The sequence below is a fragment of the Nicotiana tabacum genome, chromosome 20 (genome assembly GCF_000715075.1).
Source record: "Nicotiana tabacum cultivar K326 chromosome 20, ASM71507v2, whole genome shotgun sequence".
In the NCBI taxonomy this organism is placed as follows: domain Eukaryota; kingdom Viridiplantae; phylum Streptophyta; class Magnoliopsida; order Solanales; family Solanaceae; genus Nicotiana; species Nicotiana tabacum.
In genome coordinates, this window is record NC_134099.1 from 166,276,471 (window position 1) to 166,348,559 (window position 72,089).

General features: G+C 37.2%; 3 protein-coding genes and 1 long non-coding RNA gene across 5 annotated transcripts in view; all 4 read left to right on the top strand.

The window, feature by feature from the left end:
• The first annotated feature begins 23,859 nt into the window (after positions 1-23,859).
• LOC107798766 (uncharacterized) lies at positions 23,860-27,756 on the top strand. The gene is made up of 2 exons (XM_016621799.2): positions 23,860-24,859; positions 26,577-27,756. The coding sequence occupies exons 1-2, from the start codon at positions 23,891-23,893 to the stop codon at positions 27,582-27,584; spliced, it is 1,977 nt and encodes a 658-aa protein (XP_016477285.2). The 5' UTR covers positions 23,860-23,890; the 3' UTR covers positions 27,585-27,756.
• A 3,585-nt stretch (positions 27,757-31,341) lies between these two features.
• On the top strand, positions 31,342-32,700 carry LOC107798767 (uncharacterized). Its single transcript, XR_001650988.2, has 2 exons — positions 31,342-31,559; positions 31,791-32,700. It is a non-coding gene; the product is annotated as an uncharacterized LOC107798767 (long non-coding RNA).
• Positions 32,701-37,935: 5,235 nt separating this feature from the next.
• Positions 37,936-39,211, top strand: LOC107798768 (uncharacterized). Its single transcript, XM_016621801.2, has one exon. The coding sequence runs from the start codon at positions 37,964-37,966 to the stop codon at positions 39,077-39,079; it is 1,116 nt and encodes a 371-aa protein (XP_016477287.1). The 5' UTR covers positions 37,936-37,963; the 3' UTR covers positions 39,080-39,211.
• Positions 39,212-68,442: 29,231 nt separating this feature from the next.
• The window catches only part of LOC107818673 (uncharacterized), a 5,659-nt gene continuing 2,012 nt past the window's right edge, over positions 68,443-72,089 (top strand). For both annotated transcript variants that reach the window (XM_016644710.2, XM_016644711.2), the window contains exons 1-9: positions 68,443-69,213; positions 69,790-69,992; positions 70,080-70,277; positions 70,357-70,428; positions 70,610-70,705; positions 70,779-70,858; positions 71,003-71,078; positions 71,422-71,632; positions 71,736-71,932. In XM_016644710.2, coding sequence (XP_016500196.1) covers positions 68,694-69,213; positions 69,790-69,992; positions 70,080-70,277; positions 70,357-70,428; positions 70,610-70,705; positions 70,779-70,858; positions 71,003-71,078; positions 71,422-71,632; positions 71,736-71,932 — 1,653 coding nt within the window. In that variant the 5' untranslated portion in view covers positions 68,443-68,693. The remainder of the gene's footprint in view (positions 69,214-69,789; positions 69,993-70,079; positions 70,278-70,356; positions 70,429-70,609; positions 70,706-70,778; positions 70,859-71,002; positions 71,079-71,421; positions 71,633-71,735; positions 71,933-72,089) is intronic.

Consider the following 72,089-nt stretch of genomic DNA (forward strand, 5'->3'; position numbering starts at 1 on the left):
AATAAACACAAATCCTTATAGGACACACTCACTTGGTTTCCCAACCCTTGCATATTTCTCAATGATTGCTCCAGACTCTGTACCTTCCTAAACATCTCTTCTTGCTCTGCGTTCTTGGGTGGTTTGTCAGTTTCAACATGAGGCTCAAATTGGGGAGTATAAGAGTAAGGATCTGGTACTTTAAAGGTGGGCTCCGGTGTATAGTAGTGGGCATCTATAGCGGGGAATGCAGGCTCACTAGAGGATCGGTAGAGGGTATCTTATGGAGGGGGTACAAAAATAGGAGCAGATGTCGGAGCAGGGTACGAGGTTGTTTTGGCTGGCGGAGCATGAACAGTTTGGGTTGAAGTGCCGGGGTAGTTGTGGTAAGGGGTAAAGCCAAGTGCATGTTGTGGGGAAAGATCAATAGTATTGGGCATCTGGGATTGAGAGAGTGGTGGAATGGAAGCAGCGTTTTCTGTGTAGTTAGTAGGGAACAAGGGTGGAGGGTTTCCCTTGATCCAGGCTTGATACATTTCTGCCATCTGATGCTTCAACCTCCGAACCTCCTCTTGCAATTCTGATTCTGACTCAACAATCTCCCTTGGTGGGTCTATAATTCCAGTGTCTGTTTCCTTGCTAGCCATGACTGTTTGACGCTTTGATCGGGTGTTGTATGGATGACTTGTCAGGATGCCAACAAACTAACCACCTTCCTGAAACAATAAGAGATAACAGAGGACAACAACACAAAACCACCATGTTAACGTTAGAGCATTTATCAAATAATAATATCACATTACGTGCAATGCTCCTAGCAACGATTAACGGTTCTAAAATGGCTTTGATGGTCGCGGGGTCATATGGCATCATCCTAACTTGCTCATTTCAATCCTTTCTTCTCTTTCTTTTCCCAAACCTCTTATCACTCTTTTCTTTTTCTTTCTCCTTTTATTTTGAACCAAAAATGATTTGATCGAACCCGATGTAGGTTGCCTACGTATCATGTCCCTTATGAATCAGACCAAGTGCAGTTCTGGAAAAGTGATGGAAAATAAACTAAAAACAAAATCTTTTTGGGATTTTTCATTTAAAAACATTTTGATATTAAAATACAATAAGAAGTGCGATAATGAAAGACCTGACAGAGTCAACTACACTACGACAGACTTTGACACTACCTAAAGGACTCAGTACTTCTAGATAAGACACGAAAGTAAAAGACAACATAAGACGATCTCAAAACACCTAAATAGAATGAATCCTCAAGTTGTTCTTGAAAGCGACGGTCCTAGCTGGGATGATCCTGGGTTGTCCGTCATGCTCAAACTCTGTAACATGCCTCGTAAAGAAACACCGATACTGGGAATAAAGGCCCTGGCGTGTGCCCCCGCATCCTGAAGGCCGACCCTAAACAAATACTGGCCATGCTGCTCCACGTTTGATTCCAATCCCGCTAACTGAGACTTTATCAACTCAAGCTTATGTCAGGGATCTTGGTCCGATGTCTCCTCAACATCATCTGTCTGAATTGTCCAACCCCTAAGTTGTGCTGGCAATGGGGTGCTAACCCCTGGCAAAATGGACTCTAACCAAATCAAGTACTCCTGAGTACACTCGGGCCTGCCAACATCCTCTACTAACGTATTTTTCTTCATCCTCTTTGCATTGTTCCAGTATTGCACATACTTGATTTCATCAGCCGCCTTTTTGCTAAAATTTATGATGTGCCTCCGAAGATTCAAAGTTGGAGGCTCCTCTTGTCTTCTGCCCAATTGCCGCATTACTCTAACGGGAGTATATGGTCTGACACACTTAAGTCCTATCAGCATCAGGAAAGGCTGCATGAGGCACCCTACCAAGATATCATCCAAAGGTAGCCAAAGGTAAGCCCACAAAACATTCCCATTTGTCCTCAAACCAAGGAACTCAATCGAAGCCGTGACGCCTACTGGGTACGTAAACTTAGGAGATTTCATCCTACGTTCGATGCATACCACCCTATCCCTCAGGGCACGGTCGATGGGACAAAGTAAGGAAGCGGTGTGCAAATGCTCCATCATCCATAGCTGTAGCAAAAGGTTACTTCCCTCAAAATATCTGACACCTCCCCTAACCTCACTCAGGGCTCGGTATAACTCTGCTAAGATCATCGGCACAATAGTAACGGTTTTGCATTGCTTCTCATGAAATAGTGCCATTACCACTGACTGCAGACGGGTGCTAATGTGCCTCTCATCTAATGGAAAAACCAATAATCCCAACAAAGCAAGGCTGAAAGCTTTGAGGCGACGTCTTTGCCACTTTGCCTTGGTTGTGCAGAACTCATCCCAAAAGACGTCAAAACTATCCTGTGGTCCAAATCTAGCAAACAAATAATCCAAGGATATCTAGGACTGCTCGAGACACTTTAAATGCTTGTTATCTTTCAGGCCCAGGTCGCTGGGGAATCTTGTCCTAGAGTGATCTCGGGGAAGTATAATGTCTTTGCCTATATAGCTTAAACGAGTGAGACCAGACATTTCCGCCAAGGTAAGAGTCATCTCATACTCTCCAAATCTGAAAATCAAATTTTGCGGATCCCAATAAGTCAACATCGCCTCCACTAAGTCTGGGCGGTGTGTGATATCAAGAAGGGAAGTTAGGGTGCCCAATTTCTGCATTAACTCATGCTGCTCTAACGATGAAAACATTTTCCACCACTTGATCAACTTCCTAGGAATCTTTACTACCATCAACACTTTGGATCGAATCAGCGGGTCCATACCTGAATGAAGCAAACATGGTTAGAGACTCGGGACACTACGTGACCCCACCACATTTCCTAATGGACAAATGCAGGACACAACTTGGCTATATTTGCAAAAGGCCTAAGTGGCTGAAAGTGGCTATTAGCGCAAACTTGACAAAGTTGACCTCTAATGCATGAGAAATACTCCATCTAAAGCTTACATGACTCTAATATCCCGACAATCATGGTCTTAAAAATTACTTTGCGGAAATGGGCCCTTTTTTTGCAAAAATGGCCGATGTGGCCAAATGTGGCTAGGGACGCAAACACGACATGGATGGACCTTAAAGTGATATGATACCGAGTTATAAACTCAAGATCCTAAGACAAGAGTAATTGAGCCACTCTTGCAAAAATAACCCTATTTTGCAAGAATGACTGATGTGGCCAAAAGTGGCTAGACATGCAAATTTGACAAGAATGAACCTTAGAATTAAGAGGACACTTTATTGTAGATTCAAGATCCTAAGACAAGAGATGGCAAATTACTTTGAGAAAACACTTCTATTTTTGCAAAAACGGCTAATGTGGCCAAATATGGCTATACATGCAAGATTTGGTTGCGACCCCGGAAGCCAATAACCTAGGACCTACTAGGAAGACCGGACCCTATGTGGATTGCCTACGTATCCCATCCCAGAAGACGAGAATCAGGTTCGCGTAGTTCGGGAAGATTAAACATGGGATGAAGCCTTTCAAAAAAAAATGCAACTAATTTGGAAAAACCATATTTTTTGTCTTTTTGAGAAATGATGGAAAATGTAAACTCTTTTTAGGTTTTCTTTTTTATTTTTATTTTTGGAAAATGATGAAAAATGTAAAATCTTTTGGATTTTTTTTTTTTTGAATTTTTGGAAAACTATGGAAAAGAATGTGAGTGGGCCCTACTTTCTTCATTTTCACCCTTCTTTCCCAAGCATCGGTCCGCCAAATGACCCTTTTACCCTCACAGATGCAATTAGCACATAGGATGATTAAATGTCATTTTGGGTCATGGGCCCATTTTGACAAAATTTGGACAGGCTTCCTACAAAGGGACACGGTACCTGGGACCGAGCCCTACTAGGTCTAAATGACATGATGCAAATAAAAATGACCTAAAGGATGACCTAAGTTTGGGGTTCACTAACAAGGCAATTCGAGGGAGCGTATGGTCGATGGTGGCTGCTCAAGCTTTCCACCCACTCCATACGTCCGACGCCCCCCCTAAAATAAGGGTGACTCAACGAAGAGTTCGTGTACGCGATGCGTACTCCGAGATTTGTTGCAGAAAGAATTGACCGGGTAATGCATATGATGACAGTTATAAAGCAGTAAACACATAAAACAAAAACTGTAAACACATAAACAACTAGCAAATAACAAAATATAAAAACATAATAAAAATTAAGTAAAGCTAATGAAAAAACATAAAAACCTCAACTAAATATTTTAAAAGCCAACAAAATCAAGTACTAGCTCGAACCCGCAAGTCCCCAGCAGAGTCGCCAGAGATGTCACACCCCTTTTTTAAACAAACTCCACTAAACCCTCTTAAATTCATAAAAAAAGATTTAGTAAAGCTTGAAAAGGTTTTTCAATTTTGAAAGTGACAAAAATTTGTGTTCGAAAGGAAATATCTCAGAGTCGCCACCTGACATTAATTTCGGTGTGTCAGGCCACCGTTTTTTTAAAAATAATTTTTCCTTTAAAACACTTTAGGTTCCAAAACTAAATCTGCACCAGAGATTTGGGTAAGGGAGTTCATTTGACTCGGGGAGAAGGTGTTAGGCATTCCCTGAATCCCGTAACTATCACGGTTGCGTACTCGATCAAGTTGGCTTTTAAAATATTCAGATTGAGCTAAAACAAACACAGAAAAGAAAAACAAATACACAAGAGGCTCGAGGCCTTTCCCACCTAATAAAAGAAAGATAAAAACAAAAGTGAAATACAAATAAAAGTACTACGAGTTCGCTTTCGGTCTCCAGTTACAGAATACTACGGGTCATTCCCCGAAATAAAATATGTACAAATCCTTCGGGGCATCCCCCGGATAAATTTAACTAAGGGAATGACCTCTCACCTTGAAACCAACACAAATCCTAAAGCTTGCCTACCCAAATGATGACGACCTAACATGCTCCTAGCGGGCAATATAATAAAAGCAAAACAAATAAAACTAAAATATATAAAGTTAAGTTCATGTTCATTCCCTTTTTAACTTTTCGTTTTTATTAGGCTAGCCCGACACCTAAAGCATGGAGATAAATCAATCGTTAATGGGCTTCGATCTTCCCATACTCCCACAGCCCAACAATCATCCAAACAATTTCATATCCAACAACCAATCAGTGAAATAACAAATAACATCCAATGCTCATGGAGAGGAAAAATACAGTAAAGAAAGTGAATTGAAGCATGACAAGAACAGCCATGTCCACCTCACCATCCCTTTGGAGACCAAATAATTGCATACTTCCCTTTCTTCACAAACAATTACCTGTTACCAATAAAATCACATAAGCACATGTTTACCCATTTAATTACTATTCTAATTCCCACTGTAAACTCAAAAATGCATTCGACACCGGAAAACAACGCCCTTTTTCATTGCATAAGAAAACAATCATACAGTAAATTTCGAATGGTATTGAAATTTACGGAACAACCAAAAATCTGAAAAACCCTAGCTCTTTTTGTCAAGAAATTCTCCCCAAATTTTTTTTTCTCTTTTGTCCGAAAAACATCAAATATATATCCCTCTCAAATCTTCTTCTCCTCTTCTCTAAAAAATCTCGTGTGGGGACCTCAACAAAATTCGAAAATCCCATTTTTAACAAAAATCAGAAAATGGAAGTCTTGGATAAAAATTTAATCCAATGGCTCCCATTTTTCAATATTTATTTCAAGGACTCGAATTTTTTGTTTAAACAAAAGAAATAGAAGACGAAATCCGCGTGAATCGGATTGAAATGATGAGATTTGGTACGATTTGAGTGACGTGGAAGAAGGAGATGAGAGGAGGGGGGACCATGGGACTAGGACGAGTGAACTCGCCGGGTTTGGACGAGTTCCGGTGAGTTTGAGAGTGGTGAGGGATGCGGCAGAGGCTTAGAGATGGGGGCGCCGGTTTGATTAGAGGTGTTTAGGTTTAGGGTTGGGTAAAATTAGGTTTTTATATCAAGGCGGGGATAAATCTTAGCCATGGGATTAAAAGGGATGGAGGGCTAGGATTTAGAGGGGAGTGGGGAGGGTTTGGACGGGCATTTCGCGGGTCGGGTAGACTGGGCAAAGGAGGAGATTGGGTTGCACAGATTTGGGCCTTGTCTTGGCCGAATTTGGGCCAAAATTTGGGACTTTTAACCCCCTTTTTAAGTCCATAAACAAATAAAGCTTTGAACCTTTCTTTTAAATAAAATTAATTCTGATTAATATATCATTCTATGGACTATATATATTTTATATATCGATGTTATGTAACAACAAAGGTAAAAATCATAGTAAAACAAAATATATTGCTATAAAAATATTAATTACCTTAACCAAATAGAAATAAGGTAAAACATGAAACTATATATATATATATATTATTTTTTGTATTTTTCAAGAATTATACTAAAAATAAAAATATAAAGACCATGACAAACTTTAAGACTGTGCGAGTCAAAAATTACATGTCCACAACAAGTGCCCAAGAACGAATACAAAGTATTCTCAGTGTCTAAACAAGAATACAAGAAGCTATTTTGGCAAACAATAACTACTACAAGAAACCATTTGTTCTAGAATATAACTCAAGAGAATGTGTCAACTGTTCCAAAAGATAACTACTACAAGGCACCCACAGTGTCTAAACCAGAATACAAGGTGCCATCTTTGCCAAAGAATGACTACTACAAGAAACCATATGCTCCAGAATATAACTACAAGAATGTGCCATCTCTTCCAAAAGATAACTACTACAAGGTACCTTCAGTGCCTAAACAGGAATACAAGGTGTCATCTGTACCAAAGAATGACTACTACAAGAAGGTGCCATCTCTTCCAAAAGATAACTACTACAAAGTACCTTCAGTGCCTAAACAGGAATACAAGGCGCCATCTTTGCCAAAGAACGACTACTACAAGAAACCATCAGTTCCAAAAGATAACTATTACAAGGCACCCTCAACGCCTAAACAGGAATACAAGGTGCCATCTGTACCCGGGAATGAATACTACAAAAAGCCATCAGTGCCAAAGAATAACTACATGGTGCCATCTGTTCCAAAGGATAACTACTATAAGGTACCCTCAGTGCCTACATCAGAATACCAGTACCTGTTACACTCTACAGTATTACGTCGATGTTATGCTCCGCAATATTATGTTACGATGATGTTACACCCTATAATATTGTCCGTTCAATTTGTTGTAAGATATTTGACATCAGTTCAAGGACAAGATTATTTGGAGATTATAAGTATTATCCTATTTCAAACAAGTGATAAGTAAATTCGTGAAGGTGAAAGGTTAAGCAAATCGAAGAAAGTGAGTTTCGTCAAAGTTTGTCGATTTGGGATAAAATACGGTCTGAGCTGCAATATCCCGTATTTATAGACTAATGTCATACAATGTACCACATGACCATGATATCAAGATGTATAAGTGTGTTAAAAGTGAGTAGTATTTTTAGTAAATTGAGATAATTCTTAATTATGCTAATATTTGATTAAGTGTGGATTTTTGGAGGAAGATTAGCAATTAATTAAGGTTTTTGGTGGATAAGATTAAGGGAGAACATCATCTCAAATGTGGAAGCCCCTAAAATCTTATAATGTGACTCTTACAATACATAAGATAGGTGTCACAATTGAAGGATGAGGTGGCTTGGTCATATAAAGCGTAAAAGATCTCTCAAAGTAGCAAATGAGATACTTATGCAAAAGCTACAAGAAATGTTCCCTTTCAGCAAAATTCATATAGAGTTATAATAATTAATAGTATAGCAACTCATTCAAAATGTTAGCAATGTGAATTTTGCTACAAAAATCATACAAGACTATGTAATGTTATGACAACGGAATTTTGCGATTCTAAGGGAGTACGGTGCAATCTTTCTCAAAGAATATCATATGGATTTTCCCTTACTTTGATCCGCCATTACATGTTTTATTGCAATCAACGTGTGTTGGAGAGATTTTCAAGAGAATCGGTTCAGGTATGTTAAGGCTATCTCTTCTTTCCTTTTGGCATGATCTGTACGACACGAACTAAATGAGCAAATGCACAACTTCCATAAATGACTCTATTCATAGAAGTATTAGAGGTGCCTATGTTCTTGAATTCCCATGTGTCTTATTATTACATCTTATGTTCATGGGTCTCAGAAAAATATGTACGTTGAAAAAGTTTACTTTATGATATTAATCAAAGGCGTAATGGTCTTATGACACTCCGAATGATTTTATTGACGTACTTCTCATGCATTGCATTCATTTACATTGACATATATATATATATATATATATATATATATATATATATATATATATATATATATATATATATATATATATATATATATATATATATATATATATATATATATATATATATATATATATATATATATATATATATATATATATATATATATATATATGTGTCACAATTGAAGGATGAGGTGGCTTGGTAATATAAAGTATAAAAGATCTCTCAAAGTAGCAAAAATTGAGATGTTTATGCAAAAGCGTACAAGAAATGTTCCCTTTCAGCAAAATTCATATAGAGTTATACTAATTAATAGTATAGCAACTCATTTAAAATGTTTGCAATGTGAATTTTGCTACAAAAATCATATAACTATGTAATACTATGGCAACGGAATTTTGCGATTCTAAGGGAGTACGGTGCAATCTTTCTCAAAGAATATCATATGGATTTTCCCTTACTTCGATCCGCTGTTACATGTTTTATCGCAATCAACGTGTGTTGGAGAGATTGTCAAGAGAATCGGTTCAGGTATGTTAAGGCTATCTCTTCTTTCCTTTTGGCATGATCTATACAACACAAACGAAATGAGCAAATGCACAACTTCCATAAATGACTCTATTTATAGAAGTATTAGAGGTGCCTATGTTCTTGAATTCCCATGTATCTTATTATTACATCTTCTGTTCATGGGTCTCAGAAAAATACATAAGTTGAAAAAGTTTACTTCATGATATTAATCAAAGGCATAATGGTCTTATGACACTTCGAAGGATTTTATTGACGTACTTCTCATGCATTGCATTCATTTACATTGACCTATGACCAGGCAACATTATATACGCATATATATATATATATGGAATATAGAAAAAGGTTACGGCATTATATACTCACCACCACCTGATCAGCTGGCATACGTTGATGATGTTGCCCACAATGGCTGAAATGATATGATGGGATGCCCTAAGAAGCTTGATGATGTTATGAACACATGTACCTATGCACGACATGACATTTATATGCATATGCATGGCATTATACATATTAATGATTCTCAGAGTTATTCAGACTTACATGTCGAGTCCTTTACTCTATGTTCTCTCATGTCTATTATGTACTGATTTTCATTCCTTACATACTCGATACATTATTTGTACTGACATCCCTTTTGCCTGGGGATGCTACTTTTCATGCCCGAAGGTTTCGATAGACAGGTCGAGAGTCCTCCAAGTATGCTTCAGCTCAGCGGAAGATGTTGGTGCGCTCCATTTGCTCCGGAGTTGCTTCTTTGGTCAGTATGATTTAGACACATATTGTTTGGTGTGGCGGGGCCTTGTCCCGACCTTTATGTTAAGTATGTACTCTTAGAGGCTTTAGACAAATGTCATGTATACGAATGCTTGTATGACTTGCCGGCCTATGTTTTGAGTTTACAAATGATCATGTTGGCCTTATAGGCCTATATCTCACATGTATAAGTTTTTATATTAGGTTGGTTCATCCTATATTGAGTATTCCCCTATGGTTATTCTGGTTAGCCTATGACGGCCCGTTTGGCCCACTTGCCAAGGAAAGTACAATAAAAAAGATATGTTATGTTGGTACTTGGTTAAGTAAGGTACCGAGTGCTCGTTGAGGCCCATAGGTTTGGATCGTGACAGTACCAAAGAATGACTACTACAAAAAGTCATCAGTTCCAAAAAATTACTACTATAAAAAGCCATCAGTTCCAAAACTTGACTATTACAAAATATCCTTAATGCCTTAACAAGAATACAAAGTGACATCTTTACTAAAGAGTGATTACTACAAGAAACCTTCAACTTCTCCTCCACCGCCATACTACTATAATTCGCCCTCTCCTCCTTCACCATTATCACCACCACCTCCTTACTCTTATCAATCCCTTCTCCATCACCACCTCCTCCATATTATTAAATTCCCATCTTTCATGTTCAACATGTATCGAGAAGGTCATTTCCAACACAACATAATCTTAAGGGTGTTGAGTTGAAGGCATGATATCAAACTTTTTAATTTAAATTTGTTGTTTCTTTCTTTTCCTTATTCGATTGGCAATTGTTTTGTCCTTTAAATTGTATTTTGAATGTTTCCATAGAATTGTTTCAGTTGAATACAAGTTCAATTTAATGATCTAGTTATGTATTTTCACTTATTCTTCCAACAATCCCCAATTTCTTCACGTAAATTTATTGATCAAGTTCGGTAGAATATAGTCAATTCTCACTTTATTCGCCCCGAAATAATATTTCATTAAGTTATAAGAATGAAATAATATTTCATAAGTTATAAGAATGAAATAGTATTTCAGTTTTCCTCAAAATATTACTCTTTCCACTACAATTAGGGCCAACGTCGGTAGAAAAGCTTTGTCGAATTGCAAAAATTTTAATTAAAAAGAATGAATTGAATTTTTTTGATACTCAATAACCACTTAATATTTGAAATACTCGATTAATAGAATATACTTTAATTGCTTCCGGGTTTTGGATTTTGGATTTTGGATTTTTTTTTCAATTGGGTCGGGTATCCATTAGATTGGGAAAACAATTCGTTAAAATGTCGGTTGTGTTGATGTGAGAATTTAAATAAGCAACAATTATTTTAGTGCACCAGAAGGCAGGGACGGATTTATGTGGAGGGGGTGAGGTACATGCATCGATGTTTCCCTCCCTAGGCTATGTATAAAGTATTAATTTTTTTAATTATATGGGTAAATATATTTGTGGTCACTTATACTCAAGTGATTGGTTGGTGCATTGGTGACAAAGTGTCCGTGTTGTCTCTTTTTCGTCCCCAAGGTCAGGAGTTTGATCCCCATATAATTCTTTTTGATTAATTCCTTTTATAATCAATTAATAAATAAATAAATTTCCAATTCCCCATGACCTTTTCAATTAACAACACACACATTTTTTAACGTCTTTTTTATTTTTCTTCTCTTAATCATTCTTTTGAATACAAAAACTTTGAATTCCTAAAAATAAAGTACTCATGACTCGTCTCTCTCAGCTCTGAGGCTCTCAGTGGATTCAAAGCAGCAAAACTCCCACTCAATATTAAGCTCCGTTTTTAAAAACTTTTTTGAATGATTGTTTAGTTTGCTATATAGAGCGTGAGATATTTAAAATTGTAAGCAATGATTCTATTATTGACCGTTTTCAAAGTATAAAAACTCGTCGAGTACAATTTGAAAGTGAATGATATTTTTAGCGGATATACTATCAAGATAGTTTGCTCGTCAACTTGCTATCACCAAAATATTTTATACAGTTGAACCAAACATCTATCTTATAGATAATAGTATACCCAACGTATTAAAATCCTGGATACGCCTCTGCCAGAAGGGTTGGGTTTCCGAACATTGTGATTAGTTTTTTGGTTGGGTTTCCGAACATTGTGATTAGTTTTTTCGTTTCTATAGTCAGAGTTTTGTGATTTTTACGTGAAACAAAGTCGTGTGACTTTAATGGGAAAAATTTAATGTGATATTTTATGAAATCTAACTTCATCTGTTCCCTTTTACTAGTTCAGCATACTAAAAAGACCACCTCAGTTAATTAAGTCTAGAAAGTTCTAACGTTATATGCTTTTCTATCAAGCATGCAACTCTATCTTTCATGGCTTTCCAAATATAAGTGTAAGACATTAGAATTAGAATATCAGTGGACTAACACTTTGCATGCATTGATTAACCATACAGAAAATAGTGGGATAGTGATTGATAGGTCTGTACGCGGTCAAAATCAATGAGCCCAATTTCGAAGTCTTAGATTAGGCTATGAGTTCGAGTTCGGACGAATCGAAGTAGAGGTTGGACCCGGCTGAAAGACACACACCTCGAGGAAGCTAATCGAAGGCTTGGCACGACCTGCATCGAGGGCAGTATATTCTCGAGGGCAATCAAGAAAGAGCGGGAATTTCTCAAGGATACGTGGATAAGGGCATAAATTAAAGGATAAGATTTGTACGAAATGGTATAGGTCCGTACTAGGTTTTTATACACATGTACCAATAGAATTCTTTACCTCAATTACGAATGTACTATATTGGGGTTTTCTCCTCCTATATAAAGGGGACCGCAATCATTTATCATCACACATGATTCACAGCAATAGAATTTTCTACTCTGTTTTTCTTGTTTAACGTGCTCAACAAGTGTTCTTCAGCTTTATTTCTTTTACTTTATTATTCATACTTCATTGTTCTTAGCTGACCTCGAGGCCCTCAAGAAAGTCGAGCTCGAGATCCTCATTGTTCTTGCAACACTGGTTTGGTTCATCAATTCTTCTTATTTAAACTTAATATTACTTGTATATCCACTAGTATTAGAAAAAGTCACATATCTTTAAAACCACAAATTTCATTTAATTGTTACTTGCATTTTTCGAGGTAAACAGTTTGGCGCCATTGTGAGGCTAAAAGTAATAGTGATTGTTTTAGTGCTAGTTTTCTGATAACACACGTTATTCTTTACACTTGCTCTTGTCAAAGATTCTTTGATTTCAAGCTTAATCATGTCTAGCACACAGAATGCACCTATTCACGAGGCCGAAGGTCTTAGAGAAAACAACGGTATAGGTGTCGGTTACCACCCATAAACCCTGAGGGAGTGCCAAATGTGGAGCTGGTTGATATCAGTTCGCACAATGCTCTAAACACGAACGCATGCACAGACCCCGCAAGGAACGCACATAGGGAAGCCCGAGCAGGAGGCCAGGAAACACGAGGAATGGAAGAAGGAGGAATCAGCCTCCAAGTGATATTCGAGATGCTGCAGGCTCAGCAAGTCACCATCGCTCAGCTTCAGAGTCAGAACATAACTCCTAACACCGCCGAACCAGTAAACGCCAGGCACGAGCCAGCGCTAGAAAGGACCAACAAAAGCAGCTCGGGGGATGACCCCACAATCATGAAAATGCTCGAGGAACTGACTAAAAGAATCGAGTCAGGAGAAAAGAAGATAGAAGCCAATGATAAAAAGGTGGAAACTTATAACTCCCGGGTAGACCAAATACCGGGAGCACCTCCAGTTTTGAAAGGTCTAGATGCCAAGAAATTCATACAAAAAACCTTTCCCCCCAAGTGCGGCTCTGATGCCCACTCCCAAGAAATTTCGCACGCCTGATATACCAAAATACAACTTTACAACTGACCCTAACGAACATATTACTTCATACATTTGTGGAATCAAAGGAAATGACTTGAATGACGATGAAATAGAGTCAGTATTATTGAGAAGGTTTGGGAAAACACTATCAAAAGGAGCTATGATATGGTATCACAACTTAGCTCCTAACTCAATATATTCATTTGCTATGTTGGCGGATGCCTTCGTGAAAGCACATGTCTGGGCAATAAAGGTGGCCACAAGGAAATCGGACGTCTTCAAAATAAAATAAAGGGATGACGAGATGCTAAGGGTGTTTGTGTCCCGGTTTCAGATGGAAACAATGAAATTACTATCGGTCTCCGATGACTAGGCAGTTTAGGCCTTTATGCAAGGTTTAAACGAAAAAAACTCGATTGCATCTCGACAGCTTAAGCAGAATTTGATTGAATATCCCGCTATGACATGGTCAGATGTGCACAATCATTATCAATCAAAAATTAGGGTCAAGGACGACCAGTTGGGAGCCCCCTCAAGCTCAGTTCATCCTAACAGATTTGTAGCCAAGCCCCCGAGGGACTCAGACCAGGGATCAAGATTCAACAAGGAAAGATATCAATTGTATGTCGAAGATAGAAGGAACATTTCAAGGCGTAATACACCTTGGAATGATCGAAGAGTAGATCGAGGAAAAAATGCCCGAGGACTCATGAACAAAATCGGGTTCGACAAGCACTCGGGACTGATGGAGGCAACCAAATTATCAGAATACAACTTCAGTGTCGATGCCTCGGGTATCGTCTCAGCCATTGGAAAAGTTAAAGATACTAGATAGCCCAAGCCCATACAGACCGACCCTTTCAGAGGAATCCCAACTTAATATGTAAGTATCATGGTACTCACGGGCATAGGACCGAGGATTACAGGCAGCTTAATTAGGGATGAGGTAGTCTGGTTGTTCAACGAAGGGCATCTTCGTAAATTTTTCAGTGATCGGGCTAAGAACCATTTCCGAGAAAGAGATGGAAACAGAAAGAATGAACTTGAAGAACCTCAACAAGTCATTTACATGATCATCGGTGGAGTCGACGTCCCACAGGGACCCATATTCAAACGTACCAAAGTATCCATCAAGATAGAGAAACGAACTCGGAGCTTTGTGCCCGAGGACGCCCTATCGTTCTGTGACGAGGAAGTAGAGGATGTATCCCAGCCTTACAACGATGCCCCGGTAATCTCTATCCTTTTAAATAAAGTTCAGATTAAATGTGTTTTAGTGGATCCAGGTAGCTCTGCAAACATAATCAAATCAAGGGTCGTGAAACAACTCATCCTGCAAAATCAGATTGTACCTGCATCCCGAGTGCTGAATTGTTTCAACATGGCAAGTGAAACAACAAAGGGAGAAATTATTTTGCTAGTAAACGTGGTCGGGACCATACAAAACACCAGGTTCCATGTCATCAAAGGCGACATAAGGTATAACGCACTCCTCAGAAGGCCATGGATAGACAACATGAGGGCAGTGTCATCGACCCTCCATCAGATGATGAAGTTCCCGATAAAGGAAGGAGTGAAAATAGTCTACGGGGAACAGCATGCTGCAAAAGAGATGTTTGCAATCGAGGAAGTGGTGCCGATGCCGGAACCCTTGAACTCGGAGAAGTCAAGCTTCAAAGATAAAATAGATGGCTAATTAGCAATCACATCTCCATGTCTACACGGAAGCATGATAAACAGGTAACCGAAATTGAAGAAGGAAACTCCTTAGCTCCTCGAACCTCCGTTGTCCCCGAGAAGCCCGATGCTACCAAGTCAACCGCTCAAAAGAAAGGTACACCTGGGAACGAGATTAACCCCCGAACTCATGAAAAAACTCTTTTAGTTTATTATTGATGATATAGATTGCATTGCTTGTCCATGTTCAGATATGACAAGGATCCAACCTTAAATCACCACACATAGACTGAGCAACAGTCCCAGGTTCAAACCAGTAAAACAAAAATGGAGGCCCCCAGTTTGAAAAACTTCGTATCAACACCCAGTCAACAGGATGTACGAAGAACAGACAGGTAAAGTAACGAAAGACTATATTGGTGATATGACTAGTTAGGTCCATGTGCACAGAGGACCATTTTAATTCATTTGCAAGAAACAGTCAACGTTTCAGGGCAATGCGGCATGGAGCTCAACCTAGAGAAACATGTCTTCGAAGTTGGCATGATTGAATTTCTCGGCCTCATGGTGTTAAATCGAGGCATTAAGAATCATCCCCGACTAGGTCAAGGCTCTCGAAGATACCATGATCTTACAAGCTTGGCACGATAGGAGCTTTAAAAGGCTTGCGATCTCGAAAACACGCCCTCTTACATGAAGGCCGTAGGCTTTAAAGCATGCATTGCACTCTTTTTTTCTTGGCTCGGATTTTTTCCAAATGGGTTTTACCGGCAAGATTTTTGACGAGGCAACACCTATATGCTACCTAAGAATCATTCAACAAAGTATTCAAGGCTTCTTTTCGATCAACCTCTAATACTGGGAGCCATCACCCTCGGAGGTTATATCCTCAAAGAAAGCAATTCATGCCAAGGAGTGCCTCGATAGGGAATGTTGTAATGGGCCAAATGGTGAAAAGAATTGTGTCCATATAGAATAGTCGAGCCCCTAACGGCAAAACATGTACGCATTTATCAATTATTTGAAGAAGCATTTTTTATATCAAAATACTTTGTACCTCAAAGAAGTCCACTATTTTTACATTTAAGGCTGAAGGGACAAAACCCCGAATGCATCTGAACACTCGGGGACTATTATCGACTGTCAACACTTATAAGACCTCAAAGAGGCACATTCGATCTCACAAGACCTCAAAGAGTCACATTCAAGCTCATAAGACCTTAAAGAAGCATCCCCTCGATATTAAGGCCAAGGCCATCACACTCGGGGACTAAAGGCTACGGCCATATAAAAGACTACGGTCGTAAGAAAAGGCTATGGCCAAAATAATATGGCTCGTAGATATCCAACTTCCGCTATAAATTAAAGGCCTTCAACTATTAAAAAACAGGTTAAATCAGGCTACCCTCGGCAAAAGCAGAATATGAAGGGCTTCGATAAATTTATCCCCCGAAAAACCTAAGGGCTCCGATAAATTAACCCTCGGATGATCCAAAGGCTTCAATAACACTGGCCTTCGAAAAAACCTTTAGAGGTATTCGGTCATGCTTACGCAAACAAAAAGACTAATAAGGTACCGATACGTTGAGCCTTCGAAAAACCTAGCGGGTACAAAAACACATGCTAAGGCATAACTAAAATTTCACTAAGTCTTTTAGCCGAAATGAGGGAAAAATTACATATCCATTTTAGAGGTCGAAACGGCTCAATATAAAGAGACTAAGGGCTAGCTTAAAAGGGCCTAGGGGCCGATATATAAGAGCCTAAGGGCCAACCTCAAAAGAGCCTAAGGGCCAATATGTAAGAGCCAAAGGACAAACTTCGAAAGTCTTAAGAGCCAAAAACTTATAGTTCGAGACTCCGCTCTCACTTCGATCCGAACTCAAGGTTCACAATATCCCGAGTTTACATCGGTTCGATTTAAACTTAGCTCAACAATTATTATATCTATCGATAATCATCTAAAGGTTTGGTAACACCCCCGAACCCTAAATGAATCCTCAGAATCATTCAAACGAAATCTTCCATGAATAAAGACAATGTTCAATCCAGCACAAACCAAAGGCAAGATAAAAATTCCCCTCGTATTTCCAAAAGGTGATTATAATAAATATTTACACAAGGAAGGCTTACAAGGAAACAAAATAAAGTGACCTAAAACAACTTCGGGGTCACATCCTTAGCAGCTGCATCTCCAGGAGTCGCATCTTCAAGAGTCGCATCTTCAAGATCCTCACCCTCGAGGACTTCATCCCCATCTCTTTCACTCTCAGAGACACCGGCTGAATCATCTTCATCGGAAAGTAGAACAACAGCCTCTTCTTCCAAAATCTTCTCTACTTCAATATTGGCCGAAAGGTCGAAGCCGCAAGCATGTATCTCCTCGAGGGTCATCCTCCAGGATTGTCGCCTAGCATGTTCAAGGGCACTTGATAACTTAACCTCCACCATATAAGATATCTCCCTTGCTCTGGCACTAGCTGCTTCGACATCGGCTCGATACGAAGCCATAATTGCAGCAACATCAGATTTAGTCTTGGCCAGCTCAGCAGCAGATTTGGCTTTAAGCTCCTCGATCTCGAGGCCCCGATCTTGGCTATCCTCCTTCACACCTTGAAGTTGGTGTTCGAGCGAAGCTAACTGCTCTCTTAGAGTTTCCTTCTCAGAGGCGAGATTGTGCATACCTTGCCTCAACCCTAGGGTCTCGTTTTCTTTCATCTTAAGCTCCTTCCGAAGCTTCGCCTTCAAGTCGGCCTTTTGCTGAAACTGTGAAATTAAAAATGTTAGTCGCTAAAACAAACAGGTACGTAAAAGACCTTTGAGATTTATGTTACCTTCTCCACATACTCAGCTTGACCTTGGCATGCCTGCGTCAACTCAACTCGAAGATCGTGGATCTTTATCTCTTTCTTAGCATAAAGGGCTTTGACGACGTCCCTCTCCTCCAAAGTCTTCTTTAGCTCAGCCTCGCATCGAGCAAGATCAGCTTGGGACTTGGAAAATGCCCTCTTATGGATCACCACATCCTTCACGAAAAAAGAGGGAAGATGGGTTTAGAATAGCTAAAACAAAGGCGCAGGCATAAAAAACAGAAAACTTACTTGTTTGAAGAGATTACAAGCCTCATCAAAAATAAAAGAGGCATCGGGATCAGGACCATCGTCTAGCCCTGCGAGACATTCTCAAAATATATCATTCCCTTCGTGGCTTGCATCCACTTCAGAAGACCTTATATTGTGGGCATCTCAAATTTGTCCCTCGGAGAACTCGGGACCAGGAGGTGAATCATCCGCATTGATCATACCAAGTGATCAACTCGGTGCATTTTCTCTTACCTAAAGAGGCTCGGGGTCGGGTCGTTCGGCCTCACCCTCCAAATGATCTCCTAGGCGAGGAGCTTTATTTTTGGATGATGGTTCGGGGACTTTATTTGAACTCCCCTTGGAAATTTCTTCGGCTCTGGATTGAGCCACATCAACTGCCACCGGCTCGATAGGAGTTAGAGCATCGACATTTTTTCTTTTTTCACGGGTTACCAGCATGCAGTCATCTTCTTCTTCTTCCTCTTGCTCCCGAAGACATTGGGCCATTTCTGGAGATAAGGACGTTGTATCGGCCTTAGGCCTTCGAGCCACGCTTTTCTTTGGCTTCAGGGGATTTTCAAATGACTCTCTTCTTCTTTTTCTTTCTTTAGATTGCTTCGGAACCTCCACTTCATCAGTCGGGGCCAGCCGCAACTCAACGGCGTCTCCAAGACCTGCATGAAATCGAGGTCAGTTTTCCGTAGCAGAAGCACAAAAATACAAAAAAGCAAGCTCACCATGGTTTTTGGCCTCCCATCGACCTTTGGCCAGATCTCGCCAGCAACACTCTAAGTAAGAGGAGGCATAGGCCAGCTTTCGAACCCAGCCCTCGAGGTCCGGGACCCCACCAGGAAACCAAGCAGTAGTTGTACCATCGTAAAGGGGTTAGACTGATGAAAAATATAAAGACAGGGAAAAGAAAAGTATAAACCTACTGCGTACTCACATTTCATATTCCACTCCTCGGGGAATGGCATCCAATCGGCAGGAATCATATCGAAGGTCCTGACTCGGACAAACCAGCTCATCCACCCACAGTCTTTGTCCTCATCGATACTAGCAAATAGAGATTTTAGGGATCGGCGTTGAAATTTTATCAAACCCCCACGATAAAGCCAGGGACTGTACAGTCTAATCAGATGATCGAGGGTAAAGGACATCCCCTCGATTTGGCTTGAAAAGAACCTAATCAAGTAAACAATTTGCTATAATGAGGGGTAGATCTGGCCAAGCATCACTCGGTATTATTGACAAAAGTCAAGAATAACTGGATCTATAGGACCTTGAGCCAGAATTGCAGGGCCCAACGTAAATGGGTAGGTGTATACACTTAGGTACCTCGCTTTATACGTGGTGATGTCTTCCTTGGAGGAAGGAATCACAATTTCTTTATTGTCCCATTTACAATGTTCCTTTACTTGCTTGAGCTCAGCCTTGATCACCAAACAAACATATCGAGACACGGGCTCGCATCGGTCTGGTGTCGAAACAGGCTTCTCAATTTTAAAATTGGATGTTATTTCACATGGCGAGGGAATACATTCCTCGATATGAGGGGGCACAACTAGTTTACCTTGACCGATCGAGAACATGATGAAGCGTTTTCCTTTTGGGAAACCAGTTTGGAGGTTTTATCCATCGTAATACTGAAGATCCAAGAAAGTGAAGAGTGTTGATAGTGAAGAGAAGGGAGAGATCAAGGAGATTGAAAAAAGGATAATGAGAGTTTGAAAACAATATGGGAATAAAGTTTGTAAGGTTGTGGAATCTGTTTATTTATAAAGGTCACTTAAGCGTACTGAGGAATCCAAAAGGCCGACCGTCAACCGCCTCCAATTAATGACTTTGAGAATCGCACAAAGAGAAACTTTTCAGTCGCTTCAACCGTTGGCATTGCGATATTTGCGTCAGGACCAAGGCATCAAGGATTAATTCGTCAAATATCATAAGGGCGGCCCGAGTTCGAGAAAATTCTCACTCGGGGACTATCTGTGAAGCCTTAGGGATAACTTTATTTTGAGTTCGACAACTACTCACTCGACTACTAAGCCCAAGGGCTGCCTGAGTTTGAGAAAATTCTCACTTGAGGACTATTTATGAAGCCTAAGGGCTAACTTTATTCGAGTTCGAGCAAGTACTCGCTTGATTACTAAGCCCAAGGGCTGCCCGAGTTCGAGAAAATTCTCACTCGGGGACTATCTATGAAGCCTAAGGCTAACCTTATTTCAAGTTCCAGCAAGTACTCACTAGATTACTATGCCCAAGGGCTGCCCGAGTTCGAGAAAATTCCCACTCGGGGACTATCTATAAAGTCTAAAGGCTAACTTTATTTTTGAGTTCGAGCAAGTACTCACTCAACTACTAAGCCCAAGGGCTACCCGAGTTCGAGAAAATTCTCACTCGGGGACCGCATACGAAGCCTAAAGAGCTAATTTTATTTCAAATTCGAGACATTGCTCTCACTCAACTCGGACTCATGAGTCCCGGTATCCTGAACTTGCATCAAATCAATTTAAGCTTAGCTCAAGGATTAACAAAGAACCTTAAGAGGTATTATATTGGTCGATTTAAAACCTCAGGCTTTATTACGTTCCGGGTCCAGTATTTGTACTAATCGTTAGAGTTATACACTCGGATTTTTCACAAACGAAAGCAGAATGGAATTCAACATGAATCGAAGATGAAATAGAGAAATTCTTTATACTAACAAAAGATATTTACAAAGCCCATAAGGGGCCCTTACACAGAAATAAAGAAGCAAAAACAAAAAGGCAAGAATCAAATCTACTTTTGAGGGCATATCCTCAAGGGTGACATCTTCTAGAACCTCCTTATCTGGGACTCCATCTCGATCTTTAGAGAAAATTGTGGCCTGGTAAAAAACTTGGCGAGTATAGGTCTTATCAGCACAACTATTTGAAGCCACTTCTTGAGACGTTGTACCGGTGTGGGATGCAAAAGTTAGTAGATGATAGTGCCACCTCATTCCATGGAAAGCAAAAGGAATGAAGTGTCACACCAGGTTGAAGTTAAGAGAGATGAGCAGCAGTTTAAAGTTCGCATATCTTCTGATATGGGAAGAATTCGGTGCCCTTCTCTCGTTGTTTCGAGCCAACAACGACAACAACTCAGTATAATCCCACTTAGTGGGGTAAAGCTATGGAAAGGGGAGTCATGGCATAACTGGTAAAGTTGTTGCCATGTGACCTTGTGGTCACAGGTTTGAACCATAAAAATAGGTGATTAGAGGAGGATATAGAGAAGGGAAAAGGCTAAAAGTTGATGAAGAAGGAATGAGTGTAATTTTTGTTCAGCCAATTAACCCCTTATTTATAGAAACCCGACGACGGAACCAGCGGCAAATTCAATGCTTTTGGGGAAATGGACTGGCGGTACATTCAATGCTTTTGGGGAAATGGACCGACAGGACGTTTCGATCACTTCAAACGCCTACATTACGAGCATGACGTCATCGCGAGAGGCTCGAGAAAATCGAGGTTCAAATTGTTTCGTATCATTTTGATTCTAAGGAATGCAGGGACTAATCTGTATACGGTCAAAATCAGGGAGCTCCATTTCGAAGTCTTGGATTGGGCTATGAGTTCGAGTTCGGGCGACTCGAAGTAGAGGTCGGACCCGGCTGAAAGACACACACCTCGAGGAAGAAGATTGAAGGCTTGGCACGACCTACATCGAGGGTAGTATATTCTCGAGAGCAATCAAGAAAGAGCGGGAATTTCTCAAGGACATGTGGATCAGGGCATAAATTAAAGGATAAGATTTGTACGAAATGGTACAGGTCCATACTAGGTTACGTTGCTATACACATGTACCAATAGAATTCTTTACCTCAATAATGTATTATGTTGGGATTTTCTCCTCCTATATAAAGGGAACCACAATCATTTATCATCACAAATTATTCACTACATTAGAATATTCTACTTTGCTTTTCTTGTTTAACGTGCTCAACAAGTGTTCTTCAGCTTTATTGCTTTTACTTTATTATTCATACTTCATTGTTCTTAGCTGACCTAGTGACCCCCAAGAAAGTCGAGCTCGAGGTCCTCATTGTTCTTGCAACACTGGTTTGGTTCATCAATTCTTCTTATTTAAACTTAATATTTCTTGTATATCCACTAGTATTAGAATAAGTCACATATCTTTAAAACCTTAAATTACATTTAATTGTTACCCCCATTTTTCGAGGTAAACAAGGTTCCAATTTTTCTTGTTAATTTGTATCAAAGCCGAATTAAACCCAGAATGATTCACTATAATTTATTTATTTTTAGTTTAACTATTAGATATCCGTTGTATTTGCCCGGCTAATCTAGATTCGTACTGTATAGAAATTAGAATCTACAAAAGGAGAAAACATTTCTATCAGGAACTCTCCACTACTAAAGTATGAAGGGATATCATATTCATTCCACCACATCTTTTGGTAGTGTATCATATATTCTTATTTCTTCGCGATGAAAATCATGGCATGCATGACGTGAATTATCAGACGTTGTTAGGTTATCTGCAACATCAAGGACTTATATGATGGACCCAACCTCCCAACTTTGATGCGTACATGAATAATGGAAGATGTCGGTCCAGGATTAAATTTAATGGGTTCAATTATTTAAAAAATTCATATTAAACTCATTGTACTATTAAATTATAGGTTCAAATTTAATACTTGTTGAAATTTTAGTAAGTTTTTACATATAAATTCATATTCAATGTCGGAAGTTATGGGTTCAATCGAAAGGCTACATCCGCCCCCGATAATGGACATTTGTTAGGCCGATATATACATATTGGATATGCATTTGTGTTACTTTCTAGTATAGATCGAAAAGAGCAGTCCGACGTACAAAGTATTTTATATTTAAGCTCAGAAATATAGAAAAAAAAAAAACAGTTTCTCTATTTTCCTTTACTGCCACTAGTTTAGAAATGTATGTAGACATGGAAACATTGTCTTGAGAGTCAATAAATTTTAGATCTTTACTAGATACGCTCTACCCAGAAGGCATTGAGGGGGAATTCGATCCCAGGCCATCCGTATGCACCCTCCAAACTAACTGAGCAACTCCGAATGTGTGTTACATACATATATATATATATATATATATATATATATATATATATATATATATATATGTTACTAACTTTTAGTGTAATAAATTTTGAAGAATCCACATAAAATATTCACGTCAGAATGAGCCCGAGTAAGTTAATAGTGTTAAGTTGCTTTTTGAAACACTTTTTTATTATCCAATTTGTTAAAAGAATTAAACAATCATTTGAAAAATTGTAACTAAAATGTAATAAAGAATTGTTATTCCAGTTTTATAGCTTTTCTGAGCTTTTATAAACTTTTCAATTTAATAAAAGTGCTAAGAAGGCATAAGCCGTAAGATATTAAAAAGGCTTAATTAAAATGAAGTGAAATGTATAATCTCAGAAAATATAGAAAAACAAATCAGTTTCTCTATTTTCCTTTATTGTCACTAGTTTAGAAATGTATGTAGACATGCAAACATTTTTTTGAAAGTCAATAAATTCTGGATCTTATTTTTTAAATATAAGTGAGTCAAGCAAAGTTGTGATTTATTCATGGCTCTCCATTATCTCAAGAACTTAGTGGAACAACATTAACTAAAACATCAAGTCACTTTCTTAGTTTAGGCTATATAAACTCCTAGTCACACCATTCTCAAATACACAAAAAACAAAAACAACAATCCAAATAGCCTTAGAACCCAAATCTTTTCAATGGAGAGCCAAATGAAGAAGCAATGGCATCAATTTGTTTGTGCTTTAGCATTTTTCTTGATTGCATCTTGCACAATGGCATATACAACTGATACTTATAAATCACCAGTTCCAACATATAATAAAGTACCAAGCCCAGCACCAGTTTCAAAAGACAATTACGAAATGCCACAAGTGTCCAAGAACGATTACAAGGTACCCTCAGTGCCTAAACAGGAATACAAGGCACCATCTTTGTCGAAGGATAACTACTACGCGAAGCCATCAGTTCCAAAAGATAACTACAAGAAGGTGTCATATGTTCCAAAAGATAACTTTTACAAGGCACCCACAGTGCCTAAGCCAGAATATAAGGTGTCATCTTTGCCAAAGAATGACTACTTCACGAAACCATATGTTCCAGAATATAACTACAAGAAGGTGTCATCTGTTCCAAAAGATATTTACTACAAGGCACCCACAGTGTCAAAGCCGGAATACAAGGCACCATCTTTGCCAAAGAATGACTACTACAAGAAACCGTCAGTTCCAAAAGATAACTATTACAAGGCACCCTCAACACCTAAACAGGAATACAAAGTGCCATCTGTACCAAAGAATGATTACTACAATAAGCCATCAGTTCCAAAGAATAACTACAAGGTGTCATCTGTTCCAAAGGGTAACTACTATAAGGTACCTTCAGTGCCTAAATCGGAATATCAGATGCCATATGTACCAAAGAATGACTACTACAAAAAACCATCAGTCCCAAAGAATGACTATTATAAAAAGCCATCAGTTCCAAAAACTAACTATTACAAGGTACCCTCAATGCCTAAACAAGAATACAAAGTGCCAACTTTTCCAAAGAATGACTACTACAAGAAACCTTCAGCTTCTCCTCCACCGCCATACTACTATAATTCACCCTCTCCTCCTTCACCATCACCACTACCTCCTTCTCCATCACCACCTCCTCCATCTTATTAAATTTCCATCTTTCATGTTCAGCATGTTTGGAGAAGGCCATTTTTCCAACACAACATAATCTCAAGGGTCTTGAGTTGAAGGCATGATATCAAAAAAAATTAGTTCTTAATTTGTTGTTTCTTTCTTGTCATTATTCGAGTGGAAATTGTTTTGTCATTTAAATTGTATTTTGAATGTTAATTTCTAGAGAATTGTTTCAGTTGAATACAAGTTCCTTTTATTGATCTAGTTTATGTATTTTCACCTATTCTTCCACCAATCCCCAATTTCTTCACATAAATTTATTGATCAAGTTCGGTAGCATACAGTGGTGAATTCAGAATTTTAAAGTTATGGGTGTTAATCGATAAAAATTCCAAAAGAAGGGAAAAAAAGGATTTAATTATGGGTGCTCACTCAATATTTTATCTACATATTTTTATAATTGCCGATGTAAATTTACTACGTATGATTAAAGGTAATGGGTGCTTAAGCACCCACAAATGCCAATGTAAATCCGCCACTGGTAGCATATAGTCAATTTTCACTTTATATATTCACCCCGAAATAATATTTCATAAGTTATTAGAATGAAATAATATTTCATACGAATGAAATTATATTTCAGTTTTCCTCAAAATATCACTCTTTCCACTACAATTAGGGCCAACGTCGGTGGAAAAGCTCTGTCGAATAGCAAAAATTTTTATTAAAAAGAATGAATTTAATTTTTTAGATACTCAATAACCACTTAATTTTTGAAATACTCGATTACTTGAATATACTTTAATTCTTACCGGGTATTCATTAGATTGAAAAAAAAATTGGTTAAAATGTCGGATGTGTTGATGTGGGAGTTTAAATCAGTAAAAATTATTTTAGTGCATCGAAAGGGCCAGCACTTTGCATGCATAGTTCCAATTTTTCTTGTTAATTTATATCAAAACTGAATTAAAATCCAAAATGATACACTATAATTTATTTATTTTTGGTTTAACCATATCCGATACTTATTTGCCCGACTAATTTAGATTTATATCACATAGAGCCCACAAAAGGTAAATTATTTTCTATCATGAATTCTCCGCTACCAAAGCTTAAATCCGAAATCTTTAATAAAAACTAAATGAATCATATTCATTCCACCATATCTTTTGGTGATGCATCATATATTCTTATTTCTTCGCGAGGAAAATCGTGGCCTGCATGATGTGAATTATAAGTTGTTGTTAGGTTATCTGTAGCATCAAGGACATATATGATGGACTCCCAACCTTCCAACTTTGATTCTTACATTATCAAATAATGGACATTTGTTAGGCCGATATATACATATTGGATATGCATTTGTGTTACTTTCTAGTATAGATCGAAAAGAGCAGTCCGACGTACAAAGTATTTTATATTTAAGCTCAGAAATATAGAAAAAAAAAAAACAGTTTCTCTATTTTCCTTTACTGCCACTAGTTTAGAAATGTATGTAGACATGGAAACATTGTCTTGAGAGTCAATAAATTTTAGATCTTTATTATTTAAAAAATATAAGTGAGTCAAGCAAAGTTGTTATTTATTCATGGCTCTCCATTATCTCAAGACCTTAGTGGAACAACATTAACAAAAAAAATGAAGAAATCTCATATGATTGGATTATTATAAGCTTCTAAATTATCAACTCACCTTCTTAGTTTAGGCTATATAAACTCCTAGTTACACCATTCTCAAATACACAAAAAAGAAAAACAACAATCCAATCAGCCTTAGAACCCAAATCTTCTCAATGGGGAGCCAAATGAAGAAGCAATGGCATCACTTTGTTTGTGCTTTGGCATTTTTCTTGATTGTCACTTGCACTATGGCATATTCAGCCGATTCTTATAAATCACAAGTTCCATCATATAATCAAGTACCAAGCCAAGTACCAATGTCAAAAGACAATTACGAAGCGCCACAAGTGTCCAAGAACGATTACAAGGTACCCTCAGTGCTTAAACAAGAATACAAGGCACCATCTTTATCAAAGTATAACTACTACACGAAGCCATCAGTTCCAAAAGGTAACTACAAAAATATGCCATCTGTTCCAAAAGATAATTATTACAAGGCACCCACAGTGCCTAAGCCGGGATACAAAGCACTATCTTTGCCAAAGAATGACTACTATAAGAAGCCATCTGTTTCAGAATATAACTACAAGAAGATGCCGTCTTTTCCAAAATATAATTACTACAAGGTACCTTCAGTACCTAAACAGAAATACAAGGTGCCATCTTTGCCAAAGAATGACTACTACAAGAAATCATTGGTTCCAAAAGATAACTATTACAAGGCACCCTCAACGCCTGAGCAGGAATACAAGATGCCATCTGCACCAAAGAATGACTACTATAAAAAGCCATCAGTTCCAAAGAATAACTACAAGGTGCCATCTGTTCCAAAGGATAACTACTATAAGGTATCCGCATTGCCTAAACCGGAATACCAGGTGCCATCTGTACCAAAGAATGACTACTACAAGAAACCATCTGTTCCAAGAAATGACTATTACAAAGTACCCTCAATGCCTAAACAAGAATATAAAGTGCCATCTTTACCAAAGACTAACTACTACAAGAAACCTTCAACTTCTCCTCCACCGCCATACTATTATAATTCGCCCCCTCCTCCTTCACCATCACCACCACCTCCTTACTCTTACCAATCATCTTCAACTCCTTCTCCATCACCACCTCCTCCATATTATTAAATTCCCATTTTTCATGTTCAAAATGTATCGAGAAGGCCATTTTCCAAGACAACATAATCTTAAGGGTCTTGAGTTGAAGGCATGATATCAAAAATTTTAATTCTTAATTTGTTGTTTCTTTCTTTTCCTTATTCAGTTGGCAAGTTTTTTGTCATTTAAATTGTATTTTGAATGTTTCCAGAGAATTGTTTCAGTTTAATACAAGTTCCTTTTATTGATCTTGTTTATATATTTTCACCTATTCTTCTAGCAATCCCCAATTTCTTCACATAAATTTATTGATCAAGTTCGGTAGCATATAGTCAATTCTCACTTTATTCACCCCGAAATAATATTTCATAAGTTATAAGAATGAAATAATATTTCATAGCAAATCTACTCAACATTCTCTCTTTCAAATTCTCAATACTTCTCCATCTACTCAACATTCTCTCACAAAGATTGTATGTAATCCTTTTCAGATAATGTTAACCGATTATGCTTATCAATTATTGTCCTGGTTTATTTGACTAATCTAATTGAATTTGAAAATATTATATTTTATGCTCCAGTACCAAAGAATGACCACCGCTCAACTATACAGAATGAATACAACATACAAACACATGAAAGAACTTCAATAGTGTTAGAGCACTATTAAAAGCTATGTCTAATTAAATAGCTTATATATTGTTAACCATCTCCTTTAATCCGATATTTTTTGCTAAGACTTAACATAATTCTCTCATAAAACTATTGTACTTTGCCTTGATTTTCTTATTGTGTCTCAGCTGAATAAACAAAACATGAATGGAAATTATTCATCTATGACTTACATAACTAAATAACCTTACGTGAAGTCAAGAGTCTATTTCATCCAAAATCACATACAGATTTAGACCAAGAAGCATTTAGTTTTTCCCTGCTATAGCCAAATTAAATACTCTGATTTGATAATTCTGCTGGCTTGAGTTTCTTAATGTTTAAGTAAAGAGTATTTCATCCAAAAACAAATATAGATTTAGAGCAGGATCCATTTCGTTTTTCCCTGTTATAACCAAAACTTTGAGTTGGTTATTGTGTTGGCGTGAGTGCTATGTATTTTACTACTTATGTGTTGAAGATATATTTAAGTTTGATTTCTATTGCATTCCCTGTTAATAGGTGAGGTTACTTTCGCAACGACATCTGCAAGCAAAATATATGTAAATCTTGAAACAGATTACATATCACTGTTGATTCAAAAGTTTGCATCCATATCTGTTCGGGTACAACCTATCGGAAGCTTTAATGTCAATAGCATTCTCATTGAAGAAGAGATGTTTCTAGTTTCTCAACAGGATGACCATTAATGAGTTGTTGGAGTCTGACTGGAGTGCCGAAATACAAGTGATTTTCATATTCCTACTTCTTTCTAAAAATACCCGATTCCTCAATATGCTTATATTATACAATTGGAATAATATAAAGTAGCCTCTGTCATCAACATGCCTGCTTAATTTGAGTACATTTTTTATGTTAGGCTGCTAGAAAGTGGTGTACATGCTACTTTATCACTTGGACATTATCAATTGAAAGTTGAATTTGTGTTTTGACATGCATTTTTTTTTTAAGAAAAGTTGAAGTTTTGTGAGTGGAAAAACATTTCACCCAAAAATTACTCTAAACCAGTTTTTGGGAACTTGAAATTTTTTGAATTTTTTTTTTCAAAACATAATCATATTTCATAAACAAACAATATTTTCAATTTTTTTTTTTGAAAATGAATTCAAAATCTACAGTCAAACGGGAACAAACACAAGGATAAAAAGTTGAAAGCTTACTCGGCAAAAGAGTTACATTCGATTAACTCAAAGAGTTGGCATATGAAATTTTATAATTTAATCGTAGAGCTTGACTTTCTTGAAGATCAATTTAATATTTAATAGGTGTTAGGTTCTATATTACGTTTTTTAATCATTTTTGGCATGTAGGAATCATATTAGACCGTCAAAGTTTTTTTGACTTAAGGCTTATATAAGCTATCTCTCCCAGACACCACTTATGAAATTATAATAAGTTTTTTGTTGTTGTTGTTGCTATATAAGCTATACAATGTTTCATAAAAAATTATTATTCAAGCTTAAGTGATATGCTTAAAATTTATTAGCTCAAAGTCATTTTTCAAATTCAAATTAATTTAATTGGCAAGGTAGTTTCACTGCAACTCAAAAAAGAGTAGTTTTTGTTTTATAAATTTTTAAAAGCTTCGAAATACAATTAAAGCAAACTTACATTTCACAATTGTAACTAAAATCGTTTAAGAAAAAATGAAGACTTTTGGAATTTCTGGTCTTAAACAAGTCAAAAAGGGGTCCAGAGTATTTGTGTGGTTATAAAAACTTCTCATTAAGGGTAGAATTGTAAGTTTAAGCTAAATTATTTTCAAAGTTAGAAAGGGATTATCCTTTTTGAAACAGACCAAAAAGGAAATAGGTTCACATAAACTGGAACGGAGGGAGTACATCTTTTGTTTTAAGTTGGCTAAATACGAAGCCAATATCAGTTCATGTATTAGATGAGATTGTTTAGAAGAAGACAATGCTATTGTGTTTTAATATAGTCGGATTAGTGGTCTCTTGAATTTGTTATTGACGGATATAAAAATGGGATCTCGTGAATTTGTCATTCATGGATAATAATAAATAATCAATCAAGTGAAAAAATAATAATTAATACTAACAAAATTGCAACAGTCGTTGTTTCCAAAATCAAAAAGTTGGTAGAAGCTATTAAAGCCAATAGCCACGATAAATTGAAGGAAAAACATACAAGGCCTACCTATTTTTTTCCCAATCTGTCACTTGTTCGTCCCTCTCTCATGAAAATGGTCTCTCCTCTCTGTTGCTTCCAAAGTCAAAAAGTTGGTAGAAGCTATTAAAGCCAATAGCCACGATAAATTGAAGGAAAAAACATACTCAAAAGCGTTTGGTGAGAATATTGCATGTAAAACTGCAATGTCTCAAAGGAATTTGCATACAAGTTGAAAGGGCAAAGTATATATTAGGCCAAAATTATGTTACTCTATAATCTATATTTAAGTCATATAGCAAGACAAAAGTATTTGAATAAGAAAAGAAAAAAAGAAAACTAAATATTAACAACACTTATGAGTTTATGATAATGTTTGATTATATTATTGCGAGCTTTCATTCTAAAATTGTGTATAGAGAATGATCAATTAATGGGAATTTTATATAGGGAACATTTGAGAATACGAATAATTATTATTTGAAGTTTGAGTCAATTAAAATTTTAAGAAAATTTAGCTTTTGTCTAAAAAAAAAAGAAGCAAATTCTTTTAAACTTTGCTTGAATGTAATGAGCATTTAAGCCATTACAAAGAATTAATTATATAGCCACCCATCCAACTATATATTTAGTGAATAAATATATAATATGTATAATTCATATATACATAGAGGGAAAAAAGAAAATTTTACACTTGACTATGGTTGTTGGGCCCGGGCATTGCCCGGGCTAATCGTAACTAGTTTATATATATAATACATATTGAACACCTTTGTAACAATAAAGAGGCATAGCCCAGTGGCAAAGGGTGGTCAAAACGCCTTAGAGGCACAAGTTCTAACTCCTCGCTCCACAATTTTTGTTGCAGGACAATTCTTTTAAAAGACAACTAGATAAGCAGACTAAGCGACATCGTTTTCTTTGTTTGACTTGCTTTATTATATAAAAATCAGGAATAAACAAATCTGTATAAAACAAAAATTAGGAATAAGCAAATCTAATCCCTAAAAGTCAAAATCGATCCATCCCTAATTCCTCATTCCTCACCGCTCACACAAACAAAAAGGAAAAAACCTAGGTCAATTTTGGTCTCCATCTTCTTCGATTTCTCTACCAACGAACTTTTGCGTTTGAAAGTTCTTGCTGCTCTCCGTCTTCGTCGGTGTTACTCCGACTGTCCGAATACTCCATTCCGCCATTGAACTGGTTCGAACTTCGAATCTATTGTCTTTCTTTTCCTTTTTTGCTTCAAAGTTTCAGTTGTGTTGAATTTCTCTGATTTTTTATATGATAAATATTTTTGGGACAGTACATTGTGAGTAATTAGTTAGCATTTATGTATGTTGCTTGTTGTAAGTTCAAACACAAACTGTTGATGTTCCTTTTGTTTATTTAATTGTTGAGGAGTAATATGATTTAACTACTTTATACATTCAGGGAATTGAAGTTGCAATGAACTTGTTGAAATTTTACAACAAAGTACCAAAAATAACTTCGGCTTCTCAAAATCAATCTATCATAGAAGAAAATACCGATCAATCATATTTTCCCTCGCATTCTTCTCTAAGACAAGAAATTGATACAATTTCTCCACAGTCCGATCCAGCTGAAAGAACTCCAATATTGGAGTATCATCCAAACCATCGCGATGAAATAAGGAGGGCATACATTCAAGGTGATCCTTACCAACCCCGTTATCATGACTTCTCTCAATCTGACTTTTTTGGATTTAAGCGTCATTTTAATCCTGTATGGTTGATGAATTTAATTGGTTGGAGTATAGTGTAAGTACCGATGCTGCATATTGTTTATCTTGTAATTTATTTAAGGGCGAAAGTATTCATCAAGGTGGTGGTAATATTTTTTCGAGTAAAGGGTTTAGGAATTGTATCCTGATGACTTTGATGAATTTAGGATGAGTGCTCTTGAGAATTAGCTTGCGAGTTATATTATTGATGTTCATGATTTTGATGAAAGTTTCTCCGATCTAAATGGGCTTTCTGATCTTTCAGAAAGATTAGTTAAGACAAAAAAGCATTCAGTTTATCCTCTTGTATTCCTCTAAGTAAAACTTGCGTGCTTCTGCCTGTTGCCACTGTAACCGTTGAAAGAGCTTTCTCAGCAATGAAGTTTATCAAAAATGACTTGCGGAATCGAATGGATGATGACTTTTTAGGCGGTTGCATAGTGCCTTATGTAGAAAGAGAAGTATTTAGTACTGTTTCTAGTGAGTCTATTATAAAAACATTTCAAGAGATGAAGCCTCGTCGAGTACAATTGTAATAAGTAGAATCTCTTTTCGACACTTCTTTATATTAGTTTGGATTTATCCAATTGTTTGTACTATTACCTGTATTTTTATAATTTAGCTCGATATCACGTTGTTTGATTTAAATTTTTCGGTGCACCTACTTGTTGAGAATTTTTTTTTTCTTGTTCAAGTTTGAACACCCTTGAAAAATTTTCTAGCTTCGCCACTGATTATATGATGATTTGTGCCGGTAAGAATCTTCACTAATTCAGTAAATTTTTTCTGGTTTTCATTTCTCTAACCCCTTTTTTTTCTTACTCATCTTCTTTTTGTTTGATCATGGTTATAAGGAGATTAAGCATCCAGATATACAATTGTACATAATTTTTTACTTTTCAAGTCTTCATATTTTTGATTCTCAGCTTTTTTTAATTGTTTCTTCTCCTTTCACGTTCTTCTTTTGTGCTTTCCTCTATTTCTTCTTTGTTTCTTTTTATAGAGTAACATAATAGAGAAAACTGTTGCAAATTTATAATCATAAAGCATTTTGAAAGGTAAATTGAATTTTATAAATATACAATTAGGCCTATAAAAAATAGTAAAGCTTCAGTTTAATAACATGCCAGATGATTATTGAGCAGTTGCAGTAGATGTTTCTTTATTTTTTTTTTCATATTTAAGTTTTCTAAGGTTTCTTTATCGTAATAAAACATCTCTATCATGTTCTTCCGATATTTATGGGTGTGCATGAAACAAAGCTGGTTGGATATTAAAATAATCATAAAATTAGAAGTATAATTTTTTTCATATTTAATTTTTCTTAATAATCGCGCGAAGTGCGGACAAATATACTAGTTTTATAAATAAAAGGAATGAACTTAAATTTTTAGATACTCAATAACCACTTAATTTTTGAAAACTACGCTTTAGTGTCAAATAAGTTAGGGTCAAGCGTCAGCTATATGAATCACCACTTATCCATTTAAATTTAATTCATGTAATTATAATACTGTTAGAGGAGTATGATTTATCAAAATATCTCCATCGGCAGGCTAAGGAATAAGAGATAAGAATGCCGGGATAGGATGCAAGATTATTTTATCACGCACATACCCGGGGGCGGATTTAGGGGGCGCAAGGGGTTCACCCGAACCCTCTTCGCCGAAAAAATATGTATATATAAGGCAAAATTTATTTTTTACCTCTATATATTAAGTTTTGAACCCCCTTAATCCAATCCAAAAGTGTAGTTTAGTGGTCAAGGGGGTTCAAAATCTACATAAGATCATGAGTTCAATTCCTACTAGATATAATTATTTTTTTGAACCCCCTTCGTGGAGATCTTGTTTCCGCCACTGCACATACCCTTAACCAAATGACTGTTGGTCTGCTAAGGAGATTTAATTTTCACATAATATAATATCCAGCATTATTAGAATAATGTTTGGTTATTACTTTTTGTATCATCATAAATAATATATGCATAAGTTATGTGGTGATTCATGCATTATTTTATGTGAAAAAGAATGTGAGATAAAATGCAAGTATTAGTATTTAGTAATACATTGATTAAAACAAAACAAACTCTTGTAGTAGCAAACTTTTATATTCTTTAAAAAAGTAAACACATTTTAGTTGTAAATTATATAGTAATTTTAATAAATCAAACAAGCATCCAAGGAGAAATAATACCTTTTTAATCTCTGTATTACAATTATGCATTATTAATTCATCCGCATGCAGGGTTTGATTTAGTAGTAATGTCATAACATATGAAAGGTGGATAAATTTTAAATAGAGAAGGACAAAGTGACGGATCTGTTGCGGAAGCCAAATGTATATAGTGTGAATGAGTCACAATTACTATACCAAAAATTATGGCAGCCACCAAATAATAAATAAGACAATAAAGCAACAATAAAAGGAACACCAGAATTTACGAGGTTCGGCCAATTTTGCCTACTTCCTCGGACACAACCAATATTTTATTCCACTCCAAAAATACAAGTGAAATAATACTAAAGAGAGAAAATACAAATGCCTTAAGAAGATAAGAAGGCAAATGAGAGATATGTTTAGATCCTAAACATTAGGCCTCCTTTTATAAGGGAAAAATCCCAACAATTTTTCTCCCCAACCAATGCGGGAGTTTGACAACTTCAACACGAACCACATCCATTATTCAATTGCATTTTGAACTAACCTTGGTAAATATATTAATTATTAAACAATATTCATGCATTATTAATTCATTCTCACTGTAAGAGCAGTTGATTCTAAAAGTATGAAGTCGGCCTTTTGATAAACATTTCAATCAAATGAGCCGAAGTAATAAGAGTAGCATTGGCCAAATATGACCAAATTTAATCAGAAATTAAAGCATTTTGCGCTTGGAATATAAAAATTCATGGAAACATAAAATAACAGCAGAAATAGTGACATGATAGATGCAGTAATATAAATTAGTGGTGTTGATGAAACTGCTACCTATATGAGTAAATGAAACTCATTTAATTACTTGAACAATTCTTTTTTAGATTGAAAAAAAAATTGGTTAAAATGTCGGTGGGATTTAAATCAGTAAAATTATTTTAGTGAACCGGAAGGGTTGGATTACCGATGTGATTAGTTTTTTTTGTTACTATGGTCAGAATCTTGTGATTTTTATGTGACAAATCAAAATTGTGTCACTTTAATGGGAAGAAAAGATAATCTACGCGTTTTGTAAAATTAAAAGTGCTTATAAGTTAAGTGTGATGGAATATATACCACAGCGGAAGCAATAACAGAATCTTATTCACATGTAATCTAAACAACTAGTACGCATGGAGATTTTAGGATTACCTCTTGAAGCGTAAACACAACAAATCTAGGTCGTTCTCCAGTTCCTCAGTTGAAAACACACTAGCAGCTTTCCACAGTCTTCTACTGTGTTACCCAAACAATAACCGAAAAAAAGAGAATTTTGGGTGGGCAAAATTCTAGTAGAAACCGCAGTCAGAATCATCAAAAAAACGTCCAGCCCTTATATCCATATATATAGCTGCGTTTTTTAGGTCAAAACCGTTTTCAAAACCTGTTAGGTTTCCTTCTCCCACTAAGGGACGGTTTCCACGTTTTCTTTCCCACTAAGTAACAGTTTCCACTATTTTCTATTATTTAGGCACAGTAGGGACCACAGAATTTAATTAACAAGGCTTCCTATTATGATATTAATTTCGAAATTCTGAAACTAATTTCCATCATAATAAATTACGAATTATTCCACTAAAAATTCGTAATTGCACTCCTTAGTTCAATTTCGAAATTCTTCCATAAAACCTTATTTAACTCCCCATGTTAAGATTCAGATACTAATCAATCAAATTAAATTACTGACAATTTAATTTATTGATTACTTCCTTTAGACTTACACTTAACTTATTTCATGTGTCGGATACAAAATCCACCGGCCGGGTTTACACATGAAAACTTATAAGCTTTCATAAAGGAGTATCATCAATCTCAAAATTGAGACATGGATTCCATCAACTAATTATTACTTCGCCAATGTATATCATTGTTATCCAATTTATCAGGCTTATTGACTCGCGAAAGAATCTCGCCTTTTAATAAATCAAAACAACAAGTGACATACACAGCTAATAATAATTATATCAGGATTAAGAGTATAAGTACATTAAATGGACTAGAGAAATTATTTTATAAAGTCAGTATAAAATACTCATCTCTACTTGATCCGTTCAATACATACAAAATGTACTAGCACAAGAAGTTGGAATTAAACCATTCCCATAATCAAGATAAATTATATTTAATCTTGTGCTACAATCATTCCGATGATTTGTCCAATTCCATCATTAGATTGTGAACATTAACTTTTATGTCTTACAAGAACCGATGATTTAATCTTCCGTGTATAAGCTAAACTCTATACACTAAATCATCTACTATGTAAGCAATGGACGCACAAACCAACACATGATCTATTTAAAATGAAACTTTATTGAATTTAAACAAGTAAATAAATAATTGTTCATAAAGAATACTATAACAATACGCATGGCTTATAGTATATTCTAACAATCTCCCACTTAGACTAATAACCATGCGTCTACAATTTTGACACCCATTCCTTCTACATTTCAGCTTATAAGCACTTTAGGTTTGACCAAAATATTTACTATTCTATCCCTAAAATAATTCTTTTTAAACAAAACTCTTCGTAACATTATATGCTTTTCTATCAAAGTAACCATCTGACAAGTGATATTCGATATTTACTTGCCCGACTAATCTAGATTCACACTTCATAGATCTCACAAAAGGGGGAAAATGCTACATATCAAAAATTCTTCATTGATCTCAAAGCTTGAACCCGAGACCTTAGTTAAGAATGAAGGGATCATATATTCACACCACCATTTCGTCGCTATGAAAATTATGGCCTGCATGATGTTTGAATTATAAGTCGTGCTTAAGTTATCTGCAGCATTAATGACATATATATGATGGAGTGGTAAGTACTCCTTCATCCTTAACCAGAGGTCTCGGGTTCGAGCCTCTGGGTATGGAGTCACTTTTGTTAGGGAGCGTTTTACCTCCCAATGTGGAACTTTCCGGCGCGAATCCGGATTTAGTCGGGCTCCAATGTGAGTACCGGACACCGGATGGGAAACCAAAAAAAAAAAAAAGAATACGAGTTTGTGTAAATTTCTAGTATAGATCGATACATATATAAATTGTTACCAACTTTTGTAATAATTTTGATGAACCAAAATGAAATATTCACGTCAGAACTATTAATTAGACACGAGTAAGTTAGTAGTGTTAAGTTGCTACATATTTGGAATAAAAATTGTTATCCCTTTTCCTTCCAATTTGTTAAAAGAATTAAAGAATCAGTTGAAATTTCTCAATTTTATCAAAATTAGCGCTAAAAAGGCATATGATATTATAAAAGGCCAGCTTAATTAAAATAAAGTGAAATGTATAAGCTCAGAAAATATCGAAAAATAAAGCAGTTTTTTCTATTTTCCTTTATTGCCACTAGTTTAGAAATGTATGTAGACATGGAAACATTTTTTTGAAGGTCAATAAATTCTGGATATTATTTTTTAAATATAAGTGAGTCAAGCAAAGATGTGATTTATTCATGCTGTCCATTATCTCAAGACCTTAGTGGAACAACACTAACAAAAAAAGGGAAAAATCTCAGATGAGATTGGATTATTATAAGCATCTAAATTATGAACTCACCTTCTTAATTTAGGCTATATAAACTCCTAATTACACCATTCTCAAATACACAAAAAAAGAAAAAAACAATCCAATAAGCCTTAGAACCAAAATCTTCTCAATGGGGAGCCAAATGAAGAAGCAATGGCATCAATTTGCTTGTGCTTTAGCATTTTTCTTGATTGCAACTTGCACTATAGCATATTCACCTGATTCTTATAAATCACCAATTCCAACATACAACAACGTACCAAGTCCTGTGACTAAAAGTAACAATTACGAAGTGCCACAAGTGTTCAAGAACAATTATAAGGTACCTTCAATGCCTAAACAGGAATACAAGGCGTCATCTTTGCCAGAGGATAACTACTATACGAAGCCATCAGTTCCAAAAGATAACTACAAGAAGATGTCATCTGTTCCCAAAGATAACTACTACAAGGTACCTTCAGTGCCTAAACAGGAATACCAGGCGCCATCTTTGCCAAAGAATGACTACTACAAGAAACTATCTGTTCCAGAATATAACTACAAGAAGGTGTCATCTCTTCCAAAAGATAACTACTACAAGGTACCTTCAGTGCCTAAACAGGAATACAAGGTGTCATCTTTACCAAAGAACGACTACTACAAGAAACCATCAGTTCCAAAAGATAACTATTACAAGGCACCCTCAGCGCCTAAACAAGAATACGAGGTGCCATCTGTACCAAAGAATGACTACTACAAAAAGCCATTAGTTTCAAAGAATAACTACAAAGTGCCTTCTGTTCCAAAGGATAGTTACTATAAGGCACCCTCAGTGCCTAAATTGGAATACCAGGTGCCATCTGTACCAAAGAATAACTACTATAAAAATCCATCAGTTCCAAAGAATAACTACAAAGTGTCATCCGTTCCAAAGGATAACTACTATACGGTACCCTCAGTGCCTAAACCAGAATACCAGGTGTCATCTGTACCAAAGAATGACTACAAAAAGCCATCAGTTTCAAACGATAACTACAAGGTACCATCTGTTCCAAAGGATAACTACTACAAGGTACCCTCATTGCCTAAACCGGAATACAATGTGCCCTCTTTGCCAAAGAATGGCTACTATAAGAAATCTTCACCATCTCCTCCACCACCATATTACTATAATTCGCTCCCTCCTCCTTCACCATCACCACCACCTCCATACTATTATCAATCATCTTCAACTCCTTCTCCATCACCACCTCCTCCATATTATTAAAGCTTCATCTTTCATGTTCACCATGTTTTTAAAAGGCCATTCTCCAACATAACATAGTCTTAAGGGATCTATTTATTGAGTTTAAGGCATGATATCAATATTTGTAATTCTTTATTTGTTGTTTTCCTTAATCCTTTTATTATTGCAATTGTTTTGTCATTTAAGTTGTACTTTGAATGTTTCCAGAGAATTGTTTGATCAATTGATCACAAGTTCTTTTATTGAAAGTTCATGTACTAGTACATCATATCATTTATCAGTCCAATGATTTTCATTTCACTTGTGATTTTTATTCCTTTTTTAAAAATAAAAAAAATTGGTAGGTTAACAATTTTTCTTTTTCATCTTTGTATCTTTGCTGGCACTTTTAAGTTTTAGGCTTGCAAAGTCCATTAGCCAAATAAAATTTTATAGGAAAAATAACATTGTGTAGCCTCTAAAAATAATAACCAAAAAAGTGTATGTTTTTTTTTTTTGTGTGTGTGTGTATATATATATATATATATATATATATTAGTCTCTATGTCACGTGCTTCGCACGTGTAATCCCTGCACATATTATTAAATTTATATGTAAAAATAATAAACTTTTAACACAATATATTACTCAAAAACATTTATTCAACTTATAAGTTAAAACCAAAGCATATAGGTAGTGCGAGTTTCAAATCTTGTTAGTTCTAATTATTTTAATTAAATAATTTTTTTTTAAGTTATATTAAAATTTATAAGTAAAAATTAAAGCACAAAAATAGTGAGAGTTCCATTCTTGTTAGTTTTATTTGTTTTGATTAGATGCATTTGAAAGTATATTAAAATTGATAAGAAGATATCAACTTGATAACAATATTAGCTAGGAATGTCGCATCTGATAATATCGTGATAATTTATGTTACATTCCAAAATTTCTTTTTTCTTTTACAAAAAAATACAATATAATAGTTGAAAAACAGTGGCGGTACTAAGCATGTGCTAAATATCAAAGAGTTCTATGCAAGGTCTAATGAATTTGAAGTTTTCAGGATAGAGTTTATTCTAAGAAATCTACTAATATTGCACACAAATAATATATTTGAACACATAATTAAAAATATATTACATTTTATATTAAGAACCTTAAAGGTTGGACCCACAAAGTTTAAATCCTAGACCCGCTCTATCTCCGATAGCCGAGCAATTTTATGTCCATAACTTTTGTGTACTGTGAGCACGTGATTTTTGTTTCGCACGACAATCGCTCCAAAAGAAATAAAAATAATAATAATTGGCCCTGCTGTACAATTTTCGGATTTCTGTGCGGCACTTTGTTGATTTATTTGTGACTTTTGCCCATTTTTATTTTTTTTCTTTCTTATTTATTTATTTATTTAAAACAAAATACAAAATGTGTGTGGCATGCATAATTCGAACCGTAATCCGGTCGTTAAATAGAAAATCATAAATAGGCATCTTCGTCCGTGATTTTGATTTGTTCGATTTTACCTGTTTTGAAATATTTTAGTGTGTGTGCAAATAATTGTATTGAGTGTGTGTTTAATTTTAATTTGATTTTTGCTTAGTTTTGTTTTTAAAATAAATAAGGAAAAGAAATAAAAATAAGAAAAGGTCCCTTCTTCTTCCGGATTGGGCCAATTTATTAAAATTGGCCCAAACAAACAATACCCAAACCAAGCCTGCCCGGTCCAGTCCAGCTGATGCCTAGAGAGTCCAAACGACGTCGTATTGATACAGGTTGATCTGGGCCGTTGATCTCGGATTGATCAACGGCCAAGATCACATTTCTCATACCCACGAACAGAACCCGACCCGTTTCCACCCGGACCAACCCAAACCCTTTACCCTCGAAACGACACTGTTCCACTTAAGCCATCAGATCCAGACCGTAGATCTTGATTGATCTAACGGTTGAGATCCGCCTACCCACTAACTATATAAGCCCATAATCTTACCCTGCCCCCCCCTATCCGAACCCCAGCCTCGTCGTCTTCACCAGAACCCCCAAACCCTAGAGCCGCCCCTGTACTCTTCACCATGAAAACCGGCGGCATGGACGCCGGTGACCTTGCCCCTAACACCATAGAACCCCCATGCCGTCCTGAACCCAAATCTACCAACCACACACCTCGAATCCTATCCCACCTTCTCGAATCTTCATTTGAAGATTCGAGTCGGAACCTAATCTACACCGATCTGCCTTAAATTCATACCAGACACTCCCCAGACCCCCCTCGTGACCAAACCATACTTGGTTTGGTCCGAATCTGACCAGGGAAGCATGAATCCCGGATCTGGTTTTCGAACCTTAGGGTTCCTCGTCACTGGTCCGTTGTTTTGTTCAAACCGAAGGATTAAGGTCTAATGGACCTTAATCGAAGTGTTTCTCATCTGAGAAACACTTCGATTAAAGTCCGTTCAGCCTTAAGAAAGGTCTGTCCAAATCCGAGCTCAAACTTTTGATTTTTCGAGTTTTAAGGTGAGTTTGCTCTCTTTCCTTTACTTGTTTTAGTCCGTGTGATTTGTTTTAAAAGTCTGTTCATATTTGTTTTAATTTTATCAACTTTTGTTTGTCCACTTTACCTGAACCTCTGTGTTTGTCTGAATCCCCCCTCCTATTCTGATAAGGCATATGTATTTGTTGTGTAATTAGTTTGAATTTCAAATTTGTACTGATTAACTGATTCCTCGAAGTACAGTTCTGTTTAATCAGTATAAGTCGAGTCATGTGTCCTATACTTTTGAATGTCTGATTTTTGGCTACGATTGTATGTGTTATGATTAATATAGTCGAGTCGACATGTGTCGTCAAATAGTTTCAACTGTCTGAACAAAATGAATCGATTTGCTTCTGTTGAACATTGCCTAAATCAATTAAGAACTAAGTTCATTTACTTATAGTTGTTAATGTGATTTCAGAAACCTAATGTTTAGGCTGTAATGGTAATCTGAACTGGAAGGCATGTGCACAACATGGGCATAAAGGCCCTTTTGAATTAAATAGTTTGACAGCATATGCTGTCAGACTACATCATGCTGCCCATGCTTGCTTTTAGTTAATAAAATGGGAAAGATAAGTCTGCCAGGGAATGTTGATGGGGTTTAATACTTAATTAGCTAAAGTGGAACTGAAAATGGAAGGCACATGGGAGGGGTATGGTGACATTCTAAACAGGCTGTTAAAAGGGGTAGTGTTAAGGTTTATAAAAGAGGAGAGGATTAGAGGTGAGAGGACAGAGAAGATTTGAGAAGAAAAAGACACACTGTGAGGAATTTTTGAAGGAGAGAGTTGAAATACATACAGATATATATACACACAGACAGAGCATACAGAGAGGGAGATAGACACTGAGAGGGAACATCTGAGAGTTCAAATTCTGAAAACATGAACTGGAAAAGATTTCTTTTAATAACTTCAGTATAATTTCAAAACTGAAGATTGGTTTTAGATTTTGGAAAGAAAGGAGATAGAGGGTGGATATACAGAAAGCAGAAACTGTCTTTTCTCCCTGCTAATTGTTCAATTCCCAGTTTGTTTGACTGTTTCAAACAAGTGTTGGTTTCCTCTCAAATATCAGTCAGGTTTCTGTTGTTTGCTTCTTACTGGTTTGTTTTCTTTTGGAGTTAGACCGTTTGAGTTCTGAGTCACTCCCCTGCTTGTTGCTGTCATTTTGTTACCTTTTCCCATTGGCTATAAATGCACCTTGCATTGGGATTTTGTTACCTGCTGTTACTGCTGCTGCACTTGTTGTCATTGTTACTCTGTTGATTGCCCTCTTCTTCAATTGTCAAATATTTCCAGGTACACAACCTCTGAACCATGTATTGTTGAAAGTTTGAAGTTGAAGCAGAAATAAAGAAATGAACATCTGTTTATGTTATAACATTGGTGTTAAAAATAGGTTGAATGTTAGTTGGGCCTGTATTTGTTTAACTGCAAACTGCAAACATTCTGTATAGACTAACATACATTCTGTTTGAGATGAACTATTAGATAGCATTGTTCAATAGTAATGACAGTATGATATAGACAGTATGTTTGATTTAGTATACATTCAGTTCAGTATGACATTCTGTTTGACTTAGTTATGACTGTATAACATAGAGTCATGGCAAGCACTTGTATGTATTTTGCCTAGACCACTGAATTGACAAATCTGTGGTACTAAGTCTGGGATAAATGTATCCCAAACAAACTCTCATGCAGTCACATTAAGAGTCTGGCTATGAATGCCAGCTCTCCTGTCAGATTATTTGTTTCGATATAGGTTCGATATCGGGTCTCGGTATAGATTCCTTGTTTCGAAATAATGCGATGACTGTTGAGGAAAACTAATAGTCGTTTTGAGTTCGATTAGTAGTAATTTTCCTAATAAACAACCAATTTCGTTTATCAATTTCAAATAGGTTAGAGTTTAAAAATAAAACTTGGAGGTCGTTAAATATAACTCAGTGTATGTTGTTAGTTTGCTTGCAATCTCACTTAGCAAATCGATAAGCGTATTCACTCGATGAAGACAAAGCATGAGGTAACTCTCACCTCATAAACAATCAATCAGGTAATCAAACAAATTTAGGTTCGGCAAACATAATAAAGATTCAGTCTGTATTTGTTCAAACAAGTAAAGTTCGGTATTATTTTTTTTTTAAAGGCAAACGTAGTAGGAATGTAGTCACTGTAGGATACCCTTCTAAAATAATAAGACGAGCCTCGCCAAATAAAAATGCAAATTGCGGGGCCCTCAATAATTGATCATGATAAATACCTAGAATTTGGGATGGACTGTTTAGTGAATTCCACTACCTTCCCCAAAGATAATAACTCGTTAGATTCTTTAGGCGCGACTTAATTAAATTACATTCTTAAATTCGGGTGCGCATTTATGTGACCCAAATTCAAACCTCAATGGAGTCGAAATGTGTTAACTACTACGGGTGCATTGATTGTGACGTGGTTCGAGATGCATTTTCACGACGTTGCAATTCTATAAAAATAAATGATAATAATAAAAGCGGTTTAAACTTAATAAAAGCACATAAGTCACAACATGTATTTAGATCAGATATTTAGCCATTATAACAATTTAAGCGACCGTGCTAGAACCACGGGATTCGAGGGTGCCTAACACCTTCCCTCGGGTCAACAGAATTCCTTACTTAGAATTTCTGGTTCGCAGACTTCATTTGGAAAAGTCGAAAATTTCCTCGATTTGGGATTCAAGATAAACCGGTGACTTGGGACACCAAAAGCCAAACCTTTCCCAAGTGGCGACTCTGAATTAAATAAATAATCTCATTTCGAATATTGTCACTTAAATTGGAAAAACTCCACCCGCGCATTTAACCCTTCGGGGCTGGGCGCGCAAAAAGGAGGTGTGACATGTACTACTCATTGAAAGTTATAAATATTTGATGTGTTATGGAGATAAATATTTAGACTCACAAATAGTGTTATGTTCACAAAGCTTTCAAAAATTTAACGGGAAAGAAAATAATATGGATTCCCGTATATTTATATGTTATTATCCTACTAGAAATTTGGAGTGCGTATGAATGTGCTAATAAAAATTATACCAAGTAATTGTGTACACTCGAAAGTAATTTAAATCAAAACATGAGAGTACTTAAAGTGCAAAAAATAATTATAAATATTGGGAAACATTCTATCTTATAGATGCTGCAAAATTTCCATACGATGGTGGAAGAAGTCGAAGCAACACATAAATATCACACAGTTTAATTTATATCAATGATATAAGCACCGCCCAAATCAGTTGTCGAAGGACATAATCCAAATCGATATCAATAGAAAAAGAAAGACACAAATATTTTATAGTATAGTCATGCATTATTCAATAGGAGAAGATTATTCGTCAAATTTAGAGAAAGCGAGACTAAATTAAATTCAAGTTTAAACTGCATTTCTTTAAATTCGAAAGTAGAATTTATTTAGAAATCTAATTTTATTCTGTTTACCAAAATATCGTGTAGATGTATGTTAAAAATAATGTAAATAACATTTAGCCTTCGTGGTTTTTTATAATCGGGTTTTGATATCCTTATGTAGTGAGAATTTTGATAATCTTAGAATTTCGCTACTCTATTATCGGCTTTCACGTTACAAATCTCCAATCTAAAAATAAAAAAAATCCGGCACATAAAACGAATAGACACTAACATATTATATGGTACAAACTTAAAAGTTTTTGGCACTCTTCTCGAAGAAATATACTGTGTGATAAACAACAAAATACATTCGTGGCATTGGATAAGATTCAAAGTAATACTAAAAAACTTAATTTCAATATTCATTATAATATTTTGCATAAGAATATAATTAAGCTAATTAAAGAATCAACTTAATTTTATAGGAAAAAATTAAGCTAACAAAATTAATTTCCAGGAGCATCATAACGCGTGTCATGTTTTAACCTTTAGAAGAAACAGATTCTCTTCTATTTCCCTCAAATATTGCGTCATAATATTAGTCATAGTTTATTCTTATGGATTATTGAAAGAATCCTAATATTTTTTATTAAAGGGGGCAGAAGTCGGTATATGAGTCTAGTAATTCAATGATTAGCTGTGGGACATGTAGTATCTCAAATAGCTGAGATATTGGAATTTGATTAATATTACAAGTCCATGAAAATCATAGTATTAAGCAAAGTTTAAAATATCAGTTTTACCCTACGTGGTATTATTTGTCAATTAATATCCTAAGGATATTTTGGTAAACTAATATTATATTCATGCTTTTATATATATATATAATGTTATATATCAAAATTATACAAATTTGATATACTTTTTTAGCCACCAAATATAAATAGTTTCTCGTGTGGGCTAAAAGTAATAATACCACAATTTGATATGCTTGGTTTTCGAATTCTTTTCCTTTTTTTTGATAAAATTCGACCCTCTAAACTCTTCTCCTTTTCATTTAATTATATTTTTCGAATTGCCTTTTTCTTTTTCTTATTAATACCCAACCTCTTTTAACGTTAACGGCGATATATCAACGTGCACTCAACATCGAAAGCCTTGTATTAATTCTCCATTAGACAATATCTTAATTAAGGATCTCCTTTTCTATCTCTTAAATTCAAGTATTATCTGTTATTATAAGTTTTCTTTTTATTAAATATTCAGATATTATCGGTCAATTTTGCCTTTTTTTTAGTGGTTAGAATACCTATGAATTCAATGTCATAAGGTATGCAAACACACAAGTCATATATATAATTCTGTTACGTACTCTAAATATAGAGATATTTGTCGTTGGAATTAAATGTCATATAACTAACATTTGAGTGCATTAATTAACAATTCCAAAACTATATATATCCATTAGTTAAAGATACCTTCCAATTCTGTTAGTTTTTATAGAACAGAAGCAACCCCACATAAGTTGTCATTCTTTTAGTGATGAAAGCATATGTATTGTTACGCGGCGCCTTCCTGAGATTCCTTGGAAGGGCGACGTAAGGCTAAGCAACTGATGTCAGTGCAGTTGCTGTCCGCCAACTAAGGTCCCCTCCGTACGCTAGACTAGATTGTCAGTGCCGTACGGGAAAACCAATGTCAAGAGAAATTGAGAGAACAGGAATGAGAATTGAGAATGAAAGAAAGCTTGATTGCATTAATGAAAGCTATTACAGAAAGGAAATGCGGTGTCGAGGGGGAGAGACACCAGTACAGAGAATTGTTTGCTTGCTAGAAAGTTTTGATTGTTTGGTCCCCCTTAATAATGCTTAAAAAAAATAATCCAAAGCTACAAGACTAGACTTGATTAAGCTAGAGAAACATAATGAAATTACATGGAATAAAACTACTCTATATTTACAATGAAAAAGGCTTAGTTTGCTATAAGGCAGAAAACAGGGCCGTTGTCGGCAGCATAGTCTTTGGCATCAGGATCTGCGCGCGCGGCATTGTCTGCGCGCGCGGCGCTGTTGGCATCTGCCTGCGGTTGGGCGCTGGCGAGGGATATCGGTGGGGCGACAGAGGCACATGCGCGCTTGTCACTTGGCGCGACCAAGACCACGGGGCCGTCCGTGGCGCTAGGCATTGGAAGGCTTGCTAGGACGCCACGGGGCGCGCCCAAGGGGTCATGGGGCACGGCTGGAAAGCCGCCCATGACATTCTCCCCCACCTGAGTTGGCGACGTCCTCGGCGCCTTACTTGCAAGATAATCTTCAATTAGGCTCTTGTAGGCTTTGAGGTTTGTTCCCCTCTCCCAAGTGTTCTCCTCTGTATCACAGCCCTGCCATTTCACCAAGAACTCCTGGTGATCTTTCCTTGAGGCATGAATCACTCTATCATCAAGGATAGCTTCAACACGCCTTTTCCCGGTTGAATTGGGCCCTCGAATACTGGGTATTGTGAGCTGGCTCCTTGAAGGATCCTCTGTATCTTCCCGAAAAGGTTTCAGGAGGCTGACATGAAAAACAGGATGAATTTTCCACCAAGCTGGGGTATCCACCCGGTATGCAACTTTCCCAATACGCCTTTCAATGGACAAGGGTCCAATATATTTTTGCAATAGGCGAGGGTCATGGGCCCCTGCAAATAAGTAACGTTTTGGAATTTTGACCATCACTTTGTCTCCTACTTGGTATTCAACAAAGCGACGATTCTGATCAGCATGCCTCTTCATCCGCTTTTGAGCCTTGACAAGATAGCTCCGCACTATCTCCAAATTTTGCTTCCACTCTTTAGAGAAGCTAGCAGCTCGAGGAGATTTAGAAATATTTGGTGCATTGACGGTGTGTGGGAGTAGCGGTTGCTGTCCGGTAACAATTTCAAAAGCGCTTTTGTTTGTACTAGAGCTCTTTTGTGAATTGAAACACAGTTGAGCAGCATCCAGAAGCTTCACCCAATTCTTCTGCGATCCGGTTACAAAATGACGCAAATATTCCTCCAACATACCATTGAACCGCTCCGTCTGGCCATCAGATTGCGGATGAAAACTTGAGCTGTGATTCAGCTTCGACCCAAGACACTTAAAGAGTTGGGTCCAAAAGTTGCTAGTGAAGCGTGAGTCACGATCACTAACAATATCTTTGGGTAGGCCCCAATATTTGACGACATGAGAGAAGAAGAGTCGAGCTGTATCTTCTGCTGATATATATTGTGGGGCAGCAATAAAGGTAGCATATTTGGAAAACCGATCTACCACAACCAAGATAGTTGTTAGATCTCCGACCTTGGGCAATCCGGTGATGAAATCCAGGGAAACACTTTCCCAAGGTCTCTTTGGGACAGCTAGTGGTTCCAAGAGTCCCGCCTGTGTTAAGCGGTCTGACTTGTCCTTCTGGCATACTAGACAAGTCTTCACATACTGAGCAACGTCATCGGCCATTTGAGGCCAATAATATGCACGGCGAAGTAATGCCATGGTGCGTTCTTCACCGGGATGGCCGGCCCACAGAGTATCATGACATTCCGCTAGAAGAGTCCTTCGTAGATCTCCTCCTTTAGGAACATAAAGTCGGTTCCCTTTCACTTTCAGAAAACCATCTTCCATGTAGAACTGGCGAGTCTTGCCTTGTCCTACCAAATCAACCAAATACTGTGAAGCAGGATCTTTGATGAGTAGATCTTGTATCTGGTCCTTGATGGAGGTGGCTACCTCGCTCCCCCTTAGGGTGGCGAGTAAGCACACTGATGCTAGATCAGCTCTCCGACTGAGCGCATCAGCAACATGATTGGTCTTCCCACTTCGGTATTCCAGGTTGAAGTGGAATTCAGCTAGGAGTTCCTGCCACCTGGCCTGTCGACCATTCAACTTCGGCTGGGTCATGAAATGGCTAACAGCTGTGTTGTCTGTCTTGACCACGAACGGGGTTCCCAGCAGATAGTGCCTCCAGAGGCGCAAGCAGTGGACGACAGCCAATAATTCTTTCTCATGGGCGGCATAGCGCCGCTCTGCATCTTTTAGCTTCCGGCTCTCGTACGCCACAGGATGCCCTTCTTGTAGCAAGACGCCACCGAGGGCATAGTCAGATGCATCTGTTTGTACTTCGAATGGCTTGGCCAGATCAGGAAGGGCCAAGACGGGGCTACTAGACATAGCCGCTTTCAATGCGTTAAAGGCCTCCGCTCGCTTGGGTCCCCATTCCCAAGGCGTGATCTTCTTGAGGAGTTCTGTCAATGGTACTGCAATGAGGGAGTAGTTTTTCACGAATCGCCGATAGAAATTGCATAGACCAAGGAACGCCCTCAAGGCGTGGATATCCTTAGGTGGCGGCCAATCTGTGATTGCCTGAATCTTCTGCTGGTCCATCTTGATTCGCCCTTCCCCAATGACATGTCCGAGGAAGTCAATTTGCTTTTGAGCAAAGGAGCACTTAGATAGCTTCGCATATAGTTCATGCTCCCGCAATCGAGCTAGGACCTTCCGCAAGTGCATCAGGTGTTCCTCCAATGTTTGGCTATATACCACAATGTCATCCAAGTAGACCACCACGAATTCATCAATGTACTCCCGGAAGACTTGGTTCATCAAAGTGCAAAATGTAGCTGGGGCGTTAGTCAAGCCGAATGGCATAACTAGGAAATCGTACGACCCATATCTTGTCACACAGGTCGTCTTGTGCTCATCACCCTCTGCAATCCGAACTTGCCAATAACCTGTCTTCAGGTCTATTTTGGTGAACACTGTCGCACCACCCAGTCTATCGAACAAGTCTGCCATTAACGGAATAGGGTACTTGTTCTTCACAGTAATTTTGTTTAGAGCCCGATAGTCCACACAGAGTCGTAGACTACCATCATGTTTCTTTTGGAATAGCACAGGGGACCCGTATGGGGATTTGGAGGGCACGATAATCCCTGTGTCTAGCATTTCCGTCAATTGTCTCCGAAGTTCGGTGAGTTCGGGTTGTGACATTCTGTAAGGCGCCCGGGCAGGTGGCTTCGCGCCCGGCACCAGCTCAATTTCATGATCCACAGTGCGCCTAGGCGGTAGTCGCTTTGGCATGTCTTGTGGCATGACATCTTCAAACTCTAGTAGTAGCTCCTTCACGGGTTCAGGAATGGGACCCGAGGAGCATTCTACATCTTCGATGCAGAGGGTTGCCAGGAACGTAGGTTCGTTTCTTTTGACCCCCTTCTTCAACTGCAAGGCCGAGATGTTTTCAACGGCCATCTTCATGGGCATACACGGGATAACGCAGGGCTTGGCCCCGTTTGCTCCCATCATCAGTAACATGTCAGCATACGGTACAGGCATGGTGTTGGTTTGCCTCAGGAATTCCAATCCAACTATCAACTCGAAATCATCTATGATCACCACGCGCAAGTTGAATTTTCCTTCGTAAGGGCCAAGCTTCATCGGTACTTCTTTGGCTATTCCACCCACTGGCTGGGGAGGTGAGTTGATAGCCTTGACACGGCCTCTACCTTTCCCTACGACTAGACCAAGGCGCTCCACCTGAGTCGAGGCTAAGTAGTTGTGGGTAGCACCCGTGTCTACCATGGCCCGAATGGGCTTGCCATTCACCTTCATCTCAACGAACATTAAGGTCCTCTCGTGCTTAAGAGGAGTCTCATCATCCGCCTTCTTTTTCCCTTTCTTGGTGACGGGACATGGGTCCTTCTTCTTACGGATACCAGCACTAGTCTCTGCTAATGCCTCAGAAATGGAGCCAACAATTGCATTGAAGGCACCTACGGGTTCAGTCTGATCCGCATCGTCTGAATCGTCATCCGTCCCATCATCAAAAGTCTGATGGGCATTCATCTGTGCATGTGGGCACTCATTGTTCCAATGTGGTCCGCCACAATGACGGCACCCTGAAGGAGGCTTCCTCCCCCGATCATTGTTGTTAGATGCAGCACTGTTGCTGCCTGTGGAGGGAGCCTTAGGTTTGGTTGAGTTCCGATCTCCCCCACTTCTGCTAGGGCCACCATTGCTAGACTGGCCCCCTTTGAATCCCGCTCGGGTAGGCGGTTGAGGCCTATCCTTCCGAGCTTCCATTTGATAGTCCCCAAGGCATTCAGCTGCTTGGATCGCCTTGGGCAGGGTATCTACCCGTTGCCTTTGTAGCTCCATACGGGCATAAGGTTTCAGCCCTTCTAGGAAAGTGAAGAGCTTGTCTTTGTCCCCCATGTCGCGTATGCTTAGCATGAGCGCGGAGAATTCCCGCACGTAGTCCCGCACAGATTTGGTCTGACGGAGCTCCCGTAGCTTTCTCCTTGAATTGTATTCAACATTTTCGGGGAAGAATTGTAGGCGGATGGCTGCCTTCAGTTCTGCCCATGTTTCGAGAACATCTTCACCGGCCTTGATGGCTTCGTATTTCACCCGCCACCAGAGTTTAGCATCACCCTGAAGATACATGGCAGCAGTTGCTACCTTCTTAGCTTCTTCTAGGCCCCCCACAGCATCAAAATATTGTTCGACATCAAAAATGAAGTTCTCCACTTCCTTGGCATTCCTAGCTCCACTGTATGGCTTTGGCTCAGGAATTTTCAGTTTTTGTGTCGCGGAGGTGGGGTTTGCAGCGCCCCCGACCTGGTTTCCACCGCCTCGCAGTAGGCCCTGTAAGGCAGCATTGACAACATTAAGCTTGTCTGTCAAGTCGTCAATAGTTTGTTGCAAGGCAGTCACCCTATCTGCCTCTTGTGCCCTGTAAGCTAAATCCTCGGCACGCTCCTGTTGGAGTCCCTCGAATTTGCCAAAAATTTCGGCTGCCTCTGTGGCTGCCGTTTGCCGATCTCCCTCGGAGTCACGACTGATGTTTTCTATGTCAACTTCGGCCTGGAGCACCCTGCGGTCCAGGTCATCCAACCTTTGCCCTAGGCTGGTTCTTAGTTCAGGCACCGTATCCATGATGGGCAGTAATCCGTCAACCGTCTGTTCAAGGGCCGCAATGCGGTCCCCATGATTCACCATGGTCAGAAATGGTGGTAATGGCAATGCGTTCCCTCGTCCGATGTCGAGCCTAGGCTCTGATACCAACTGTTACGCGGCGCCTTCCTGAGATTCCTTGGAAGGGCGACGTAAGGCTAAGCAACTGATGTCAGTGCAGTTGCTGTCCGCCAACTAAGGTCCCCTCCGTACGCTAGACTAGATTGTCAGTGCCGTACGGGAAAACCAATGTCAAGAGAAATTGAGAGAACAGGAATGAGAATTGAGAATGAAAGAAAGCTTGATTGCATTAATGAAAGCTATTACAGAAAGGAAATGCGGTGTCGAGGGGGAGAGACACCAGTACAGAGAATTGTTTGCTTGCTAGAAAGTTTTGATTGTTTGGTCCCCCTTAATAATGCTTAAAAAAAATAATCCAAAGCTACAAGACTAGACTTGATTAAGCTAGAGAAACATAATGAAATTACATGGAATAAAACTACTCTATATTTACAATGAAAAAGGCTTAGTTTGCTATAAGGCAGAAAACAGGGCCGTTGTCGGCAGCATAGTCTTTGGCATCAGGATCTGCGCGCGCGGCATTGTCTGCGCGCGCGGCGCTGTTGGCATCTGCCTGCGGTTGGGCGCTGGCGAGGGATATCGGTGGGGCGACAGAGGCACATGCGCGCTTGTCACTTGGCGCGACCAAGACCACGGGGCCGTCCGTGGCGCTAGGCATTGGAAGGCTTGCTAGGACGCCACGGGGCGCGCCCAAGGGGTCATGGGGCACGGCTGGAAAGCCGCCCATGACAGTATAAATGGTCCCTTTATGTGATGAATTATTGTTATTCTTTTAGTGATGAAAGCATTTTGTATAATGGACCCAACATTCCAACTCAACTGATTTTGACATCAAATAATGGACTTCATTCGAGGCTGATGTAATACAGTCAAGCCTCTCTATAACAACCTCGTTTGTGTTGAAATTGGCAAAATGTTTGTCCCACATCGGTGGGAAAACAAAAGTTGGGGGGATTTTTCCCCTATAAAAGAAGGCTTAATGTTTAGGATTTAAACACACCTCTCATTTGCCTTCTCATTTGTTTAAGGCATTTGTATCTTTTCTCTTTAGTATTATTTCACTTGTATTTTTGGAGTGAAATAAAATATTGGTTGTGTCCGAGGAGTAGGCAAAATTAGCCGAACCTCGTAAATTCTGGTGTTCCCTTTATTGTTGTTTTATTGTCTTATTTATTATTTGGTGGCTGTCATAATTTTTGGTATAGTAGTTGTGACTTATTCACACTATATACATTTGGCTTCCGCAACAATTGGTATCAGAGCCAAGGTACTGTCTAAGTATGCTCTGTGGTTGCAGCATAGTCTGATCTTCCACATCAGAAAAGATTTATCTTGGTAACTGAGTCAAGGTTCTGTCTGAGTATGCTCTGTGGTTGCAGCTTAGTCTGATCTTCCACACCAGAAAGGAAATAATCTTGATTTGTGTCGTCAGCTATTAAATAATATTTGTGTCAAAGATGAGAGACAATAAACAAGAAGAATCTACATCAAGTGTCAACAATACGTCATCATTGACATCTTCGCTTATGACAAGAATTGTGTCAAATGCGAAATTTGCGGTAGAAATATTTGACGGGTCCGGACATTTTGGGATGTGGCAAGGCGAGGTTCTAGATGTCCTTTTTCAACAAGGGCTAGATCTAGCCATTGAAGAAAAGAAACCAGATGTTATTGGAGAAGAAGATTGGAGAATTATCAACCGTGTTGCTTGCGGTACCATTCGATCCTACCTTGCTAGAGAGCAGAAATATCCATACACAAAGGAAACTTCTGCAAGTAAATTATGGAAAGCACTGGAGGATAAATTTTTGAAGAAAAACAATCAAAATAAATTGTACATGAAGAAGAGACTGTTTCACTTCACCTATGTTCCTGGTACCACGATGAATGAACATATCACCAGTTTCAATAAGTTGGTCACAGATTTGCAAAATATGGATACAACTTATGATGATGGTGACTTGGCCTTAATGTTGTTGGCGTCACTTCCTGATGAATACGAGCACCTTGAAACTACTCTACTCCATGGAAATGACGAAGTTTCTCTCAGAGAAGTTTGTTCGGCTTTGTACAGCTATGAACAAAGAAAGCGAGAAAAACAGAAGGGCGGAGAAGGAGAAGCACTATTTGTGAGGGGTCGTCCTCAAAATCAAATGAGGACAAAGAAGGGAAGATCCAAGTCAAGATCCAGACCCAGCAAAGATGAATGTGCTTTTTGTCGAGAAAAAGGGCACTGGAAGAAAGACTGTCCGAAGTTGAAGAATAAGGCCAAACATAACAATGGAAAGGCCATTATGGATTCAAATGTAGCTGATTGTGATGATTCAGACTTCTCAATAGTTACAACAGAGTCATCAACATCATCAGACATATGGTTGATGGACTCGGCTTGTAGCTATCATATGTTTCCCAACAGGGACTGGTTCGTGGAATTTCAAGAAGGAGAATATGGAGTCGTCCACACAGCGGATAACAGCCCTCTTACCTCATATGGTATTGGTTCAATACGATTAAGGAACCATGATGGAATGATCAGAACATTAACAGATGTTCGATATGTACCGGATTTGAAGAAGAATCTCATCTCTGTGGGAGCCCTAGAATCAAAAGGGTTCAAAATCATTGCAGAAAATGGAGTGATGAGAGTATGCTCCGGTGCACTAGTGGTAATGAAGGCTAATCGGAAGAATAATAATATGTACCGCTATCGTGGCAGTACAGTTATTGGGACAGTGACAGTGACATCCAGTGACGACAAAGAGGCAGAAGCAACCAAGCTATGGCACATGCGCTTGGGACATGCTGGAGGAAAATCCTTGAAAACTCTATCAGATCAAGGATTGTTAAAAGGAGTCAAGGCTTGCAACTTGGAGTTTTGTGAGCATTGTGTCAAAGGGAAACAGACAAGGGTTAAATTTGGTACAGCGATCCATAATACTAAAGGCATTTTGGATTATGTACACTCTGATGTTTGGGGTCCTTCCAAAACACCTTCATTGGGTGGGAAGCACTATTTTGTAACCTTTGTTGATGATTTTTCTCGAAGAGTGTGGGTGTATACAATGAAAAACAAAGATGAAGTGCTAGGAATTTTTCTCAAATGGAAGACGATGGTGGAAAATCAAATAGGCAGGAGGATCAAGTGTATTCGCACAGACAATGGAGGTGAATACAAAAATGATCATTTCAATAAGGTCTGTGAAAATGATGGCATCGTCCGACACTTCACTGTTAGACATACACCACAACAGAATGGAGTGGCAGAACGTATGAACCGGACCTTGCTGGAGAAGGTACGGTGTATGTTGTCCAATGCTGGCTTGGGAAAAGAATTTTGGGCTGAGGCAATTACATATGCATGCCACCTCATTAATCGTCTACCATCTGCTGCTATTGATGGCAAGACACCATTTGAAAAATGGTATGGAAAACCTGTTGTAGATTATAACTCTTTGCACGTGTTTGGCTCAACTGCATATTATCATGTGACGGAGTCAAAATTGGATCCAAGGGCAAAGAAGGCTATTTTTATGGGAATTACTTCTGGAGTCAAAGGATATCGCTTATGGTGTCCTATGACAAAGAAAGTAATATTCAGCAGGGATGTTACCTTTGATGAATCTGCTATGGTAAATAAGGTAACAGAAGATACCAAACAAAATAAAGGTGCTTCTAAGCAGGTGGAGTTTGAGGGAAAATTTATTTTTCCTACACAAGAAGCAGAGGAGGAAACAAATGAAGATTACCCTCTGGAAGGAGAGCCAGTAGAGGAGATTCCAACTCAGGAACCTCAACAACAACTTGAATCAATAGCAACCAGCAGGCCAAAAAGAACAATAACGAAACTTGTTCGTCTCATAGAGACAGTTGCTTGTGCAACCTCAATTGTAGCTGATGATGTTCCGACCACTTATAAAGACGCAGTCCAAAGTTTAGAAGAAGATAAGTGGAGGATTGCCATGAATGATGAAATACAGTCCCTTCATCAGAATTATACATGGAGATTGGCCAATCTCCCGAAGGGAAAGAAAGCAATTGGGTGCAAATGGGTATTTGCAAAGAAGGAAGGATTTCCTAACCAAGTAGATGTTCGCTACAAAGCAAGATTGGTGGCCAAAGGATATGCTCAAAAGGAGGGAATTGATTACAATGAAGTATTTTCTCCAATTGTAAAACATTCCTCCATTAGAATTATGTTGGCTTTGGTAGCACAATTGGATTTGGAACTAGTTCAGATGGATGTAAAAACTGCGTTTTTACATGGAAACTTGGAGGAGGAAATCTACATGACTCAGCCAGAAGGATTCAAAGTTGCTGGAAAAGAAAATGTGGTGTGCAAACTTGAAAAATCGTTGTACGGATTGAAACAATCTTCTAGACAATGGTACAAGCGATTTGACGAGTTTATGTTGCGGCAAGGGTACAAGAGAAGCAAATACGATCATTGTGTGTATTTGCACAAGCTTAAAGATGGTTCCTTTGTATATATTCTCCTATATGTTGATGATATGTTGATAGCTTCCAAGAATTCGGAAGAAATTGATAAGTTGAAAATTCAACTGAAGAAGGAGTTCGAGATGAAGGATTTGGGTGAGGCAAAGAAAATTCTTGGCATGGAGATAATAAGAGATAGACGTTCAAAGAAACTCTGTTTATCTCAGAAAGAATATTTGAAAAGAGTACTACAACGTTTTGGCATAGATGACAAGACTAAGCCAGTTAGTACTCCACTTGCTCCCCATTTTAAGCTAAGTACTAATATGTCGCCAATGGATGAAGCTGAACGAGAGTATATGTCAAAGGTACCATATGCAAATGTTGTTGGTAGCTTGATGTATGCAATGGTTTGCACAAGGCCTGACATTTCACAAGCTGTTGGAGTTATTAGCAGATATATGCACAATCCAGGGAAGGAGCATTGGCAAGCTGTGAAGTGGATTCTATGGTATATTCATAATACTGTAGATGTCGGGTTAGTTTTTGAGCAGGAAGACAATCAGTCTGTAGTTGGATATTATGACTCAGATTTTGCGGGTGATCTGGACAAACGACGATCAACTACTGGTTATGTGTTTACTTTTGCAAAGGCACCAGTTAGTTGGAAGTCTACTTTGCAGTCAACAGTTGCTTTGTCTACAACAGAGGCAGAGTACATGGCTATTACAGAGGCTGTGAAAGAGGCAATTTGGCTTCAAGGATTGCTAAAGGAGCTTGGTGTTGAACAAAAAGGTATCACAATTTTTTGTGATAGTCAAAGTGCTATTCAATTAGCGAAAAACCAAGTGTATCATGCAAGGACGAAGCACATTGATGTTCGGTATCATTTCGTACGAGAAATCATAGAAGAAGGTGGAGTCACAGTGAAGAAAATTCATACTACGGAGAATCCTGCTGATATGCTGACAAAGGTGGTGACTGCGATCAAGTTTCAACATTGTTTGGATTTGATCAACATTGTTGAACACTGAAGATTGAAGATGAAGACACAACCAAAATTTGTTATTGAGAGAAAATTGAAGATGTGGAATTTTGCCAAGGTGGAGATTTGTTGAAATTGGCAAAATGTTTGTCCCACATCGGTGGGAAAACAAAAGTTGGGGGGATTTTCCCCTATAAAAGAAGGCTTAATGTTTAGGATTTAAACACACCTCGCATTTGCCTTCTCATCTATTTAAGGCATTTGTATCTTCTCTCTTTAGTATTATTTCACTTGTATTTTTGGAGTGAAATAAAATATTGGTTGTGTCCGAGGAGTAGGCAAAATTAGCCGAACCTCGTAAATTCTGGTGTTCCCTTTATTGTTGTTTTATTGTCTTATTTATTATTTGGTGGTTGTCATAATTTTTGGTATAGTAATTGTGACTTATTCACACTATATACATTTGGCTTCCGCAACAGTTTATTCCGGATATTTTTGGATGTTATTGTTAGTATTCAGTATTCAAAAATATATTCAAAGAAATAGAAACAATGTAAAACCAGAAATGCAGAAGAACAGAATTAATTCGAGCTCACTGAATTCACAGTATTTCCTTATGGAATTTAATCCCCTCCTAGTACCCGAGGTTTAGGATTATTTCCTTCCAGAATAGAACGGATAACATCACTGGTGTAGCGGTACTTCAAACCTCAGTGATAATGAAGGCAAAGAACAATAATAAACCACACTTACTGCTTTCTTTTTTGTTAAATCAATGCAGAAAGAAGAATGAGAAATTAGAATTTTCATAAGGAAAATCTGAGAGAGAGCTCATGTATTTATAGCCAAAAATGATGGGTTATACTGAAGAGTTACAACTCTTCATGTAAGGTTGCAACTCAAAATCTGTTTTATAAAAGGGCCATTTATGCAAACCACCAAATTTAAATTATAATGAAAAAATTAAAACGGAGGAATATTGAATTACTGTTACAATAATCAGTCAATTAGGCCGAACCTGAGCCGAGCGACGACGACGGCGCGAGGCTTGTTTTCTTCTCAACTGTTAGAGTATTAGATAAAGGCTGATGTTATCTTTGGGGTATTATTGTAATTTAGAATTGGCCCATGTTTACATTGCTTTGTAATTAGGTCACCGGGTCAAGGCCCACTATTTATAAGTGAGCCTCTCATTTTTGTAAGACAGATTTTCATTTTCACTCAATAGAAATATATGCTTCTCTCTCGAAGCTTCTCTCTGGCTATGAACCCTATTCTAGATTTTATCATTCTCTCTGTAAATTTGTATACTTAACATGGTATCAGAGCATAGATTCTGGTAGATCGTCTCACTTGCTTTCGATCGATGTTAACCTCTTTTGTTTTCATCGAGTTTTTCATTTCGATTGCATTTACACTGGATTAGGGTTTTGGTTGGATTTTCGTTGGATGATTTCATCGCATTGTTTCTCGTTTCTACTGGATTTTAATTTTCAATAGATGTTTTGACCGTACCTGGCTGATCTATTCATCTATTTCGAGCTAGGGTTTCCTCATCGGTATTTTGTTGCGCCGCCGGAAGATTGTTCACAAGGCTATTCTCTTTTCGGTTGCAAAAGAGGGGGTAAACCAGTTTCTTCTTCATATTTCACAAGTTTGTTAATTGTTTTATTTGTTGCGATACATTTTTCTCTCAATGACGAATGATAATCCTACAATTACACCTTCTTCTTCCTCTACTACATCTCGTACTATGTTTCACGAGGATGAATTTACACAGCCGTGTCATCAACTATATGTGCATCCATCAGATGTGCTGGGAACCTCCTTGGTTTCTAGTCCGTTTGATGGAACCTGCTATGGCAGCTGGAGGAGAAATATCTTAGTTGCTCTCTCAATTCGTAATAAACTTGATTTTATCAGTGGTACTTCTACATAGCCACTTCCTAGATCTCCTCTAGCATGCCAGTGACAATGATGTAATGATCTTGTGGTGTCATAGTTGGTTAATTCCCTGTCAAAAGAAATATCTCGTAGCATAGAGTATTCTGAATATGCTAAGGATACTTGGTGTGAATTAGAGGAGAGATATGGTAAGGCTGATGGGGCCAAAGTCTTTGAGCTAAAGAAAGAGTTAGCACATATCTCTCAAGAGTCTTTAGACATAACTTCTTATTTTAACAAAATCAAAAAACTCTAGAATGAAATAGCATCTTATAAGGTCAGAGTTTGTACTTGTGGGGGTAAAGCTGCTGAGGATGAAGAGCAGAAGGTTTATCAGTTCCTTATGGGTCTGAATGATACCTACGTGAGAACTCGCAGCAACATTCTAATGATGAAACCATTTCCATCTATTAGAAATATGTACAACATCTTATTATGTGATGAGAAGTAGAGGCAGGTGTCTTCTGCCTCCCAATTCCCAACACAATCTGCTTCATTCAATGTTGGGACTTCTAAGACATCATTTCCCTCCAAAGTTTCTTTAGAGGCTCTCTGCACTTCTCTTATCTGCAAATATTACAAGAATCCTAGACATTCTATAGACAAATGTTATAAGTTGCATGGATATCCTCCCAATTTCAAGTTCAACAAAGGACCTCCTCCTCGCAGAACTGCTGCACATGTTGAGCTTGGATCCTCTCGTGGTTCCTCTATGCCTGGTGGTTTTGATGGTCCAGTTGAGCATGAGGAAACCTCTGTGATACCTGGCCTTACCAAGGATCAATACTCCTAGCTGATGATCTTATTAAAACAATCCCAAATCTCTGCTTCCCCATATTTTCCACCTCTCTTGGCCTCTGCTAACTTTGCTGGTAAGCTCATGCCTTATGAGGGTGTTTCTTATGGAGATTGTATGTTGTCTATTATGAATGGCATTGTCTGGATAATAGACTCTGGAGCTACTGATCATATGACTTCCAATAGGAGTTTGCTTTTTGATATAATCATTTTTCTTGTTCCTTATCTTGTGTCTCTCCCAAATGGGTATAAAGTAAAGGTTACCAATGTTGGTTCTTTATCTTTATTCCCTAACTTAATCCTTTGTAATGTTCTTTACATCCCTAGTTTCAAACATAATCTCATATCTGTCCAGAAGTTTTTGTCTTATTGTGATGATGTTGTGCAGTTTACCAAGTCTGTTGCACTTTCTAGGGCCCTTCAGTGAGGAAGCTAGTGGTGTTTGGTAGACTGGACAATGGATTTTACAAGTTGTTTCAGCATGTAACTTCTCCTGTTGAGTCTGTTAATGCCAATTCTTGTTCTTTTATTGTTTCTTCTTTACCTATAGTGTCTAATAATGTTGTTGTTGACAATTCATCTGTAAATACCATGGTTGATTCAAATAAAGTGAATAATTCTGATGTTGTTTAGCATTATAGACTTGGACACATTCCCCTTTCCAAAATAAAACTTATTTCTGGTATTGATAGTGTATTGTCTTCCAAGCAGTCTTTCACATGTCTCATTTGCCCCTTAGCAAGACAAACTAGACTCTTTTCCTGATAGTTCTATTCAATCCACTCACTTTTTTCAGCTTATTCACATATATACTTGGGGTCCTTACTCCACTCCTACTCACTCTGGTTCTAAATATTTCCTTACAATAGTATATGACTATACTAGGGCTACCTGGATACATCTGATGGGGGCAAAGAGCAATGTTTTAGATTTGTTAAAGGTTTTCATTCTTATGGTTGAAACACAATTTCAAACTAGAGTTCAGACTGTGAGAAGTGATAATGCTTTAGAGTTAGGATCCTCTTCCTCTGGTTCTCTTTTTTTTTTTGAAAAAGGGATCATTCATCAAACTTCTTATCCTCATACTCCACAACAAAATGGTGTAGTTGAAATAAAAGATAGGCATTTGTTAGAGACTAACAGGGCTCTTTTTTTCAATCTCATCTTCCTATTAAATTATGGGGTGATTGTCTCCATACTGCCACTTATCTGATAAATAGATTTTCTTCACATCTTCTCAAGCACAGGAGTCCCTATGAGTTACTTTTCGGCAAGGCTCCTCTATATTCTCACCTTAGATCTTTTGGGTGTCTTTGCTACTCAACTGTGCCCAAACCCCATAGAGATAAATTTCATCATAGGTCTGTCCCATGTGTGTTCCTTGGATACCCTTTTGCCAAAAAGGATTATAAATTTTACAATTTGTCCACTAAATCTTGTTTTTTCTCCAGAGATGTGACTTTTCATGAACATATTTTTCCCTTTAAATCTTTTATTCCTTCATCCCCTAGCTTGCCTTCTCCTCTCATTCCTGGCCATTTCTCTTATGATTCACCTTCTCCTTTATCTCCTTCTGTTCCTGTTTCTTCTCCCCAATTCTCTCTCATCTCTACTCCTCCTTCTCCTTCCCCAAGTTTCCCTAATTTCACTTTCTCTCCTTCCCCTATCTCCTCTTCCCCTTTTGTTCTTCCTTCCTCTCCTCCTCCACTTAGAAGATCTGGTAGGCCTCATACTGTTCCTTCTTATCTTCAGGATTATGTATGCCTTACCCTTCCTCTTTATGTTTCTATCCTTGTTCCTTATAGTTCTGAGTCTGTTCCACTCAATGCAACCACTTCACAGCTCCACATTCCTGAGCCTTACACTTACTCTCCGGCTGCTGCTATCCCTGAGTGGCATGAGGCTATGAGAAAGGAGTTTGAGACTTTGGAGGCTAATAGAACTTGGGATATTATTGAGTTACCCCCTGGTAAGAAGCCTATAGACCGCAAATGAGTATACAAAGTAAAATATAGAGCTAATGAGAGTCTGGAGAGGTAAAAGTCCAGGTTGGTAGTTAGGGGTGATACTTAGGTTGAAAGTGTTGATTTTTATGAAACCTTTTCTCCTGTTGTTAAAATGTCTACTATGAAGTCTTTGATTGTTTTGGCTGTCAAACAACACTGGCCTTTATTTCAACTTGATGTTAATAATGCATTTTCACATGGGGATCTTGATGAGGAGGTTTTTATGAAGGTGCCTCCTGGTTTATCTGTTCCTCCTTCCTCTTCTTCTTTTCCTCCTTTGGTTTGCAAGCTACTCAAGCCCATCTATGGTTTGAGACAGGCTTCCAGATAATGGTATGTTAAGTTGTCTCAGGCCCTTTGTTCTAGAGGATATTCTCATTCTTTAAATGACTACTCCATATTTAATAAGGTTTCTGGTCTTCCTTTGTCATTTTAGCCGTGTATGTGGATGATATCATTCTTACTGGGACTGACTTGTCTGAGATTTCTTCCTTAAAGGGTTTTCTGCATGAATAATTCAGGATTAAGGACCTTGGTTCTCTTAATTATTTTTGGGAATTGAGGTTCTCTATTGTGATTCTGGATTCTTCTTCATCAAAATTATTCATGACTTATTAGTCATTTGTTTCCTCTGCTTCTTCTGTTGTTATTTGTCCTCTTGCTCTCAATGAGAAATTAAAGGCTTTTGTTGGTGATCCTTTGCCCAAGCCTGAAGAGTAAAGATGCTTGATGGATAAGTTGAATTTTCTAACTCACACAAGGTCTGATATCAGTTTTGCAGCTCAACATATTAGCCAGTTCTTGCAAACTCCTTGTGTTCCCCATATGCAAGATGCTTTACATCTCTTGAGGTATTTGAAAGGGACTTCTGACTTTGGCTTATTCTTCAGCAATTCTCCTGACCTTTCCTTAAAGGTATATTGTGATAGTGATTGGGCTTCCTGTACTGATAGTAGAAAATTCGTAATTGGTTTTTGTGTTTTTATTGGTGATTGTTTGGTGAGCTGGAAATCCAGGAAGCAACATGTGGTCTCTCTTTCTTCTACTAAAGCTGAGTACAGGGCCATGAGTAAAGTTGCAGTTGAGGTTACTTAGCCTTCAACTCTGTTGTATGATTTTGGTCTTCTTTCTTCTTCTCCCATTCCTTTATATTTTGAAAACCAGGCAGCCCTGCACATTGCCCGCAACCTAGTCTTTCATGAGAAGACTAAGCATATAGAGCTGGACCGTCATTTCATCAGAGGCAAGATTGGTGATGGGCTGATTAGCTTGGGTCATGTGTCCAGTGATGCTCAAGTTGCTGATATTCTTACCAAGGCCCTTCTTGGACCTGCAAATCATTTTCATCTTCACAAATTGGGGGGTTTATCACCCTCCAACTTGAGGGGGGCTGTTAGAGTATTAGATAAATGATGATGCTATCTTTGGGCTATTATTGTAATTTAGAATTGGCCCATGTTTATATTGCTTTGTAATTAGGTCACCGGGTCAAGGCCCACTATTTATAAGTGAGCCTCTCATTTTTGTAAGACGGATTTTCATTTTCACTCAATAGAAATACTTGCTTCTCTCTCGAAGCTTCTCTCTCGAAGCTTCTCTCAGGCTATGAACCCTATTCTAGATTTTATTATTCTCTTTGTAAATCTCTATACTTAACATCAACTCTTTAAGATCTAGAAAAAGTGCAATTATATATACCCATCAAAACTCTTTCCCTCCTCCAATATGGGACAATGTCCCTTTGTCAAAGAGGGAAATTCGAAAAATTTCATGTTCCCTCCATTTTCCATTCACTCTATTTTAAGCTCTAAGAAGCTTAAACCCAAGAGTCATAACGAATTATTGTTATAGAGAACATATATTATAGCAGAGCATTAAATTTGGTTTTGTAAAAAACCTGGCTTTTATAGTGAAATATTGTTATATAAGGATGTTTTTATAATGAGGCTAATTGTACATAATCAACTAATTTTGGGGGAAGTACACATATAGCTATTTTTAGGTGTTATTTAGGGTTTAGTCAGTACTTATTTTGTCCTGGAAATTTGAACTAAAAATCTTAACTTCAGCAATTTGTGTCCTGAAAATTTGAACTGAAAACTAAAATTCAGGATATGCTAGCTAATTTCTAAATAGCAACTCTCTAGAATGGCTACGTAGTGTCAATTCTACACTAATTTTTCAATTAATTGAAAGTTAAATATACTTAGCGAAACATCACAAGGGAATTCCTGTTAGCAGATTAATAACTAATTAAAACAATTTATTTTTATTTCTTCAATTTATTCCTATTCCAAGGCAAAAACTATACAATATCTTAATCAACCTTAAGAATAAAAACTAGCAATCGCAAAGTTTATGATTGATGCTCATGTCGTTGTGTGGCTGTCAACTTTGGTGTTTCGTGAGAATTTTCAGTGTTTGAAGGTCAACAAAGTTTCTTAGGTTAGGTAAAAAAAAATATTAATGTAAGAATTTAACTATAAATTGTACTATTTTATGCCTTAATGCATGTGTACGCAGGTTTATAGTGAGGAAAAAGAAGAGAAAATAAAAATACGTGGGATAAAATATTCATGGAAGTAATCAATGAATAGAGTTGATGACAACTAACTAGACAGTTTGGAATCATAAAAAGAGAGAAAAAAATAAAATAAAATAAAATAAAATAAGGGAGACAATTTGGGGAACAAATGACTTGATGTCCACCTCTATTGTTGAGGGTGGTTATATTATTGGGTGAAATTCAAAAATAATCAGATTTACAGGTGATAATGGAGAAATGGATACAGTTTTAAAAGTAATAGAAATTTAGTCACTTTTCATGTAAAGATAAATTTGAACGAAAACATTATTCAAAATTCGGAAAATATTCCAACATAATATACTGGAGTTCGAATTTTTTATATGTGAACTTCTAGCATAATATACTGGAGTTCTAGCATGTTGTACTAGAGTTCCAACGTAATATACTGGTCCAGCATAATATGTTGAAAGCTCATACACAGGTGCTTCAATCTCCAGTATATTATATTGGAACTTTTCGTGCTATTTTCACCATATTATTCGAACAGTAATTAAGTATGGTTTCAATTTAAGTATATACACTGGTCGTATAAAAAAATTTACACTATTTGTGTATTTAAATATATTGCAATAGAGAGCCTGACTTATTTTTTAGATGAAAAAGATCTGAAGCTTGTTTTTTTAGAGTAATGCTTGCCATGTTTGAAAATGAATGACGATAATGATGATGTTGATGATGATGAATAAAGGAGAAACTTAGTTCAACAAACCACAATCAGGTACCGAACATAGTTATTTTTGCGTAGACAATATTAAAAATTTATTAAATATATATAAATATTTAATCGTGAATAGTAACAAAGATGACCTAAGGATTCCATAACAAATTTAAAATCCATAAACTTCAAAATCTCGACTCTACTTCTGACCACAATATTTCCAGAAAGAAAGTATTGTAGATTCACGAAGATAATAATTTTCTAATAATCTGAAAAAATGAGAGAGAAAAAAAAAAGAATTAGAAGAAAGAAGAAAAAGATGATGATGATAAATTAAGGGAATGATATTTAGTTCAACAAACCTGGCATTTTTAGAAGAGGTGTTGTACACTCACTAATTTAATTACTCTTTAAACTGCAAAATATAATTAGTGATTAATTCCACCAACATCATGTGTCAGTCAACAATAATACAATACATATAGCTTCTTAAATCTCCTAATTATAATTTTATTTTTCTGTGAAAATAGAGCTAGGATGAATAATGAAGCAAAACCAAATGGAATTTGGAAAATAAACAATTATTAATGATAAAAGTATCTATCACATATACATAGCTCAACGGGGGCGTATCCAGCTTTTTAGTATCAGTTTTATTTTAATCCAGTACTTTCAACACGGAACATAAAATTATGTATAAAAATTTACTAAAATTACAATAAATAGTTGATATAAACTCATAAAATTTAAATCCCGAATCTGCCTTTGTAGCTGAACGATTTTGAATTAAAAAAATAAACACTAAATCTACACCTTGGTGATATAAAATAATAATTTATGAGGAAATGTCATTCACTTACTGATTTAAAATTCCGGATTTATCTCGATTTGTTAAAGTATTATTTTAATTATAGCATTTATTAATTGTTACCTCACATTTAAGAGAGAGGGAGTGCTACGAAGCTGTCTACCTTTGTGACACAAAATATTATTCTCTTCTGTCCAAAATAAGTGGTTTTTTAGTTGTTTTCATACAGATCAAAAAATTTATTTTTTAACATTAATTAGCAACAAAATTAATCATTTTAACAGTTACTATCTCTTCACATAAACACTCTTAACACATACTCGAACACTATTTACTCCAAAGACAACGTAGGGAAAAATAATTAATTCATTCTTAAAATCTGGAAAAATCATTTATTTTGGACCATAAAAAAAATATCAAAAAATTACTTATTTTGGACCGAATGGAGTTATATATTAACGTAATATCATTTAGAATTAAATTTCTGGATTTGCCTCGATATGTTACAGTATTTTTAATTTATAAAATTACGCATTTGCCTCGATTTATTACAATATTTTTTAATTTTAGAATTTATTAAAAGTTGTCTTCGTGTGACCTATAGATCACGGGTTCGAGCCGTGAAATCAGCTACTAATACCTACATTGCACTCTCTTGGGGTGTTGCCTTTCTTCGGACCCTGCATAAACACGAGATACCGAACTGCCTTTTTGTTAAAAGTTACCTTACTTTTTCTTTGCCCATATTCCCCGAGAGGGGGGTGGGGTGGGGGAGGGTGCAATGAAGCTGCCTCGAAATTGGAATATGCAAAATCACGGGTGATCACTTTAGTCCAATTCACAAATCACAAGATACCATATAATAATTCTCAAAATAATGCCAAAAATTCCTACCCACCATAACCCCAACAGAAAAATAAATAAACATACATCTCCTATTATTTCTCAACTAAAAAATAAACGATAATTCAAAGCGAAGCAAAAGATAAACGTCAAACATCTCTTGTTTTTTCAAGCCTTTTATATAAAGGCAAATACCATAGGATACGGAATTAAGTTATACACTAATGTGATTCAACTTTTAAATTTAATGGATTCAATCTTTAAAATTCTTACCGTCGAACCTATTGCATTTATTAAAATTATGAGCTGAAAATTTAATATTTTTCAGTTGAATTATCGAGTCTATGTTGCATATGTTCGTAATTAAAGGCTTATTACTCTATCAGTGTAGTTTACTAGTGATCGCAAATTATTATTTTATTTCACAAGCTACCATATTAGGTTTGCTATGCGTTAAATGAAGTTATATACAGTCAAACTTCTCTATAACAGCATCATTTGTTCAATTGTTCTCATATTTTTTGGCTGCTATGGTGAGACGATATTGTAGAGGATATATATTATAACATAATATAAAAATCAGTTTCGAAAATTTTTTAGCTTTTATAGTGAATGACTGTTACATAAGAATGTTATTATAGAGAAGTGTGATTATACTGCGAATAGTACACAAAAACTAAACTCAATGTTAAGTTTTTGAGTGGGAAATTACACTGTATTAGCTATTTTGATAACAATTTGTGAATAGTGAATCCAACTTAGGATAAACATATATATAGTAAATTAGTAATTAAGAATTTTTAGTTATCATATATATAATAATCCATTCTAATTTTCTCTCTTTGTGCTGTGCATGTCCATATTTGAAAACTAAAATTTGTGAGAAAATCTTGGCACCATTTTCTGAGTTAACTTTAAACAACCTTCCAAAGATAAATAACACATCCGTGATTCTCTTCTGTCTATATCTCCTTATCTCCATTTTTTTAAAAATAATACCTTATCCTACATTTGTGTGTGTGTGTATATATATATATACATGTGTGTGTGTGTGTGTGTTGTGTATTTACGTATATAAATATCTCTTGTTTATGTCATAGGTATGAATATTTTGATTTGTAGTGAAAGACAAATCATTCATTCTTAACTTAAACTCCATTCTTTCTTCTTCTTTTTTTGTCTTTTTCTTGAATCTTTATTTTACTTCTAAGTAGTTCCAAACTATGGTGTTAACATTTTATTTGTACTTATGTTATCTTATTTTAATGGGGTTTTGATTTTCTTGGTTTTTTCTGCTTACTGTGTTTTTGGTTGCTTTTGCTTTCACTTGTGACAAAAAAATATCTATAAGTTGTGGATAATTTTTGTTATACAAGAAAAACAATTCTTGTCTTTCACGGGACTTTGGTATTTTAGTTGGTTCAATTGTCAACATTCTTTATTGATTGTTTGCTATAAATTGGTGGGGTTGGTTTTGCTCTCTTATTTATTCTACATAAAGATATGTTTTTTCTTTCCTTCTAATGTTCTTTAAAAAGTACATTTTTTATTGAATTTTGAGCTTATAATGAGTTTTTCTTGATAGTTTTCTATCTTTTTTAGTTCATTATTTTGATCAAAATGAAGTCTTTAATGTTCTTGAAAATGTTGGGGTTGGTGTTTTTTGCTTTGTTATTTGGTGGTGTTATGTGTAAGGAATGTACTAACATTCCAACTCAATTATCATCACATTCACTCAGATATGAGTTATTATCATCAAAGAATGAATCTTGGAAAGAAGAGATGTATTCTCATTACCATTTGACCCCTACCGATGATTCGGCCTGGTCTAATTTGCTTCCTAGGAAGATGTTGAAGGAGGAGGAAGAATTTGATTGGGTGATGATGTATAGAAAGATAAAGAATTCTGGTGGTGTTAAAGGGATTGATGGTTTATTGAATGAGGTTTCACTTAATGATGTGAGATTAGAACCAAATTCAATACATGGAATAGCTCAGCAGACTAATTTGGAGTATTTGTTGCTGTTGGATGTTGATAGTTTGGTATGGAGTTTTAGGAAAACAGCTGGTTTGGATACTCCTGGTCAACCTTATGGAGGTTGGGAAGGTCCAAATGTCGAGCTTCGCGGTCATTTTGTTGGTTAGTCCTGTTTTATACCTTTCTGCATATTCAGTAATTTTTATTCATATAGTCGACTCACACTTGCTTGCGATTGAGGCATAGTTGTATTACTTATTCTCAATAACTGATCATGTGGTCATCAAATACTTATTAGTTCAAGTTAATGTCACTATTTTTTGTCAATGTCCTAAAACTATTCCAAAATGCCATTGCACCTGTGTCGGACCATCAAAAATACTATGTTTGGAGGATCCGACACACACCCTGTGACATTTTCGGAGAGTCAGGGCAAAATATCCTGAAAGCAACATTTTGTAGAATGACTTACAAGAATCTTTTTTTAATATGTTAAAGAATCACTCTTACTGACCTTTTGATTGCTGATTTAGGAAACAATTACGAAAAAACTATCAATGTTTAGTACTGGATTAGTGACCAGAATACTGCAGCATGAAAAAACTATCAATGTTTTTGTTTTTCAGTATGTTTATTTTCTGATCATTTAAGATAAGGTTTTGGCATTTGTACTCATTCAATTATGTGCTTGTATCGACGATATGATGTATTTATGTACTGATGTTGAATGTTGAAAAGGTCATTACCTTAGCGCCTCGGCACAGATGTGGGCTAGCACTCATAATGACAGCCTCAAACAGAAGATGTCTGCTGTTGTTTCTGCACTTTCTGACTGTCAAGAGAAAATGGGATCAGGTTATCTATCTGCTTTCCCTTCTGAACTTTTCGACCGTTTTGAAGCTATAAAACCAGTATGGGCACCATACTACACAATTCACAAGGTAAACTAGACTAATTTTGCTAAAAAGTTTTGTCTCTAAATCTGTTTTTGTTCTTAAATAAGTGACTTATTCCATTGGACTTGACAGATATTGGCAGGTCTCTTAGACCAGTATATGTTAGCTGGTAGCGATCAAGCTTTAAAAATGACTAATTGGATGGCCGAATACTTCTACAACCGAGTGCAGAATGTGATATCAAAGTATACCATTGAACGACACTGGCGATCTTTAAATGAAGAAACTGGTGGCATGAATGATGTTCTCTATAAGTTGTATAGTGTAACAGTATGTATAATATGTCGAATGAACTGACTTACCTTTTCTTATCCTTCTGGTTTAACCCTATCCTTTAATGGTTTTGCAGGGTAATTCAAAGCATTTAGTGCTTGCTCACCTATTTGACAAACCTTGCTTTCTAGGGCTATTAGCTTTAAAGGTGCAAATCACACTTCTGCACAACTTCTGATTCATTTGCTCGCACTGAAATGTCGTTTCTTGTATTTATCCTCATTGCCTTTTCTGTAATTGAACGTGTTATAATCAACAGATGATGGCAACAGGAAATTATAATGTATAATTCTTTTCTTTACGATTTTTGATGTCTTTTGTTGAAACAGGCTGATGATATATCTGGTTTTCATGCCAATACACATATCCCGGTTGTTATTGGATCTCAACTGCGTTATGAAATTACTGGGGATCCCCTATATAAGGTACATTGATTTGCTTTTCAAGTTGTTTGACAGGAATATCGATCTTTTTAAGTTATTGAACTTTGTTTGACAGGAAATTGGGACGTACTTTATGGATATCGTTAATGCTTCCCACAGCTACGCGACTGGTGGGACATCAGTTGGTGAGTTTTGGTAAGAGCCAATCTAAGAAACTTAACTTGATTGATAAATCAGTTTTGTTTCATGTTTGATTAACTACACTTCTTATATGCTCAAAATTAGCTCATCTTTAGCATTTTCGCTGATATCTTTCTTCTCTCGTACAATCCTGAACAGGTCAGATCCAAAGCGGTTGGCAAGCACACTACAAACAGAAAATGAGGAATCATGTACAACCTATAACATGTTGAAGGTGTGTCATAAGATATTGTGCCTTTGTTTTTCTCTTTTGCATTGCGTAGGGGAATGTGAGCCGAGGGTCTATCGGAAACAGCCTCTCTACCTTCAAGGCAGGGGTAAGGTCTGCGTACACACTATCCTCATCAGATCCCACTTGTGGGATTGCACTGGGTTTGTTGTTGTTGCATTGTGTAGGGGAATAGTGGATACGAGTTAATCAATTCATTTCTTCCTTCCTCGGACAAATGAGAGAGAGAAAGGGACTAAAGTACTTCTATTGCAGTTTATATTTGTTCATAGGCAAAGAACTAAGTGTTGTAAGTGAAATTTTTTTCTTTTTTCAAATATCTGTGTAGGTTTCCCGACACCTGTTCAGATGGACGAAAGAAATGGCATATGCTGATTATTATGAACGCGCATTAACAAATGGTGTACTCAGCATACAAAGGGGAAGAGATCCCGGAGTTATGATATATATGCTTCCTCTTCTTCGTGGTGGTTCTAAGGCTCGGAGCTACCACGGATGGGGAACACAGTTCGATTCTTTCTGGTGCTGCTATGGAACAGGTGTTGGAATCGATCCTCACGTTTTAATCCTTCCCTTTTTTTTCTGGCAAAGAAGTTATCTTCTCAAACTATAATGGTTGGTTTATCTTGTTTCCCTCTGTAGGAATTGAATCATTCTCCAAGTTGGGAGATTCTATATATTTCGAAGAGAAAGGGAATACGCCGAGCCTCTACATTATCCAGTATATACCTAGCTCTCTTGGTTGGAAGTCCGGGCAGGTATTGGTGAATCAGAAAATCGAGCCTGTTGTTTCGTGGGATAATCGCCTCCAAGTGACAATTACCATATCTTCAAACGGGGTACGCGTTCATTTTATCATGCTATATCTTCAGATTATTGCATTTATGTTTTTACTCCCCAAATTTCATTTTCTACTTGCTGTCTAAATAGCAAGAAGGGGAGTTAATGTGACCAGGAGGTAACAGTATTGAGCCGTAGAAACAGCCTCTTATAGAA

Excerpts from the sequence above, each read along its gene's own strand:
- LOC107798766 (XM_016621799.2), top strand. The coding sequence starts at position 23,891 with ATGGAGAGCCAAATGAAGAAGCAATGGCATCAATTTGTTTGTGCTTTA. Across the intron at positions 24,860-26,576 it reads CACCACCTCCTCCATCTTAT|AAAAACAACAATCCAATCAG; the intron begins TAAATTTCCATC and ends TACACAAAAAAG.
- LOC107798768 (XM_016621801.2), top strand. The coding sequence starts at position 37,964 with ATGGGGAGCCAAATGAAGAAGCAATGGCATCAATTTGCTTGTGCTTTA.